The 70,159-nt window shown below is 54.7% G+C and overlaps 1 protein-coding gene, 1 long non-coding RNA gene and 1 other non-coding gene across 4 annotated transcripts; 2 read left to right on the top strand and 1 right to left on the bottom strand.

Moving 5' to 3' along the window:
* Positions 1-21,604: 21,604 nt before the first annotated feature.
* On the top strand, positions 21,605-21,675 carry Trnad-auc. Its single transcript has one exon. It is a non-coding gene; the product is annotated as a tRNA-Asp (tRNA).
* An 8,236-nt stretch (positions 21,676-29,911) lies between these two features.
* On the top strand, positions 29,912-55,307 carry Rtn4r (reticulon 4 receptor). The gene is made up of 2 exons (XM_028854171.1): positions 29,912-30,201; positions 53,632-55,307. The coding sequence occupies exons 1-2, from the start codon at positions 30,180-30,182 to the stop codon at positions 55,029-55,031; spliced, it is 1,422 nt and encodes a 473-aa protein (XP_028710004.1). The 5' UTR covers positions 29,912-30,179; the 3' UTR covers positions 55,032-55,307.
* A 2,987-nt stretch (positions 55,308-58,294) lies between these two features.
* LOC119088827 lies at positions 58,295-62,340 on the bottom strand. Of its 2 annotated transcripts, none has more exons than XR_005092569.1 (3): positions 62,019-62,340; positions 61,194-61,287; positions 58,295-59,836 (listed from the first exon to the last, which is right to left on the bottom strand). It is a non-coding gene; the product is annotated as an uncharacterized LOC119088827 (long non-coding RNA). The 2 variants fall into 2 exon arrangements; XR_005092568.1 differs by having other exon boundaries at positions 58,295-59,833.
* Positions 62,341-70,159: the final 7,819 nt, after the last annotated feature.

Raw genomic sequence — 70,159 nt, 5'->3', positions numbered from 1 at the left:
CGGAGTTTGTAGGGGATTTGACAAGTCCTAGGCAAATTTGAAGGAGTGGGACCATTCGAGAAGCTATTATTTTAATCTCCCTGAAGCACCTCCGTCACACACACACATACACACACACACACACACACACACACACACACACACAGACCCCACTCACACACAGACACACAGACACACAACACACACACACACACACACACACCACACACACACACGCATGTGCGTGCGCGCGCGCGCACACACACCACTCAGAATGATACACAGACACACACACACACACCTCCATCACACACACACACACACACACCACACCTCCATCACACCACACACACACACACACACACACCCCTCCATCACACAACATACACACACACACACACACACATTCAGAATGATACACAGATACACACATGCCTAGCCATGGCCAGGCACTAGGGCGGACCATGGACATGAGCAGCGCAGGGACCAGCAGGCAGGTTCAGGGCTGCTCCTGAGCAGGGAACCCTGGGGGGAACAGCACGAGCTCAGAGTGTGCCTGACCCAGGAGCGCTGTACGATTTGGGGCTGATGGACAACTGCCCCCTGGGGTCACAGCCCCAGAAAGGCCTGGTCGGGGCAGGAGTCCCTTCCAGTCTGCCACTCTCATGGAACTTATGAATTTGGAGTTGTCAGGATCTTCTGTCCCCATCTTGCACTCTGTCTCCCATGCTGATGGGTGAGGCTCCCAGGACCTGCCCAGGGGCTGCCTGCTAAACCTGACCAAGGGAGGAATGGACTGTCACTGCCTATGGTTGCTAAGCCACAGCAGCTATGTTATAATGGTGTAGCCAGGGCTGCCTTGATGACTCAGATCCAATAGTTTCTTTATTTGGTACAGTGTTGATGCAAATTTAGAGTTATTCCTGTTATGGTATATACATGTATTACTGCTCTTGTTTGAAATATTGTTGCTTTACAATATATTCTAGACTCCTGAGGAAATCTTTGTAATAGTTTCTTTGTTTAAAAAATAAGAGAGGGGTGGTGGGCGCATGCCTTTAATCCCAGCACTTGGGAGGCAGAGGCAGGCGGATCTCTGTGAGTTCGAGGCCAGCCTGGGCTACCAAGTGAGTTCAGGAAAGGTGCAAAGCTACACAGAGAAACCCTGCCTCGGAAAAAAAAAATAAGAGAGAAAGTAGGAGAGTAAAATATTTAAAAAAAAAAAAAAAAAAGGAAGAGAGAAATTTGTCTGAAGTAAATGACTGAGAATCAAAGGATCGGGCTGAGGGTACTGGAAGGGTTGTAGAAGGTCAGAGGGATGTGGATTATGTTTGTTGTAGTTTCTTATACCTGCAAATACTGAATTTAAAAGTTCATTCTGGTTGGTTTTCATTTGAAAATAGCTGATGATTCTTCACTGCAAACTGTTTATGTTAAAGTGGATGTGTGTGTGTGTGTGTGTGTGTACACATATGTGAATGGATTTAACTCTATGTGTAAATGTAAGCTAGCTTTAACGTATGTATGTTGTATATAACTCGGATCAACTGTGTGTATGTGCGCAAGTAATTATTGTTTAGAAAAACATGTTTAAACAGCAACTACATGGCTTTCCTCCATCTTGGCTGGTGACCTCATAGGCAGCCACGTGGCTGGCAGCCATCTTTTACTAAAGGTTATAAGGCTCTGTTCAGGTTAACAAAAGCTAACTTAGATTTACACCTAAGTACTTACGTCTTTGCCAAGTGTTCAACAGCAAACTTCAAGAGAATTGAAATAGATGGCTACATGTGATAATAAATAAGGTATTTTGATGAATATATATATTTATTTATTTATTATATCTATTTATTTATTTATTATGTATACAGTGTTCTGTCTGCACACACCCCTGCAGGCCAGAAGAGGGCACCAGATCTCACTACAGATGGTTGTGAGCCACCATGTGGTTGCTGGGAATTGAACTCAGAACCTTTGGAAGAACAAGCAGTGCTCTTAACCTCTGAGTATCTCTCCAGCCCCCAGTATTTGATGAATATAAAAGCTGCATCTCAATGCTTTTATACACAAGAATGTACCTTGCTCTGGCAGCTAAACTTTGTAATTTAGAGACACCCAGGTGAAAGTCACCAGAAACTGTGATGTTCATTCCTTGTGATGCAGCAAGAATGACCTAGGCAAAGGGCTTGGAACAGCTTCTGACCCCGTGAGTCTCCACCCTTTGGGGGTTGAAAACCTCTTTACAGGGCAGCCTAGGACCACATGTGTGTCAGATGTTTGCATTGAGATTCCCAACAATGGCAAACTGCAGTTATGAAATAGCATTGGGAAAGTTGAGAACCAGTGACTTGGAGAGTGTTTCTCCTTCCTCAGGGTCTATTCAGGCTTAAGAATGTATGCCGGCCCTGGTCTTCTCTAAGTTTGTTAAGCTTAAGCTATTTGGATAACTGAGTCATGTAAACATTTTATATTGATACTAGAAGGAGCTTAGGGCCCTTCCACTAACATGGCCATTGTGTTTTGTTTCTTTGCTGAACCCGTATTTGATACTAGAAGAGCTTCAACTTAAAGTCATTGTTTTTGAGGCTACTTATTGTAGACTGTTGGAAAACATAAGTAAATAGTCAGTCATCTTGTAAATAATCAAGTTCTTTAACTGTAGTCATGCTAAGTACTGTTGTAATTAATTACAGGATAAGCTTTACTCAGTCCCTTACATATGCTTTTAGGGTTGAACTTAAAACAAATAACTAGAAACAAAGTTTGTCTATTCAGATATACCTAGACAGCCCTCATACTTCAGAGATCTGCAGAATATGGCATTTAAAATGTTGATCTAAAATCTTATTATATGAGACAGACTTCCAGATCCTAGCAGTGACCCAAGGTCTCCAAAGAAGATTATGTACGGGCACCACAATGTCTCCGCCTGAATTATTACCATAGGGTAAGATGCCCTCAATGCAGTGCCTGCAACGGGGACCCAGCCCAGACTGTGGACATGCAGCAGGACACTGGAGAATTGATTGCACCCCTTTACCTAGACAAAGAAGATCAGTCTTCCCTGTGTCTCTCTTCCATAGGAAAAACTCTCCCTTATGGGCCTGATGACCGAAGAAGATGGTTGCTGTTCTGATACTTGTGCCCCCAACATTATGGAGTCCTGGATATGGACTGGTCCCTGTTGTTTATAGAATTGGAAGCTGTTTGGTCTGCACTCAGATATAATTTATCTTTCTCAGGTCTCTGATAGTCCTGACAGGCTAGCTATAACTTTGACAGCTTGGCAGCATCAGAGAACCAGATCCTTCCACAAGGCTATAGCCAGCTTGTTAGCTCATTTTAAAGAAAAATAAGTCATAAAGGTTTAAATATGGGTATAAAAAGGGTCTGAGGATATGAAAGCTTTGAAGATCTCAGAAAATATTTTTAGATATAAATGCAAGTTGTAAAGAGATAAATAAATGATTTAGATTATGAGAAATGTTTTGGATTGCTCTACCCTTCTATGATATAATGGTTCAGAGACTAACATTTAATAGACTTCTGATGAGCTGGTAGAGCAATGACTACTTACTGTCCAGTCACAAACTCAACATTTTAGATTTATTTTGGTTGTCATCTAAATATAAACTTAAAGGTGCTTCTTGTCAGGCCAAATACATCTCTGTCCAATTTATTACTGGCTCTCTTGACAGAAGGAAAGTGCACAAGCTTCTAACCCAAATCTGTAGTTCTTGCTAGGACTCAAAGGTATGAGTCCACTTCTGCTGTTTTACAGATATCAATCACCAGCATTGTCTATGATATGGATTTCAGGACAGATGAGTAATACATTAGTAATATTAATGTATCTAAAACTTTTATGTCATTTTGTAAGATGGTTCGTGTAGGCCTCAGAGTCATAAAACCTGGATCCTCTTCACAGAGGTCAGAAGGACTCCAGATAAGTACAGCTTGAATTTTCCCCACTTGTCTATTCCAAAGGATGGTATTTTTCCTCTCCTGGTCTTGGACTCCTGCTCTTCCCAGTTACTAAGAATGTGGGCCTACAAATTCCAAATAAGTTCAAATTTATTTATTTATTTATTTATTTATTTATTTATTATTATTTATTATTTATAGCTAAGGATGAGGATTGAACCCAGGGCCTTGTGCTTGCTAGGCAAACGCTCTACCACTGACTAAAATCCCAACCCCAAGTTCATGAATTTTAACTTCTGTCCCTAGTTTAAAATTTGTCTCTATTTGTCTGGCAGACACCTACAAGCTTCAGTTGCTGACTACACTGCTCTGGATGACTATGAGCTCTGGACTTGCTAAAAGCTGACGTAGACCAGGCCAGCCACTGTGATTGTTCCCTGTCTCTACAGCTGGTTTAGATAGCCATATGCTTCTGACAGACTCCCCATTGCCAGCCTTTGACTAGCCTTTTAGCCTTTTGGGGCCCTGACAACAGCACCCCAATGCCTGCTCAGAGCAGTACCAGAAGAGACTATGCTGTCTATAGTTCCCTGCCCAAAATAGGTTGAAATGCTGGGTCAAAAGGAAACTCTCTGCATAGGGGCAAGATGGCCAACTATAATGCCCATTGACACACCAGGAAATAGGTTCAGAGTTGTCAATTGGTAAATTTATTAACTAAAATGGCTCTGCAATAAGATACGATACTTGACCGTCTTTGTGCAGAACCAAGGAGGTATTATATAAAATTATAATCTGTTGTACTCAAAGATCAGAACTTAAGAATGGCAATAGATACAGATGTCAATGCCTTATAAAAAATCTGTTTGCTAATAGTTCTTAGGTCCCAATACCCTTGAACCCAGGACAGGTAGGACTCATGATTGAGTCCTGTCTTTGGTACTTGTGAAGGGGAGGATATGGGGGTCCCAAAACAGCTTAACCACACAGCTACCATGACAGCTTAGAGGCCCAGACACAGCTTCTGGCAGGCAACACCTGGACCCAGAAAATTCTAAGCTGACCCCATCCAGTGGGGCCTTCATCTGAGGAAATACCTGACATTCCAAACATTCCCTATATCCCTAGACAAATATCAGCAATCAGGGTCCTGAGCCCTGAAAATCCCTCACCCCAACCTCTGCTATGATAAAACCCCACCCTGCCTGGACTCTGGGCTCTCTGTTCTCACCAATACGTCAGACAGGGAGTCCAAGCTCTGAGCTTGAAAATAAAGGCTCTTTGCTTTTACATATGGGATTCGGTCTCTGCGGCGGTCTTTTTGGGGGTTCCCACCATCTGGGCCTAACACTTCAGAGGCTAAATCTATATCATGCAGGGAGCATGGCAGCTGTCAGGCAGGGCTGGAGGTGTATCTGAGAGCTCACATCTTATCCAAAAGAAGGAGGCAGAAAGAGAGAGACTGGTCTAGAGTGTTTGAATCCTCAAAGCCTACCCTCCATGGCATGCCTCCCCAGCAAGACTGCACCTCTGACCCTAAATAGTCTACCACTGGAAACCCAAACATTCACATACATGAGCCACGGGGACCATTCTCATTCAAACCACCGCATCCCACTCCCTGGCCCAGAGGCTTGTAGCCATACTATAAGCAGAAATGCATTCAGTTCAACCTCAAAAGTTCCCATAGTCTATCACAGTCTCCAACACCGTTTCAAAGTCCAAAGTCTCTTCTGAGACTCAAGGCAATCTATTAACTGTCACCCTGTAAAAGCAAAAGTTAAATTATACTTCCAACACACAATGGCACAGACTATACATCACTATTCCAAAAGGAGGAAACACTAGACCAAAGCAAGGCTGAAACCCAGCTGGGCACACTCCAAATCCTCTCTATCTGATGTCCGAGGGCTCAGATGGCTCTTCAAATCTCCAGCTCCTTCCAGCTTTGTTGACTGAGCACACTGCTCTCTCTCTCGGGCTGGTCCACTCCCTGTCTGCACTGTCCTCGGAGGTGTACTGCTTGGGCATCCACAACATCTTGGAATTTCCAGCACAATCCAGGCTTCACCTTCACAGCTTCACACACTGGCCTCGCTGGGCCTCCAGGCAGGGACTCCCCTGTCACACACCTGGCCTCAGGAGGGTTCCTTACTGGAGGGAGATTCCACAACCTTTTCTCCTGTGTCCTTCATGACTCTAAATCTAGAACCAACAGCGGAAGGTGCAAGTTCTTCCTGCTTTGATGCAGCCTGCCCGCTTGACTAACGTTTGCATCCTTTCCATTTGTTGTTACTCTTTACCAACAACCATTCCTGAGGGCCGTTCTTTCCACAAACTGCAGGATCAGCTGGCTGGAGTCTCACCCCAGGCACCCACACTCCTTTACTGTGCTTCACACCAGACTTCTCTTTAAACTCCTCATCTCCTTGAGCACAGGACTCGCTCCCAACTTTACATTTCCTGGTGCTCTTGTGTTCCTCTTTGCCCTGCTTGCTGGCTTTCACCGTGGATCTGTATAAGGGATCAGTAAAGACCACGTGGTGCAGTCAGTGCTAGGCTGTCTTGAAATCTCCTCTGCTAATGATGCTAGTCCAGAGCTCTTCCATTTAGCTTCCGGCAGGATGTTTTGACAGGGGCAGGAAGCAGTCACATTCTTTGCCAAATATCGTAAGAATGGTCTCTAGGTCAATAGCTAATATTGTTTCCCCGGAACCTCTTTAGCTGGGCCTCCCTAGTCACACTACTGTCTTCCGAGACACTCCTGGAACGGCCCATCAAGTCTTACCTGCAGCATTCAACTGCTTTTCTAGTCAAAGGTCCTAGAGTTGTCCATGTGTCTCCAACAAGCTGCAGGTTCAGGCCTATCACAGCAGCACTCAGGTCCCTGGTACCAGCTTCTGTCGACGTCACTGTTCTGTTGCTGTGAAGAGTCACATGACCAAGGCAGTATAAAAGGCTTATAAAAGGGAGCATTTAATTGGGGTCTTGCTTACAGTTTCAAAAAGTGGGTCCAGGACCATCAAGGCAGGGATCACAGTAGCAACAGCTTCGAGCTCACGTCTGATGAACAAAACGGAAGCAGAGAGAATGTGTTTCTGGCATGGGCTTTTGGAACTTCAAAGCTCGTCCCCAGTGACACACCTCGCAGTCCTTTCTAAACAACCTTCCAGCTGGAAGCCAAACATTCAAATATATAAATAAGCCTATGGGCTCCCCTGGGCCACGGCGAGAAATGTCTTGCAGGAACAGGGTAAAAAGTGACGTGGGCTGGTGGGCAGCTGGAGGAGGGTGCCCCTCTCTCGAGGAGACAGGCTAATGTTAAAGCTACCATAGGGAGCACAGAGTAGATCAAGAGGCCGCTCCTGCTCCTCAACCCAGCAGCAGCAAGCATGGTGGCCAGAGGCTGGGGAGCTGGGGTCCTCCCTCCTGATACTGCAGCCTGGGGAGCTAACAGAAACAGAGTCAGAGTGTCGGGGGTCTGAACCTGGTAGCATGGCAGTGTTATTGGAATTTGTGGTGGTTTTAATGAGAATGCCGCTCACGTATTTGCATACTTCTGTCTCAGTTGAACTGTTTGGAAGGATTAGGAGGTGTGGCCTTGTGGGAAGAGCGTGTCCTGTTGAGGAGACGTGTTGCTAGGAATGAGTTCTCCAAACCCAGTGTCTGTCTGTCTGTCTTTCTATCCATATCTATCTACTCTATCTATCTATCTATCTATCTAGTATCTATCTATCTATCTATCTACCTCTATCTATCTATTGTGTGTCCCTCTCTGTCTGTCTGTCTCTCTTTTTATCTATGGATCAGGATGTAGCTCTCAGTTACTGCTCCAGCACCATGTCCGCCTGCAGGCCACCATGCTCCTCACCATGATGATAATGGACTAACCCTGTGAAACTGTAAGCAAGGCCCAATTAAAGTGTTTTCCGTATAAATGGTTGCCTTGGTCATAGTGTCTCTTCACAGCAATAGACAGTAGCTAAGACAGAATTGAACACATCTCATGAGGGAGCCCATGAGACTCAAGAAGTCACATTTCTGGGAAATTAGAAACTTGGGAAGATTCTGGAAGGCCCTCTAGATTTACAGGAGTGAACAGCTGCTGGGGGAGGGGGACTCTGACCAGCTGTGGGAAGAAGAGATTCTCAGGCCCGGGGGGCTGCCGGCAAGCTGTGCAGAGAACTCCAGGGCTGCAGCTTTTGGGAATTATCACCACTTGGGTTTCACAGTGGTGGGGCTGCCTTGAGTCACCCCGATTTCCTTAAGTAAACCCCCCCCCGCATAATCCCATTAGTAACCCAATAAGAACTCATTGGTTCACCAAGTTGGACTTCAGGGCCACCTTTATTTTAGTCTGTCATTGGTTCGTGTTCTGGGGTGACTAAATGTGTGTGTTGTGTCTCCCTAAGAAGTCTCTCATACAACAGCCCTTCCCAGGGGTCCCGGATTGTTGAGTGTGGGGTGCCCACCCCAGGAAAGCCCATGAGAATTTGGAATCATGGGTGGATCTGGAGATGTTGGGGTGTCAGAGGGTATAAGAGGATGGTAGAGATGCTGTAGAGCACTGAGGAAGTCAGCCAGGTGGCTCACCATGGCCATAGGATGTCATAGTATGTCATAGTGCAGACATGTCACACACAAACACACAGGAGAGTGCACCTCGGGCTCCAAGTCTATTTTCACATTGAGACCCTTGGCTGCAGATGTGTGAAGCTATTTCTAGGCTCTCAGTTCTGCTCCATCGGCCTATGTGCTTATTTGAGGCCAGAACCATGTTGTGCTGGCTACTGTGACTTTGCTATATATAAAACAGTGTGATGCCTGCAGCTTTGGTCTTTTGTGGTTCCATAGGAATTTAAAGTCTACTTCCACCACTACTGGATCTGGATCCGAAAGAAATGACAGCAGCCACATTCCTGTTGACTGCAGCAAAGTGTAGAGTCAACCACTTGTCCATTCCAGATGCCTGGATGAGGTACATGTGGTTTGTAATACTTCTGGACATTAAAGTTGAAATCCTGTCATTTGTAACACTTTAGATGAACCTGGAGGATGTTCTATTAAGTGAGATAAGCCAGACACAGAAAGACAAACACTGTTCTCCTCCACATGAGAGGCCAAGAAACAGACCCCTAGACGCAGTGAGCAGGATCATGGCTATGGATGGTCAACGGTTATTAGTGGTAGCCAGACTAGAAAGATGTTCTGGGTTCTATTTCGCAGCAGGATGAACATGGTCAACAAGACCACAGCATGGCTTCCCAAAAGCTGCAAGAGAGGAGTCTGGATGTTTCCTCTGTAAAACCTGACAACTGTTTGAGGTGCTGGGTATGCTAATTACCCTGATTTGATCACTATACAACATCTCTAAACATCCATTGTGCACAATATCTAAACATCTAAATACGCAGAATAACTATGTGTTGATTACAAATAAGCCTTAAAAGATAAGCAAACAGAGCCTTGCACCCCGGCGCAAGCACACATCCTCCAGCGTACCGTCTGTCTGCTCCACTCACGGCTGTCTCCTTTTCGGCTGTAAAAGTGGCAGCAGGCTTCAGTAGCCACCGAGAAAGAGAGGAAGGATGGCACAATGGCTGCTCTAAAACCCCAACACCGTCAGGGAGCCGGAGAGGATGTCGGGCATATTTCTAGCCAGTCTCCTTTCCTGAGCACACGGATGCACATGTCTGTGAGTACACAAGGGAGGACAGTTGTCCCAGGCCATGTGTGTGAGGCACATGCACACCCACCTTTAGAAGAAAAGACACATGCACACAATGGAGGGCACCTTCTGCAGGACCCTAATGTCACCAAGTACTGTCCCTGATGCGTTTGCACCAGGCCTTACTGTCTGCACCTGCACCCCCCCTTCCTTCTGGGAATTCTCACTTGTCCTGTTTTTGTATTACTGGTGTTCCAGTTCAGTCTAGCCATATCGCCACAGGGGCATAAACATCCCAGAATAAGCCTGGACAGCTCCAAGTGGCAGATGCGGACAGGCCATATCAGTGACATGGCTCTCCATTTGCTGAAGTGCCCTGGGCAAATTAGGAGACTTCAGCACTGTTGCCCACTAAGTGCCAGTGGGGTGGTGAAGCAACGACTATTGGGAGATGCCCGACACACGTTCTGGATGGATGTCCTGGGAGGGCATGATCGGTGGGGAAGGTGGGCGGACAGAGAGAGGGGAGGAGAGAGGGAGGCAAGCAGGTCGTCAGGCTCGGGGGTCTGAGGGATTCTGTCCAACAGGATCTGTTGACACTCTCCTCCTACCCACACGGGACAACTCAGCCTTCAGTCAGACTCAGCCACTGCTCCATACAGGCAACAGGACACCCTGTTGCAGCCGCCGCCGCCGCCGGGCTAGGTGGACAGCCCTGCACAGCGGGATGGGGAATGCTTGGAGGAGCCTCAGTCCCACAGAACCCAGTTTTTGTGACAGTGGCCACCATTCACTGAGCTCTGCCAGCAGGGCATCAGGGCAGTCTCCATGGGAGTCTCCATGGGTCACAGCGATGCTCAGTTCACTTGTTCACAGCAGGAGTGAGCATGGGGAACCCGGGCTTTCTCTAGTAAACAATGGACCAGAGGAGGCCAGAGTGCAAGCAGGTCTGCAGACTCTTTCCTACCCTGGTCTCCAGGTTCCAGCTTTCCCAGTCCTCTACAGCCTCCCTAGGGTCTCCCTACATCCTCCCTACATCTTCCTACATCCTCCCTACATCTACATCCTCCTTACATCTTCCCTACATCCTCCCTACATCTTCTCTACATCCTCCCTACATCCTCCACATCTTCCCTACATCCTCTCTACATCCTACCTACATCTCTCTACATCTCCCTACATCCTCCCTACATCCTCCCCTACAACCTCACATGCTCTCTACATCTTCCCTACATCCTCCCTAAACCTCACATCCTCCTTCATCTCCTACATCTCCCTACATCCTCCCCACATCCTCACATCCTCCCTAGCACAACCTCCCTACATGCTCTCTACATCTTCCCTACATCCTCCCTACAACCTCCTTACATCCTCCTTCATCTCCTACAACATCCTCCTACATCCTCCCTACATCTCCTACATCCTCCTCCTACATCCTCTCTACATCCTCTCACATCCTACACTCCTACATTCTCCCTACATCCTCCCTACATCCTCCTACATCCTCCTTCATCTCCCACGTCCTCCCTACATCCTCCTTACATCCTCTCTACATCCTCCCCACATCCTCCCACAACCTCCCCACATCCTCCCTACATCCTCCTTCATCCTCCCTACATCTCCTACAACCTCCCTACAACCTCCCGATGGCTACCCAGCACGTGCACGGACACCCCCTCACCCGGTCCAACCCTCGTCCTTTTCTGGGCCTCTCTCTCCTAAGTCCCTCCTCCCACCTCTGCCCCCTGCTCTGGGTCTGGCCTCCTTGGGTCCTCTACCTCCTGCTCCAGGAGTGTCATGTGTGTCCAGGGGGCCGGGAGGCTACAACCCGGAGTAAGGGCGAGCTTCGGTCCAGCCTGCCCCTGTCCCTGGTGTTAACCTCACTTTAAGCACCCCCTGTGTCCCGCATCTGGGGCTGCTCAACTTGAACGGTAGGAATTCATTTTCCTGCCCAACGCTGTCCGGCACCCCAGCAAGCCGCTGTGAAAGGACCCTCCTCCGGCCTGGAGGTCCCTGCTCAGGAGACAAGGTGGGATGGCCTCAGATTCCTGAAGCACTCCACTGGGAACGCAATCGGGACTCGGCAGGATTTCCCGTCTCGGAAACCCATCCTTCCGGACACTATCCTGCCTCCCTTGCCCCCTACTGGGAGAGGAGTAAAGTACAGCTGCTAACCTTCGAGGGCTGCTGAGCCTCTGCGCCCTCCTCCCCTGCAGCCACTAGAGACCGCCACGCTGCCCACCGGGCCCTGCTGACCCGGCAAGGCTAAGCACAGGGATCGGCCTGGGCGCTTGACCCCTTCAGATACCATCAGCCCTGTTAGACCCTGGCCTGGGCTAGCAACCGACTGCACTTCCAATCCCACCGATGGCCAGACCCGAAGTGACAGGGACGGCCAGCAGAGGGCAGCAGAAGGCCATGGAACCATCGCTCCCGCATCCCTGAGCAGCTTTGTCCTACGTCTAGGATGCCTCAGACTTTAGCCCAGCTCTGCAGGAGAGTATCAAGCCTCACGTCCTATATACCCCAATACCAACTGCACCTTCTCACTGCCCTCTGAACTTTCTGGCCAGGTCAGAGCCCCCTCAGGCCACCACAGGAACACGTGAGCCCCAGGGCTCAGCCCTAACCTTCCCTAACATATGTCCCCCACAGCATGCAGCCTGAGATCTGGATGACAAGTGAGCCGATGGGACCAACATATAACATCTGTGGACATCACAGCGCGGCTCCTCCAGAGTGGTGGTCCTGTGCAAGCCTGTGGCCACACACTGAACTAGGTGCAAGCACTCTTACACCCTTCCCTCTGGGGGCCCCCCATATTACCTTGGACCCCAGCATCATGAGGACTGTGGCTTGTGGTTAGTCTCTTGCCATTATCCAGGAAAGGGGATCTCACTCCTTCAAGATAGAAGGTTCTAGTTCCTTCCCGTTAGCCTCCAGGAAGAGGTCTTAGACTTTGTCAGAGACCTCCCATAAGCCCCTGACAGTCTTTCTTTGGTGACCATATGTTATAACTAGTCCTTGCTCCAAACTGGCCACTCCTCAGTCCTGCTCTCTCACCTAGACCCACACATCCTGGCTAGAACTGTCATACCAAAGCCTCACCACTGGCCATGACTCCCCACGGCTCTGCCAGTTTCTACCTTTCCCAACAGCCTCCTGCCCTGAAGTCCCTCACTGTCCCGTTCCCCAAACCTCTTTTCTTAGTAAGGATTTCTATCGCTGTGATGAAACACCCCAGCCATAAAGCAATTTAGGGAGAAAGGGCTTATCTGTTTACATTTCTGTATCATAGTGCGCTATCAAAGGACGCTGAGGCAGGAACTCAAGGCAGAAACCGGAACGCCAAAAGAGCTGATGCAGAGGCCATGGAGGAGCGCTGCTCACAGGCTTGCTCCCCATGGCTTGGCCCAGCCTGCTTTCTTATACCATCCAGGACCATGACACTGTCCCCGGTGGGCTGTGCTGTCCCAGATCAATAAGAAGGAAAGAAAGACAGATGGATGGATGGACAGAAGGAAGGAAGGAAGGAAGGAAGAAAGGGAGGGAGGGAGGGAGGGAGGGAGGGAGGGAAGGAAGGAAGGAAGGAAGGAAGGAAGGAAGGAAGGAAGGAAGGAAGGAAGGAAGGAAGGAGAGACAGAGACAGAAACCAGAGAGACAGACACACACACACAGAGCAAAATAAAATACCCTCTAGGTTTGCCAACAGGCTAGTGCAGGCGTTTTTCTCAGCTGAGCTCCCTCTTCGCAACTGACTCTGGCTTTTGTCAAGTTGACAAGAACTAACCAGGACACTCCTGGGGCGGCATACTGCACTGGGGACCTTGCCTACCCCCTACTCCATCTGGCTCCCCAGCCTGCAGCAGCCAGACCTGCCGGGGCTGAATAGCTTCCAGCCCAGGAAGGTTATGGTACAATGGTCTGAGCCGGTACAATGGTATCGGAGCCCAGGGTGGCTGATGGACAGCTAGAGGAAAGACAGAGGGGGTTGCCCAGAGGGTGTGGCTAACTCACATGAACAAGGACACTTTGAAGAGCAGAGCTGAAACCCTGAACAAGGTGCTCCTGGAACCACACTGCTGCGACTCTTCCCACATGTCCCTTTATCTCACTCAGTTCTGTTGCTTAGAGACACACGATGTGTCACATCCTGCTTCCGACCCCAGTCCGTGGGGCACCGAAAGCAACTCCCAGAACCCTGCTCTCATTTTGCCCACAACCCCACCTGATGGGTTCTGCCCCTCTTCCCAGTCCACCTCAGACAAGCCCTGCTGAGCACAGGCCACGCCTTTCAGTCTGGGAGTTCTCATTTGGGGAACACAAGCAGCTGGAGGGGATCCCAGCTGGGTCTGCCTGCCAGAGCCTTTGCTCTCCTCTAGACGCCCACTCCAGGGAACCTGCATAGGGAAGTCCTGCTCACCCCAAAGACTGAAGTTTGAAGTCAGAGGTTCCTGCATACCTTGTCCCCAGGCTAGACCTGTCCACTAACACAGGGCTGGGAGGAGACTGTAACAGTGTCCACTTGCTCGGTGGCCGTGAGTACTGTGGCTGCTTTTCTTCCTCTCTGCCTGTCTTTCTCACATCTAGGGCATACAGTTCGTTGGGCAATTCTGGGGCACCATGTAGGTGACTATGGCTGGAGGGATCCACCTGTTTTAATAAGAAACCCGTTTTCAAAGGATACATTTATTTTATGTATTTTATGTATGTGAGTGTTTCTCCTGCATGTATGTCTGTGCATCTTGTGTGCCTGGTGCTTGTAGACGTGAGAAGGGGGAGTCAGATCCTTGTGAGGCACCCCGTGGGTGCTGGAACAGAACTTGGGTCCTCCGGAAGAGCAGCCAATGATCTTAACTGCGGTTCCGTCTCTCCAGCCCCTAGAAGCACCTTTTGTTCTTCCTGTTTCTTTGCCTCTTTCAGAGACAGCAGTCTGGCCTGGAGTGTAGCCATTTTCGTACCCTAGCAGGGTGAGGTGCCGATATCACCTCTGCTGAGAAGGTCTGGTCTACGCACTTGCAGTGAACTCGTGGTAAAGTACATTGTGGTTTTTCCAAGCAAGGAGGCAGCAGAGGTGAGGAGCCCAGATCTCTCTTCAGAAGTCCTGGCTTCCCCAGCTCCATGGCTAGGAAGAAGACACCAGTCACCACTCCAAACAGACAACAGCACAAGGAGTCCCCAATTAGGCCGCAATTCCGTGGGCCACCAAGTCTCCTGGTCCCAGCCGAGGTGCCCCAGAGCTTGGCTCTATAGTCAAAAGCTGTCTTTCCAATTCTCTGCGGTGACTTTGTCTTGGGGATAATTGGCCCTCTGCAGCTTGCCTCAGCTCTGGGCCACTGGAGGAAAGGCTGGCTGGGCTGGGACTAGGGACCTAGCTGAGCAGGGCTGAGCAGTCTTGAACCAGCCGCCGAAGACCCAGCCACCAGAGCTGACTGACCTGGAGACAGCTGGCAGAAGGTCACTTCTGTGTGCTTCCTGAAAGCCATCAAGCTCTGGACTGCCTTGTTCTCAACTTTGCCCAGACCCTGGGGAAACCTCCACAGATGTCCTGGGGACAGACAGCTCCTCCAGTCGCCACACACAAAAGCTCCAGGAGGCGCTAGCCTTGCCCACTGCTTCACCCTTTCACACACTTGTCCCCAGTGTCTCCAGCCCTCAGGGCCCCTCGTCTCCACATTTAGGAGCCTGCACAGGCGTCTACAGGTCTCTATTACATGGTGCACTGGGTAGGCTGGGTGGAGCCCGAGTGGCCCTGGGCGGCAATGGGAGGCATGCCAGGGGTCTGTGGTCTTAGCTGAGTTTCTGTTGGTGTAAGGTCCTGGCCCAGTTCCCCTTGGGGGTTTGTGGTGCCCCTCACTCCTGCATGGGATGGGCTTCCTGGTCTCCAATGTCCTGGAAGAAGCCCCCCTCTCTATACACTGCACCCTCTTTTGAGTGTGAGGCACCCTCAGGGCATCTCTGTCCACTTCCTGCTTGGAGCCACATACAGGCATTGAGAGCAGCTTGAAGCAAGGAGCCTGCAGGAAGGTGGGAAGAAGCTCAGATCTCTCGGCCCCACGGGGCCCCACTGCCGCTCCTGGAGAGCCCCATGGGCTCCTGTCAATGTAGGACCCACATCCGAGGCTGTACAGAGGGACAATCTGTTCCTGATCATTTCTGTGGGCAAGCATGGTCTGGGCTTCCACAGTGGTCACCTGAAGGCTAGCCGGACCGCCTCTCCCTACTGGCCCTCAAGCTCCATGGCATCCTCACTTTGGGGATGGGTTGAAGTGAGACGAAAGGAAAACGACATCCCCTGCAAGAAGGAGCCTCGAGCGGGATGGGGGAAGGGCAGGCAAAGCCGTCAACTGTGAGCAACAGTACGGACAGACGTGCTCAAGGAGCTAAGGCCCTGCCAGAGCTGGCTTCCCGAAGCTGTGGGCAGTGGCCGGAGTCCATTCAAAATATGTGTGATGCTGACACCATGGACTGGGGAAGGTTCTTGTGGAATGGAGAGACCACAGCCGTTCCTGGACAGTGACCAACAGGAGGAACTCTGAATGCCCCTCCGTATACTTAGAACTTGCTGTGTTCCCCGCCTCCCACCATCCTCTCCCAGCCCCCTCCTCCCAGCCCTCCCTGGTCCCCTGAGTCCTTCCTCAGATCCCCACATTTAGCATGTCAAAGACTAAAGGGATCCCAGCCAGTAGCCCTAGAGACCCAGGCCTGCACACCAGTGAAGCGCTAGGCATGCGGACAACACATGACGCAGTCTGGTGAGCACTGGAGAGGAGAGCTGAGGAAGCTGGGGCTCTAGGCTCCCAAAGGCTTAGGCACTTCCGAGGCTCCAGAGCTCTGGCCTGGAGTTCTGTGAGTTCAGGGCCAGCCTGGTCTACAAAGTGAGTTCCAGGACAGCCAGAGCTACACAGAGAAACCCTTGTCTCAAAACAAACAAACAAACAAACAAACAAACAAACAAACAAACAACCTGAAATTCAATATCGGCTTCAGGGTGGCAGTTCTCATTGTATCCTGCAGCTGGGGTCAGAACTCCCCCGATACATGGCACCAGGAATGTTGTCTCCCGTGTTGTGGAGTCTCAGAGAACAGGGTTTGAGCCCTGAGGGGAGAGGCATGGAGAAAGGTGAAGCCAAAGGTTAGAAACCAGGACTGGGCTAGAGCCTCCTCACCTGTGACAGGAGGGTCATTGCCACCAGGTCCCTGTGTGCACAGCCAGGGTGGCATAAGGAGAGGAGGATTCCCGCCCTGGACTAGCTCCGTCCTTGAGCCGCCCACATTCCCAGCCATCCTGAATGTTCTCAGCTGTCTGCCTCTGTGCCTTTGTACAGGTGGCTCTTCCTGTGTCTGGTTAATTCTAGTCTCTCTCTTTTAAAATATTTTATTAACACTTGAGAATTTCATGCATGCTTTCAATGTTTGCTTGTTTTAAATTATATCCACCCTCTAACTCCTAGATCCAACCCTCTCTCCCGACATTGGTCTCTTGTTTGAGATTTTTCCTTAGAATTCTCTTTTTCAAAATTTGTGTGTGTGTGTGTGTGCGCGCACACGCGTGTGCACGCACACGTGTGCACCTGAGTGTATATGCATACCACACATGCATAGGTACTAGCAGAGACCGATGTGTGATGGGAACCAAACTCAGGTTTTTTCTAGGCTCCACTTCTGCACCAGCATGCTGTTGGGGGGCGGGGGGGGGGGCTCATCTCCTCACCGCTGGTCAAGTAGGTAGCCTTCATGGCCCCTGTCCTGGTACATGTGCATAGACACTGGTGTGGTGGATGGTAAAGGCTCCTTCACTTGGGGGCAGCTCTCTGAGTACTGAGTACCAGCCCTGCCCATCACCTGTCCATGGGTGGGTGCTGTGCCTGGTGCGGACTGGTTCCGAGCCCCGGGCTGTGGGGTAAGGCTACACCCTCAAGGACAGTGCCGGAGTACAGCCCGGTGCTCCCATGCTCCCTCCCCATCACCAGCTTCCCTTCCTCTTCCCAGCCTTGCGAAGCCACTGCCTGCTCACCAGCCCAGCCCTTTGTGCCCACGTGTTGCCATGGAGATGGGCCATTCAGAAGCCTGGTACTTCAAGGCTTCCTACCTCTTCTGGTGGGCTAGGGAGTGAGTAGCTGGAATGACGATCTGAGTTCCCAGCAGAAACAGCCTCCTCTCTTTGTCCGGTCGAATGCCACACCCTGCCAAGGCGGGCGTATCGCACCCAGTAGCTCTCACTCTGGTGTGGGTGGCTGTCTCCGAGCCCTACCTTAGGAACAGGTGTGCTTTTACAGAGATATCCAAAGTGAACATAATGAGGGAAACGGAAACGTCTAGTCTGTGAAGGAGGCTGACTCTTGGGTCACCCTGCAGCCTGTGAAGATACTTGACACACAGGACACCAAGGAGTGGCTGACGGCGGCCAGCTGAGGGGAGATACCCTTCCTTCCCGGGCGCAGAGTGCCACCCCTTCACCAACAGCTTCCTGCTGGGACTCTGAGCTCCAGGACGCGGCCCCAGAGTTCCTGCCATCCTTCCCTTAGGCCCCAGAACCAGGGCCTGACAAGTGGGGGGTCTGGGGTGAGCTGCAGTGCCTAGGGACACCTCACCTGGCAACAGAGCTGGTTGCTAGCCCTCTCCACGTGTCCTGCCTATCGACACTGTCTGAGTCACCCGTCGAGAGCCTAGCGGGGTCTTTGAGGCTCTCCACTTCCTCTCCATCCTGTGTGCCACTGGGAGTTTTCATCTCCCCATGACCCACCCTTTAATCATCTCAACTCTTGCAAGTAGAAAAAATCTCCAGCAGGATTTCTGATGACAGCTAGTCCCTCCCTCCAGTCCGAAGGTAGGAAGAGGGATGTGCCACCTTCTCCCAGTGGCCCTTAGGGCAGGTCTAGGACCACCCAGCCTCAGTTTTCCCTTGTCCTCTAGCCAATGCCCTTGGCCATCTGGGGGGGCTGAGCTCTGTGCTGTGCCCAGGGACATTATGTTTCTTTAGGGACATCTTGACTCTTGCTCCAAGCCAGGAGTTCCTCAGTCCCAAGGCAGGTCTGCCATTCCACTGAGACAGTCAAAGGCTTCCTGAAAGTTCACTCGGAGGGAAGGAAGTCGGAGCACAGAGCACAGGACAGACTGGCCCTACAGCACCTGAGCTCTCTGCCCATTCCTGACCTGTCCTAGACACCTGTTCCACCTCAGCAGCCAGACCCAGGCAGGGTGTGCTCTGACCTGCTGTATGGCTGGTGACCCAAGCCCTGGCCCCAGGAACAAACGTGGAAAGTCGACCCAGTGAGGTGTGGCTGGGCAGGTCTGGCGGTTGGGTTGGTGATTTACCGTAAACCCTCTAGCAGTGGGTTCTCATTCTGGAAGGATGCTGGCGATCGACTGCTTTCCCTTTCTAGTGAAAGGGTCTGTTCTTGCCGGGCAGGGCTGTCAAAAACCCACAAGGAGCTGCAAACTTTAGGAGATCTGAGTGGATGTGTCTGGACTAGGTCAGACTCTGGCTTCCGCGGCAGGAGAGACAGTGCATTGGCCACCCACTCCCCAGCCTTTGCGGCATCCTTGGAGCCCCAAACACTGGGTCCAGTTGTCTCTTGCTGTGTGAGACTCCAGCAGGCCTACATGGAGTCATAGCACTTCATGAGCAGAACAGCATGGCCGCCCTCCCATCCTGTACTTCCAACAGACAAGTTCCCAGATGTTAACAGGGCTTGGTGAAGGAAAACCCCGCCATAGACGGGGTCCTATCCGGCCTCTCCTTGGGTCAGCATAACTGGAGAGATCCCATTGCCCACATGGCGACCCACACCTGTGAGAGAGTTAGAGAGGTGGCTGGTCTATCCAGAATGCTCCCACCAAGAGTAACAAGACCAGGCAGAGGTTCAGTCAGGGGAGGAGGTTTGGTCTTCAGACATCTCTCACTCTGCTTTGTGCTGAGAAATGGAATGGAGCCAGTGAGGTCTGGAGTCCACAGCACAGCCACACTCACATGGCCAGGTGTGAGGTTGCCCACCCTCAAGCCCTTGACCTCACCTTGAGTTCAGGTGAGGCCGCTGCCATGCTTTGCTGTCTGGGCATAATCTGGCTGACCTCAGCCGGGTTCCAGACTCACAGGGGCGGGCAGCAGCATGGAAGCCACCTGACGAGGAATCCAGCAGGACAGACACACGGAATAAACCCACCAGGTCTCTCACCACCAAGGAGAGTACTTCAGAGCACTTCCAGCTGGGGTTGGTGGCTCCCACAGGAGGGGTACAGGACTCAGGGGCAATGGTCACAGACTGCCTGAGCTGGGCAAGAACTGCCCCGGGCAGAGACTGGGGTGGGCTCTGCTTGGCATTGCTAATAAAGTCATCATTTTAAAATAAGCTTTCTTTGAGACTAGTTCTAGATCTGCAGCAAAGACAGTACAGAAAGCTCCCATATGCCACATACCCAGGCTCCCGCTGTTAGTACCACGCTCCTGCCATCGCCGATGAGCCAACACTGAGAATCCTAGCAACAAAATCATCCCTTCTCCAGATTCTCTTAGTTCTGACCCAACAGCTCCCTTTTTGCTGTTCCACTATCTAACTGTTGGTCCCATACTCCCCATGAACAGGGACAGATGCGTATTTGACTAGCTGGGCCCCCCACAGACACTCTGTGACCCTCCCCCAGGCTTTCCAGGCTCATCTCTGGGGGTCAGGCCTGCTGTGGTGGTAGAGAAACATCAGCTCAGGATGCCTCCCTTTCTCCAGAGTTACTGGAGACATTCCCCCAAGCCTGTTTCTCCATCTATGACATGAGTCCGGATTGCTGCTGTGACGCCACCACCCATGGAGCCCTGAGGGGCTTTTTTTAACTTGTGTTGGGGCAGGCACCCCTTCTCAGGAACCTGAGTACAGACCATGGTGTCTCTTTTTCCTACAGCCAGATGGCATAGGGTTGGAGGGGTCAGGGCCTGCTCCCTCAAGGATGGTGTGTCTTCTGGAAGTGAGAACTATAGATCTTATTCCTAACCATCACCTCCTAAGCATATAGCCATCCTCCTGCCTCACCTTTACCCAGAAATCAAGACACAGAATGGATAGGGCAGTATGGCTGCTGATGGTCTGGAAGAATGGCTTCCTCTTGCTAAGTCTCTGGGGCTCAGGCCAGCAGCTACCCGGCATTCAGGCCTGTCAGGCACCTTATCTTGACATAGTAAAGTTTGTCTGTCCATAAGGTCAGCCATGGGGTTGAGCTGACCTCAGCCAGGTTCCAGACACACAGGAACCTAGGGCAGTGTGAAAGTCTCCTGACATGGAGCCCCGCAGGACAGGCATACGGATTAGGTATGAGGAGGCCTAGTCACCACACAGGTGGACACATGGTCTTGGTCACTGCAGGTTAGCCACCCTCTGCTCTAACCAATGAGCTTATCAGAACCAAGCCAAGAATCCCCGCCTTCTCTGGGACCCCTTCTCTTGAATCCCTCCTCTGGCCCTCTCCATTTTCAAGCTTCTCCCTCACAGGAAGTAGGTCTCTCTCTGTGGTGATCAGTCTTGTCGACTTGGATTGAGAACCACCTAAGGGATGAATGACAGATTTCCTAGTCACCTGTGACACTTGTGTGTGTGTGTGTGTGTGTGTGTCACAAGGACGCTAGCCTAACTCAGGTGGTTCCAACCTGTGGCTGATGGGCCAACGTGCTCCCCGGGACAGCTGTGAGTGTGGCCTAACAAACTCTGTAAAGTTAGTTCAAACATTATGAGGTTTTGTTTTGGTTGGTTGTTGTTGTTTTGTTTTGTTTTTGTGTGAGCTTTGTAGATGATGTCATGCCTGTGGGCGGATTCACAATACGACGGTATTATTGAGAGTTGTTGAAAAGGATGAGGTAGAGCACAGGTGGAGAAAGCAGGGGCTGGGGGCATAATCTTGGGGGCTGTACCTTGCCCTGCCGGTTTCCTGGATCTCCTTTCTCCACCCCGTCCTTCCCAAAGTGACCTGCTCTGCCTCACCATCCCCTCCTGCCAGGAAACCCTGAGTCACAATGAATCTTTCCTCTTTTTAGCTTCTGGTAGGGCTAGGGGTGTAGCTCAGTGGTAGAGCATTTGCTTATCACACAAGAGACCTGGGTTCAAACCCCAGCACCTCCAAAACAAAAATAAAGGCCATTTGTAGGGCCCTACATGGTCCACATGCCAGACCTCAAGATCTTTGTTCTTACCGAAGCTGGAGTGTCAGAGCCAGACATGATGGTGCATGCTATAATCTCAGCGCTTGGGAAGCTGAGTCAGGAGGGTTGCTGCGAGTTCAAAACCAGCCTGGGCTACCGAGTGAGAGCTTGTCTGGACACACACACACACACACACACACACACACACACACACACACACACACACACACACAGGGTTAGGTATCTTTATCACAGCATGCAAAAATAATACACCTCACTTCACTATCAGAGAAACTGAGGCTGGAAAGACAGAGACACTACCCAGACCAGCTGGGTCTTTGGGAGACGGGATTTCTTGGTCCCAGATGACACACGAGGGATGTGATGAGGAGTAACTGGCTGGAGCATCAGGACAGACAGAGGTGCTCATAGTCAGAGCTGGGACCAGGAGAGGCCCCAGCTGAATTTGGCACCGCTCCTGAACAGCAGGGCAAGAGCTAATTAATTAACATAGGCCATTGCTAACCGGGCGCTAATGAAGACAAAGAGGCTGAGCAGGCAGCTGTGAGTGCTTAGCATGGACCTCTGAGCAGATGGGACAGCCAAGGGGTCCCCTGGCACTGCAGCTTCACTGGTGGCAGCATCGAGTGTATCCCAGTCTCCTGTTTAAATGGACACTCTCCCACAGCCTGCTCCAGTCACCTCAGAGCCTCAGCGCATAGGCAGAAGTCTCCTTATCCCGCCAGTTGGAGCAGCAGGTGCTTCTTTTGTAGACCGACATCCCCTCCCGCATCTCTCCAGCAAACCTCCAGGTGTCCCTAGCCAACCACTAGAGGGCGCAACCCAGGTACAACCCAGCAGGATGAGCCTCCGCCCAGTGTGGGAGGGGAAGAGTTGGAGGCTAGAGAGGTGTAGCTGTATCCCAGTGTGTCATGAGCATGCATGCTTCTCGCTTAGTTTGGGCGAGGTTTGATGTAAATTGATGGGTTTCTTTTATGTCTATACCCATTTTTTTCTCTGTATAACCCAGAACAGTCCTTTGTGAAATGAATTGCTGATATTTTCATGTTTTATCGTTTATCTGTTGATTTCGTCTCTCCCATGTAGCTACTTTTTATTTTTATGAAGTTGAATATACCCATTTCTCACTTTATAGCTTCTAGGTTTTTATCATTCTTAAGAGTGATTTGAGATTATAGTTATTTATTTGTGGATTTTTGTTTGTTTGAGACAGGGTCTCACTATGTAGCTCTGGTTGTCCTGGAACTCTCTATGTAGACCAGGCTGGCCTCAAACTCACAGAGATTCTCCTGCCTCTGCCTCTACAGCACTATGCCAAGCTTTGTGCCTTTTTTCAAAGAGTAGTTTATTATTTCATTTTTACTTCTTAAACCTTTGGTCCTTTGGGTACTTATTTTAAATGTGAAGGACTGAGGCAGGGGTCCAAACTTTCCAATTGGTTTGTTAACCGAGTTGTCCTAAAACTCTGTATGAGTGTGTATTTAAAGTTAGTTTCTGAATAATTCACCTTCCTTCCTGGATTTTATCTATCTCCTCCTCATATTGTAGTTGAGTCTTTTGCAGGATTTTCTTTTCCATCATCTGATGCCATGGACTGTGTTAATTATTGCAGTCTTAGAATGTAATGTGTTCCAGAATTCAGAACAGCTAGTCACTCCTCTTCCCCCTTCCCCCTCCTTCTTAACTTTTCCTTCTCTTTTAAAAGTTTATTTTTATGTGTATGGGTGTTTTGCCTGCATGTATGACTGTGCACCACATGTGTGCCTGGCGACCTCAGAGGTCAGAAGGTGTCAGATCCCCTGAGACTGGAGTTACAGACAATTGTGAGCTGCCATGTGGGTGCTAGAAAATGAACCTGGGTCCTCTGGAAGAGAACTCAGTGCTTTTAATCACTCTCTCCAGCTCTTTCCTAAAACAAACAAATGAAACTTTATTATAAAAACTTGCACCCGGCGGTGGTGACACAGGCCTTTAATCCCAGCACTCTGGAGGCAGAGGCAGGGGGATCTCTGTGAGTTTCAGGACAGCCAGGGATATGTAGAGAGAGCCTGTCTCAGACAAACAAACAAGTCATAAACCATAATTACTCCAACCGAAGCCTCTGGCACCGAGTGGGCTTCTGTCCGTTGAGCAGCCGTTTCGAACAGAAGTTGAAGCTTCACGTTGGATCTTGTCCTTTCACTATCAAATGTATTTTTACTCCTTCTTCGCCAGAAAAAAACATCCATGAGAGTTAGGATTTAAAAACAGTTAGCTTTACCATAACACTCTTTCATGACTGGTGTTCATTACTTCATCTGTCCTTTTCCACACCATCTCTTCTGTTTCTTCTTGCCTTGTGACCTTCAGAATTGTTCTGGATGGATAACCACACAGTCAAGGGACAGTCGGGCCTTTAGTGGGTCGGCTCCAGCACTGGGCTTTGCCACCTGGCTCATCACATTGGCTTTCCCTGGACCTCAGACGAATGCTGTTAACATGGTGCTGTCCCGGGCGCTAGATCCGGGTTCGGCCTCATCCCTGGGACAAAGGAGAAGCCTAAGGGAGGGGCCTAGCAGAGACCTTCTCTGAAGTCTAGGAAGATAAGGTTCCTGGCTAACAGGGGAGGCCCAATGGGCTGAAATGCAGCCTCTGTTGCATACATACGTGTGCCTGGGCACCATCAACCTGGCCATGCCAAGCCAGCTGGAGAGGCCCAGTCACCAGAGCAGTAGATGGTTCTAGACAAGGGTGTCACAGAAAGGATCCGGGAGCAGGAAAGATGGTTTTGGCTTCCTGATGAGCTTCTCAGTCCAAGCAGTATTTCCAACAGGTGGGACACAGTAGCCTGTGGGCATTCCAACGGAGCCTGAGCCTGGGGAGTGAAGTCTTCGGGAACCTAACACCCAGCCACCTGAGAGTGGTGGCCGGGCCCCTGGGATCCTTGGCTAGCCCAGTTTCAGCCACACAGTCCCACGGTGGGAGACTTGTTGGGGTAAACCAGCACATGAGTGTGAAGGTCCAAGGTGGGGAGTGGGGCCCGGAGCAGAGAGTGGGTGGGAGAGTGGTCAGACCCTGGATGTCCACCACAACCTGGGAGACACGCATCCAAGACTGACTGCAAACCTTGGTCATCTTGGACTGTTAGCAGAATCCTGGCTAAAAACACCACAGACTCCAAGGCCTGTTTGCTGCCTCCTCTCAGAACCATCTTCACATAGAGCCCCAAATGAACCCCTGACCTCCCTCACTGGGAATGTGGAAAAGTGCATTCTCTATGCTCAGTGTGTCTCAAACCCCAGGCTCAGCCTCCAGAACCAGCTTTTGGGAACTCTGTCTCATCCAAAAGCCAGGTCTGGTGCCCAAGGGCAGGAATGAGAGGGGAGGCTCGGTCTAGGGCAATCTTAGCAGCGTGGCGGTCCCATGGTTCTCAGGATGCAGAACTGCGTGTGGAATGTGGGGCGCAGCTAGGCTGGGCCAGGCAATCTCCGTCCCGGCCCTTTGAGCTTCCGGCTGACCACATACCACGGATAGACTCTTTGTTCTGTATTATCTGAGCAATCCAGAGCAAGACCCTTCTCCCTGGGTGCAGGGTCCTCATTTTTGTACCCTAAAGGGATGAGAAGAGTTGAAATCCAGCAGAAGTGTGAACTAACCTCCCAAAGTACCAAACACCTAAACGTTGAGGGCGACAAGGAGAAGATGATGAAGGGCCTTCTTAGTGCCCGTTAGATGGGGCCACTAGGCTGAGGCAAGCTAGTCTAGGTGTGTCCCAGTTGAGCACTCTAAGGCTAACCAATGGGGTCCCCATCGGGAAATAAATAAAATATTCATGTTCTGAGGGTGGCCGTGGCCCAGGCATGTGCCTTGGCCGTGGGAGTGCTGAGGAGCGCTGTACTGAGCAGGGTCAGCAGTGGAGCTGGCCGCAGAAACCCTTCACTGAGGGCATAGGAAGACTCTGAGATAGATGCCTTCTACCCCCAGCTCACACAGCGGCAAGCTATGGCCACTCTGGATGAGAGAGCTGTGCCTTCCCCCTCCAGAGCTCATAAGTCTGCTCAGACAGTGCCCCCAACCCAGTTTTGACTGCCCTCTGGGCTCCTGGCCTGAACAGCAGCTCCTGGTTTCGCTATCACTGCTAGATAAGTGATTCTAGGAAAGAATATCCCCTTCCCACGGTGGCCCAGGAGGGGCCAGGAGCCACAGTGACGACTTGGGATAGCCCTGGGACTGTGCTTCCCTGAGCCCTATACCAGACTTTGGGCCCTCTGGGTCATAGTATTCATCTCCAGCCCTCCAGTGGGCTAGCTGTGCCCACTCCAAGATCACCAGCTCAGCAGCATTCCCCAGGAGACCACCCCGGGAATCTGTCCAACAGCAACTATCACAGTCTCCCAAGCACGCCTAAGGTCGGGAAGTTCTGGGAACTCACTAATCCTTGTGGGAGCTGGAAGAAGGGGTAGACCCAACCTTTGGGCCCAAGTGTCAGCACTGAGGCTCCACCTCTCTCCCTGCCCCAGCTCTCATCCTAAAGATGGGCCACAGGGACCACCGAGGACTGACCCTGGAGTGCACACACCCTACCCAGTATCCCCTAGAAACCTCTCAGAGGTGGGGTGCACACATGATGTTTCGGCAGGTATGTTTAGCACGGCAGAACCCAGGACGGTGCCCTGTAGGAGGCCCTGGCTCAGAGCCACGTCCAGAAGTGCTGGGAGATGGGCAGACCCAGTGGGATTCTGGGACATGCCAGGCCCCTTCCCTGCACCAGCCCCGCTGCTGCTGTGTGCGCCTTTGATGAATAAGAGATGAGGAAGCTGATTAATTATGGCTTGATATGCACCGAAGTCGGGTGGAGGGACTCAGGGTGGCTTCCTCAGAGGTTCAGAGCTGGTGATGGCAGGAGGTCAGGACCCAAGGTGGACGACGGCCAGAAGCCCCCGAGGGAGCAGAGGTGTGTGTGATCCAAAGGGGGCTGTCACAGTGTTCGTCTGCCTAAACACTCCCGCCCTGTTTCCTGTCTGGGAAAATAGGTACTGGTGTGGCCATCACAGGACCAACAGCACCATGCATTAGCAGGCCTGGCACAGAGTCCTCTCAGGCCTTGGGCATAGAGCCACCTTCTGTGGTGAGAGCAGATGGCCCCCATCTCCCTGGCACTGAGATCTCATCGCCAGCCACCCACTCAGGTTGGTGGCCTTGGCATGCTCAGGCAGCAGGTGCAGCCATACAGCTTGACCTTCTCCATTCTCTCCTGGTCCCTCCTTGCACTGTCCCAGAGCGGCCCAGAGCATGCAGAACAAGAACCACGTCCCCTTAGTTCTTCCTCCCTTCCTAGAGAACACCAACAGCCTGAGGCTGTGTGGGTGTCCTAGAAGGATGCCCCAGTGGGGCCTGTGCCCATAAGCTCCCCAAGCCCTAGCCACAGTGACCACTTTCCAAGGCTGTCAGCCCTGGCTGGCCCCATGCTGACCTCTGAGTGGCCCTGGAGGTTTGAGTCATCCCTGCTAGGACCCCACATAGTTCTCTCAGGGGACAGGAGAGATAGACAAAGAAGGAACAGTGGTGTGACCACACCCCAAAGCATTAGCCTCTGCTTCATCTACATGCAAAGAGCTGGGCTGAGGTCACACAGCCAGACAGGGCAATTTCATGCCACACACGGATCACTGAGCGGAGTCTGGGGCCAGGAGAGGGGGCAGGTGAGGAGTGCCGGAGCACTGCAGGGTCAGGCCTCACTGCAGGGTCAGGCCTCACTGCAGGGTCAGGCCTCACTGCAGGGTCAGGCCTCACTGCAGGGTCAGGCCTCACTGCAGGGTCAGGCCTCACTGCAGGGTCAGGCCTCACTGCAGGAGGCAGTGATGGAGTAAGCTAACCCTAGGGGTGAGGGGCAATCTAGACAGACCTCCAGTGTGGCCCTGCAAGTGCCAAGATTGTGCCCAGGACTCCAGCCCAGGTAGGGAATGACTGATATACCCAAGGCTTTGGGGAGAGCTGTCTGCAGACTTCACATCCTCTTTTGATCCCCAGGCCACATGAGCACAAGGCTGGGAGAACTCACATCTTCCAGCCCAAATGGGCCCATCCTCTCAGCACCCCTCTGGAGCTTCCCAGAAATCAATCCTTGTCGATCTCATCAACAGGACAGTGAGTGGCCCGACTTCTCCACTGGACCTCTGACTCTTCTCCAGGGGTCAGCTAAGGCTGTCTGTGTGTCTTAACCAGACTTCAGCCCCTACTAAGCCCTCCGCCAGCCCATCACTAGCTGCCAGCTGCCCTCCCTCATCCTTGGGGCCCTGGGTGTGAGGGTGCCGTGCCTGCCCACCGGCGAAGGGATCTGTTCCTTGAATTGCCCAGTAACTGCCCACACCCTGATAAATATGCCTCTCTAAACCTCCCACACCCCCTGCCTCAGAAGAGAGCCATGTCCTCCAGCTCACTCTGCTCCATACTGGATCCCCTTCAGAGCTGGCCTACACCTTGCCCGGCACCCGGAGAGGAGCACCCAAGTCCTCACCGGAATGGATATGCAGACCACAGAAACACGCTCACAGATTATGGATACCCAGTTCACACTACAAATCTTGGCCCTGCTCCCGCCACACAGACCTGTGAGCAGGCAGGGGGTGTCCAGGCCCCAGCCCAGAGCACCTAGGAACAGATCTAGAGAGACTTTGATCCAGAGACTTGTGGCTCTAGGAGCCTCCATGGCTGCAATGGCTCTCCTTCCTCTCCCACACCTATCCCAGGCTCAGCAATGGAAGGAGGGGGTCTCAGTCCCGACCTCTCCAGTGGGCAGTCAGCAGAGAAATGCCTTCTCCAAGCCTTAGTGCCAAGATTGTAGCCCAGGACTCTAGCTTTGTCCTCAGATTTTCAGCCATGTCACACGGCCTGAGGTGGTCTTTGAGGAGAGCTCAGTTTCTGGTTTGGGTACTGCTGTATTCAAGGATGCCGGAAGAAAGGTGTTGGCCTAAATGATAGGCCATGGCCTTCTGCTGGCTCTTTGCGGTTGACCTTGGGTTATCCATCTGTCCATGTGACAAACCTCCCATGTGGTGGGGAGGGGATGAGAATTCAGAGCCACTTCAGGCACTCTGACCAGTGTGCAATGGAGACGTGGCTGTGAATGCCCATTCTGGCTCCACCTCATCTCCCAGGTGCCTGGGAACTGAACCCACTTTCCAGTGACCTGAAAATCCAAGACTGGGACAAGGCAGGCAAAGGTGTGGTTGGGGACACAGAGCACCAGCCAGGGAAGGCCTGAGTAGGGTAACCTCCACGCCTGGTCAGAAGGCCAGGCCACTGCAGCCACTTCAGCGGTCTCCAAGGCTATGCATGCCATGCCTACTTGGTGTTGGCTTTCCCTAGTGAGGCGGGCAGACCGTGAGCCCTACCCAGCTCCCTGGGGGGCTCCTGTGCCTGAGAGACACAGACAATGGCCTGGCAGCCAGCTGAAGTTTTCCAGAATGCACTTAGGAACTCCAGGTAGAGCACCCAAGCAAGAGCGGGAGACGGGACGTGTGTGTGTGTGTGTGTGTGTGTGTGTGTGTGTGTGTGTGTGTGTGTTGCCTTCTATTAGTCTGGCTTGGTGGAGGGTGGGTCCAAAGGAGTCTTCGTACTCCATCGCAAAAAGGAAAGAGATGGGAACCTGTGCAGAGGCAGGGGAAGACAAGGCAAGAGTGCCCTCCTGGGACAGGGGGGTAGAGAGGGCTTCACAACCGGGGAGGGAAGCACCATTGCACTGTTAAGCCTCGTCCCTCAGTTTTCTTACCAGTCGCCGAGGACAGTTCTCAAGCAAAGGGATTTAAGGGGCAAGCAGGAGGCGGGCCACGCAAAGGCCTGCTGCGCCCCTCCGATGCCCAGCACTCCCTTCGCGACTCGGCCAGGCTGGGCCGCCACGCCCTCGAGCCCGCGCCCACGGCCCGTTCCGGGACGCGGTGCCTGCGGTCGCCTGCAGGGGCCGCCGCCTCTTCAGGAATGCGCCGCCTTTGTCTGGGGCCGCGCGTGGCCCGTGCACCGGGTGGCTGAGCGCCTCCTGCCACCTGGACCGCGCGCCAGGCACCCTCGTCTCCCCTCCCGCCGCCCGCCGGCGGGTCCTGCACCCGGTACCCACCGGTTCGCGCCCGCGCCGCGCGCCCAGGTGAGCGCCCCGCCCGGCGCAGGCCCCGCCCCGGCCCCGCCCCGCCCGGGCCGGCGGGAGACCGGGCGGATTCCGCGCGTCAAACCACATGATCCCATAAAACATTCATCCTCTCCCGGCCCGTGCTGCGAGCGCCCCGCCAGTCCACGCCGCCGCCCTCGCCCTGCGCGCCCGCAGCCCGCGAGCCCAGCCCGGCCCGGTAGAGCGGAGCGCCCGAGCCTCGTCCCGCGGCCGGGCCGGGACCTGGCGGAGCGGCGGCGCCTGGATGCGGACCCGGCCGCGCGCAGACGGGCGCCGCCCCGAAGCCGCTTCCAGTGCCCGACGCGCCCCGCTCGACCCCGAAGATGAAGAGGGCGTCCTCCGGAGGTGAGTGTCCGCGCGGCTCCAGAGCCGGGCTGCGGCGGGGCGGCGGGGCGAGGGCACGGCCCGCGCTGCCGGAGCCGGGGACCGGTCGCCGGGCGCTCCCGAGGGCCACCGCAGTGCCACGCCGCGCGCTGGCCGCTAGCTGCTGGGCCCCGAGAGGGCGGAGCCCGCGGCAGCCGCAAAAGTTGCGGCTTTGCGGGAAAGTTGACGGCGACGGCGGGGCCAGGGATGGCGGGTCCGAGGTTCCAGATGTTGGACCAGGGCCGGGTGGAGGCTGCGGGCTGGAAGGGCGGGGTCCCACCTGCGAGCGCACAGGCGGCGAATGGGTTAATAAGCGGGGTTTGCAGAAACGTGGGCACTGGACCGAGATGGGGTATCTCGCCTGCCCGGCGGACTCAGCTCTGAAGCGGCTTCTTTGGGGGTCAAACGAAATAGGGATGAATAGGGGTGTCGGCGGCGGCAGAGGGCGTGGAGGACAGGGCAATCCCAGCGCTGTCCCTGGGGCAGGTAGCGAGGACACACACACAGATACACAAAGCAATGCCTCCTCCTCCGAGATCGGGAGGGCTCCTGAGAGTGAGAGGCTCCATTGAGGGGCGTTGGTGCTCGAAGCACCCCCTCCCTGGCAGCCCTGTGGGATCCCTCCTCCCATCCGGGTGCGAAGTCCCCGCAGTAGGGGCAGGGGAGGATGGGCTTCGTGTAGGCTGGGCATGCCTTACCTGGAGAATCTGGAGTGAACACATTGCCTTCCCCAGGTGCCCACCCTATCTACCCTGCTGATGTCCATGGTGCCGCAGGCTGCACACACGTTTCTTTGCACGTGTCTATGTGGGCTACATATGGTCTTGCACACCTCCAGTGCACACTTATACCAAATCTGCCCTAGTGTGCACAGGCGTAAACACTATGGGTGCACATACTCGAAGGGTACATATCGCTGTCCTCACTCCTGCCTACGTACCTATGACCACACGCATGCATTTACACATCTGCCTGCTGTGATCTTCATGCTTAGCACATGCTGGGGCCCCTTAGCAGGACCCACTCACAGGTAGATATGCACCGGTTTTGAGTAGGGAGGCTCTGGGCAGCTGGACCCACAGACAGAGGGGCAAGACCTGGAGTCTCCTTCACAGTGCTTGGGTCTGTGTGTGCAAGTACATGTGTGTAACATCGTATGTATCTGCACATATGTGATTGTGTGCATGACCACGTGTGCCCGAGAGCACATCTTCATATTTCAGTTTGCTTCTGGGTGTGGGTGCCCCTGTGTACCCAGGAGGGCTGTGGCTCTACCCTTCTCAAATCGGGACCAAACGCCTCGGGAATGTGTTTAGGGGTTTTGCTCGGTATCCCCAGCCCAAGCTGTGAGGTTCAGAGTCTTCCAGCCGCTCTCCCACCAGCCGGGGTGGGGGCAGCGGTGGCCTGTGGTGGCCTGGAATCTACCTGGGCAGGGAAGATTCTTTCCCCAGCTTGAGGTCAGCACCACAGTAGAGGAGTGTGAGCCTGGGCACACTTGGCTGCCTCTGTAGCTCCACCAACTGGGGCATCTGACCCAGCAGGGCCTCCGGGAGGCCCTGCCTTTAGCACATTGGCCGTTCCATCCCGGTGACCTTCTGGTGCGCTGCTCTGTGTTTCCCACCCAGCTCAGGTGGGTAACAGCTGGCCACTCCCTTCGTTAAGCCCAGACCCGTCTTCCCATCTCTCTCGTCCTACGCCAGCCCAGGGGAGGAAGGCGAGCTCCCATGGTAGGACCTCAGCCAGGTGTGGTCTGCCCAGATCCCTCCTGGCAAAGGGGAGCTCACTGGACCTGACAATTCGTCTTCTTAAAGAGCTTTCTCCCTGTCTCAGCTGCTGGTGGTCTGAGGTTGTTGGGGGCATTTCCAAGCTGATGCCCAGTGGGGTCTGTCCACATTTCCCAAGGAGGTGGCTTTGTTTGTTTTAATTTTTTTATACTATATATTTTATTATATTCTTTCCCCTTCCCTAATCCTCCCAGATCCTTCCCACCTCCCTACCAACCCAACTTCATGTTCTCTCTTTTTCAAGCAAAATAAAACAACCTAAGAAAAACAACAAAAACCAAAAAAAAAAAAGAAAGAAAGAAAAGAAAATCAAAACAGACAAAAAAAGAAAAAATCAGCAAGACAAAAAATACAAAAAGAGCTCAAAAAAAGGTCCATTTTGTGCTGATCAGTTACTCCTGGGCATGGGGCCTGTTCTGGATTGAGACAGGGTCTCACTGTGGCCCTGGCTGGCCTGGTCTCTGTGTAGAACAGGATGGCGATGTTCTCAGAGATCCACCGAGTGCTGGGATTAATGGCATGTGCCACCATGCCCTGTTCCAAGGAGTTTTTATTGTTGTTTTGCTTTGAGGCAGGTGCAACCATAGGACCTAGGCTGGCCTTAAACTTGGAGTCACCTCAGCCTCCCAAGTGCTGGAAATGCTGGCCTCAGCCCCCAAACCTTGCTTTCATAGGAGTTTGGGCCCCCAGCATTTCTGCTTTAAAATTCCCCAAATACGCTTTTTCAACTCCTAGTCAACAGGGGTTTTCCTGGGACTCCTGCCAATTTAAGCCCCTCCCTCCTCCTGGAAGATATGTTGGGATATTGAAGGAGGCTGTGAGCAGGGAGCGTGGTGGTGGGGAGCCTGTGGCTCTGCCCTGTGCCAGCAGGGCCCCTGCGAGCCTGTTTCCTTCGGGCGGGACTGACCTGTGGTGACAGAGTAAGAGCCATGCTAGTGGGGGGTCATCTAACAAGAAGTGGAAACCCCAGGGCTGCCCAGGGCCCTGGAAGGCGGTCTTAGCCCACTGTCTTGGAGGCTCAGGCTGGCCCACTGGCTGTGAAGAAGCCCAGACTTGCTGCTGTTTGTCCCAAGTGGTAAGTTGTCTGAGGGGAGGGCTCGGGTTTGTGGGATCACGCCTCCCTCTTGGCTTCTAGACCTGGCTTCCAGCACCCTTTCTTTGCCAGCCTCCTGGTACCATGCCCTCCTTGGGAGGGGAGGGGTCCAGCTGGCAAAGGAGGCAGAGGGAGCCCTTCTGGGGGCCGTGGCCTGGAAAGTCTCCCAGGAACCTCAGGCTGCGCATCCATGAAAGGGGTCAGGAGAAGGAAGACAGGTGTATGAGTGTGTGTGTGTGTGTGTGTACAACGGGAGAAGTGTATGAGAGGGTCTGACCCCATCAGTTACCGAGGCTCCTGGCACTGCACTGTACCTGGTCAGTGAAGTTTATGCTGTCCCCCCCCACCCCACCCCCGTTCCGTGAGCCCTGACTTTCAACCCTGGGCAGGGCTGCCTGACTCTCAGCAGCCAGCCAGGGCCTCGACCCTCAGACCCATAAGAACCGGCGTGGCTGTTCTGCCTGTCTCTTCGGGGCCTGGCACCCTCTGCACCCTTCAGTATGCCTGCCCTGTGGCCTGGCTACACGCAGCCAAGGTCACCTGTGCCATCCACGTGGCCAAATCCCAGATGCTGCATTTGCTCACCACCCTCCATCACTCACTTGCTCATTTGTGGCCTGCAGATCCTACTCTGATCAGACAATGGAGGAGCTGAATCCTCACTGATTCCGGGGTTAAGTGTGGTAAGGGACAGGTGAGCACACAGCCCTCAGTGGGAGCCTAGCAGTGAGTGTGGGGGACATGCCCCCCGTCTCCCTGCCTGTCCCCAGAGTGCGTGGGCCTGGCTGGGTCCCGTCACACCCGGTGTTTGGTACTGCAGATTCTTCTTTTGTCACTGTATTTTAAACACTTTGCACATCGGGAACTATTCTTGTGAATCATGCTTAAACGGTGAGTGTGGAATCCCTTCCTGAGAATGCACCAAAATGTACTCATTTAAACATGTCTCGGGCCCTTTGCATTGCCTTCAGCCATTCAGCTCGCCATATACACCCTGACAAGTCCTCGTCGGGGCAGGGACGTGTGCCCCTTCCCACACACCTGGGCCATCTTCCAGCCAGGGCCTAATCTGCCCCACCCCGCCCCCAGCCATCTAGGTCTTTTTATACATGTCACGTGGATGACGTGGTAAGTAGACCAGGATTCCGGCTGTAAGGGTGGCCATGTCTTCAGCGGACTCTTTGGGGGCCACCTCTCGCCAGCCCTGTTCACATAGCTCCTAGTACTTTGTGTGCTGTGGAAGGTTGGAGGCTGAGGTGGTTGGGGTGTTCCCATGCACCCCCATAATCTTCCCCCAGGGCTGCGAGACCCAGCAGATGGAGTTAGGAAGCAGGGGCTGTTGCTCACCTTCCCAGGTGTCTTTAGGGAGGTGCGGAGCAGGCAGAAGTCAGCTCCCTAAGTTGACCCAGGTGGGCCTGGCAGGCAGTAAGCCCCATTCAGCACACTGGCACGTGGAGGTGTCCGGAGCAGCTTGCCCAAGAGTGCTCTTCGGCCCTCCTGGGAATGGGAGGTCCATGGGATCTTATTGGATTTCACACAAAGGTTTGATGGTTGAATCTGGGGTAGGCTGGGTTAAGGTGCTCGGGCAGCGCCTTTCCCACAGGGTATCTCAGGGCCTTGGTTTCAGATGGGGCAGGCATCTCCAACAGGCAAACTATGGAACGAACTGCATGGCCTGGTGTATTCAAGAAGCCGTTTTGGGAAATGGTGTTGGGGGATCCTTGAGTGGGTGGAGGGACCAGGGGATGGGTAGGACGTCCCGCACCAAGCTGCACCCCTGAGGCACCTGGTGGATGGAAGGACAGGTTTCTCCTGGCATTGTAAGGCAATGTGCAAATTTAACCTTTGAATTTATGACTCTATTTCTTTGCAGCAAATGTCACGGGAAATGTCAGGCAAGGGCTAGAGCTGGGTGAGGGGCCCACTGAGGTAGGGGTGGGGCTGAACATGTTAGAGGGTCCAGGGTCTCAGACCAGAGTGAGGCTCTAGGGTGCTCGCTGCCTCCTGGGAGCCCTCTCAGATTGTCCCCGACCTGCCTGCAATCCCCTACACTGTGTCCTCGATTTGTCCCAACGATTGTGACCTTGTTAGGACGCTGGCTTTATTCACCCTCCTGCCAGGGCCCAGATGGGGCCAGCTTGGGAACCTGCCAGGAGTTCCCCCTCCTCCGAGTCCAGCAGCCGTGGGATCAGCTCCTGCGGTGCAGGCTTGCTGTGTGACCTTGGGCCCCACTGCTCTTTGCTGGTCACTGAGGTGTCATCCGTAGTCTGTGGCTGTTTACCAGAGTGGTCCTTCCAGCTTAGTGCCCTGAGGACCAGGAAAACACAGAGTCCTCCTCAAGATTAGCAGTGCAGTTCTCTGGGGGAGATGGCGGGTGGCATGAGTGGTCACAGTGGAGCTGGCTTGTGGCATCACTCGGCAGCTGGGCCAGGAGCAGGCCCTGCACACTAGCTACACAAGAAAGACTGAGCCGGGCAGTGGTGGCGCACGCCTTTAATCCCAGCACTCGGGAGGCAGAGCCAGGCGGATCTCTGTGAGTTCGAGGCCAGCCTGGGCTACCAAGTGAGCTCCGGGAAAGGTGCAAAGCTACGCAGAGAAACCCTGTCTCAAAAAACAAAAAAAAAAAAAAAAAAAAAAAAAAAAAAAAAAAAAAGAAAGAAAGACTGAAACATGGATGGGAAGCAGAAAAGAGGTGACGGCGCCTGGGAATCACAGCTCCCACCCTTATGTGCCCCGCCCCCACCCCGTGTCCAGTCCCGCTCAACCTGGCCTGGCAGTAGTTAATGCACAAAACCTGCCTCCTTGCCAGGTACCAGGCTAGTGCATCCAATTAGAGGTCTGTAGTGCCCAAGACCACTCAGCCTGCACCCATCTTAGCCAGATAGGCTACCCCTTAGGGTCACCGGCTTGAGCATCTCCCAGGTGGTGCAGGGGTGAAGAGACACCCGGGCACTTGCTCACACCAGTGAGGCCACTCATCTTTGCTGTGTTCCCCTGAGCATCCCAGGTTCCCCAGACTCAGCCAGATGGTGCCATATCCTCTACACCCAACATCCAAGCCCAGAGTCTGTGCCTCCTCCTCATCATCATCCCCAAAGACAAGGACAGTGTCCAGTCTGACCTCTTGCCTTATTCCCTTCTAGTCCTCACTGCAAGCCCATCACCGAGCCACCCCCTCCTTGGCCCATAGGCACAGATGCTCTCCATTCCACCCCGGGCTCTCTGCTTGCCGCGTGGCCTCTGCGCCTACCTGAAGTCTCTGCTGGCTGCCCCTAAAGCTCGTTTGCTCCCAGGGTGGGCCAGAAGATCTTGTGTGGGAACTGTCTCTTCTGCCCTTTGATGGGGACCGTCTTGTCACTGGGGTTCCAGGTGCCTACCTCCACGTCCTCCAAGCAGCCCACCCTGGCATGAGGGTTTGAGGAGCATGAGCAGTGGGCAGTCACCCCAGCAAATAGCTGCAGAGGGAGGTCCGGTCGGCTGCTGGGTATCAGCAGAGGAACATTCTTCCTGGCCACCTGCTTGCCGCTGTGTCTGCTGGGAAATACCCAAGCTGGTGGCTCTCAGGACTGGCAGTCAAGGGCAGCCTGGTTGGCCAAGAAGGCTGCAGATGAAGGCTCCAGAACCCAAGGCGGATGCTGGCGCCCGAGCCTCCCTGTTGGCATGTGGATAGTGTGAAGGTGGACACGCTGGTTAAAGCCAGCTGGCGGCAGGGAGTTTGATTTGGCCATGCTGGCCAGTTCCTGGTCATCCGGGTGATGGGACTCCTCCCAGCAGGCTGCCACACTCCTGTACCTCCCGCGTAGACCGAGGGAACTGGCTGTGGAAACAGATTGGTGATAGCTTTGGAGCCCTTGGTGGGAGACAGAGCCCCCAATTCCTGTACTTCCTCCGACTCTTGGTCAGTCCCACCTACTCTTGCCCCACCCCCAGACAGAAAGTGGGAATAGGTGTGTGAGCCCTGTGAGCTCCTGATCACAATCCTGTGCATAGCACTGAGGGCGCAGGAAGAGCCCATGTCTGGAGCACCCCCCCCCCCACACACACACACAGCCTGTCTACCAAGAGCGTCCTGACCAGTTGTCTTGAGGGGAGTGCTGTAGCTCATGGTCACTGGGAAGAGAGGGCATGGTGGGGTGAGGGTAGGGTACACATGCCCCAGGCAGGCCCAGGAGCAGCTAGGGAATGCAGAGAGAAGCTAGGATCTCCGTCGGGGACTGGGATGGGGGGTGTCTTCGTACCTTTGAGAAACATGAGGCGCAGCTCTGCCTCTGGGCAGGAGCCCGGCCACAGGAGCCTGGCTGACCCAGGAGTAGCACCTCCTTTATCTGGAGACTTTCCTATCTCCACTCAGCTGGCAGCCCGTGAGAGGGGCTGCTTGTGTGCCTACTTGGTCCTTGGAAGAAGTCCTGGCAGTGAACCCCAAAACTGTGTCTGGAAACAGAATTCCCCAGAAAGACAGGGTAGCTGCTATCTGAGCCTGGCCAGCCTCCAGAAGAGCAGTCCAGAGAGGGTTACAGGCCAGCCCAAGGTCACCCAGAACCTCCACTTGCAGTGCTGGTGACCGCTTCTGCCTCCACACTGCCCTGCCCAGCAGCTAGCTCCCTTTCACGGGGCTCTGCGTGCCCCCGAGAGCCTCTCACTCTTCACCTGGCCAAGATGTGTCCAGTGCCCCATCCTCAGACAGTACAGAGTGGCTGGTGCCCACCCTGCACCCATGATGGTGGCTTGGGAGCCTGGCAGAGCTGATCTCTCAAGTCTCCTTGAGGGCTGAAAACACAGACTTTCACCACTGTCCGAGGAAGTAGCAGACTGTTGGTGTTCCCCAGGAGGACTGCCCCTTGCCTGCCTGCATGCCCGTGAGGGCTGTGGTCCTGGGGGTGCCTCTGGGAGGGTCCTAGCCCTGCTGTTGGTAAAGCTGTTGGGCCCTGGGCTGCCCACGTGGAGGCTGGGTTCTGGGTGGCTCCCGTTGCAGGAAGGCGTCCGGAGGCATTGGCCTCTCCCTCCTTTCTCTCACCAAAGTCTTCTGGCGTCACCAGTTACAGGCCAGCCCTGTGCTGGGCAATGGAGACCTGGAGATCTTTGAAACATCTTTTCTCCCCAAGCCATCCCAGGTTCCAAAGAGATGTCCTCAAATCTCAAGAGAGAAAGGTGTGGTGTGGGGGCCAACAGAGCGGATGGGGGCCCTGAGGCCTGCCCTCTGTGTGGGGTCCTCCCTCTTGGCTGGGGAGGGGGGCTGGCTGTGCCGGAGCAGATGTCTCCCTGCTCCATGGGAGGCAGGGGCGCCAGGGCAGGCTGGCCTTTGGGCAGGGGAAGGGAGGAGGCAGGAGGAACTCACTGCACCGAGCCCCAGCAGGACACCCCCGTGGCTGTGTGTTCTGTGGCCTGACACGTGGTCTCTGCACACTGGGCCGTGTCCAGGCTGTCTTTCATCTCCCTGCCTCGGCCCCAATTTATGTCAGGCAGAGGCTGACACGAGGACAGGTGTGACAAGTGTCTGGCTTCCTGTTCGAAAATTGGCAAAAGAAAAACTCTTCCCATAAAGATATTCCATCTACATAGCTCCTGGATGTCAGTAGAGAGAGCCCATCACAGCCGAGACAGATGGTGGCCCTAATACGCTCCATTCTTCACCTGCTGCCAGAGCCACGGCCTGGCTACGAGGTGGCTCGAGGTGGGTGGGTGGGTGGGGGCATCAGACCTCTTCCAAGCCCTCCCTAACACTGACGCCTACTCCATTCCCACTCATCCCATAGGGCCTCAGTCACACCCAGCAACTCCAGGGGCAGTCCCTGGTCCCAGCATCTCCACAACCAGCCTGGTCCCCCTCTGGCTAAGCACTCCCCACCCCAAGACAGCTACCAAGACCCAAAGCCTCAGGAGATGAATTCCCAGGGATCTCCAGACCCTTAGGTCACAGGACTGACCATCTTTATCAGCTGTGACAGCAGCCCTTGGGAGGGCAGGATTTGCCACATGTGGTTCTGAGGTAGCAGATAGAGAAGGAGAGGCTCTCAGGCCAGGGCCGCAGTTCTGGCCAGGTTGTGGATGGTCCCTGTCCTTGCCTTGCCTGGGGACATCTGAGGTGGAGACCTGCTGTGGTCAGGATGTCCAGGACCCTAGTGCCCCATGGATAGAGCTTGTGGGCACTGCCTCCAGAGGGCTCCACAGAAGCCCTGTAGGTCCGAAGGTGGGCGGGAACAAAGCTAAGAGTGTCCAAAGAGTGGGAAGGATCCGATCCAGCCTCCTTAAAGAGGTGGGCGGAGTTCAGGTGAGAAGAGCCTCCTTGAGGCCATGGGCCTGGGAACAAGGCAGGCTTGCGCAAGGGGGAGCTGCTGGAACAAAGGCCTGCAGGAGGTAAGGAAAGGGGGGACTGGGCTTTGCCTCCACAGGTGAGGACAGTTCCTCAGGGAGAGGCCAAGTGCCTCTGGCAGTTCTGAGCTTGTGAGCTGGACGTCTCTTACGCAGCCACAGTGCACTGCCCTGCACGGACCAGGTAGGTTTCCTGACCTCTATTTCCAGATGAAAGAATAAACTTAGAGGTTGGGGACCCCACCTCAGCCTGTCCCCCCCCACATACACAAGTGGACCCAGGACTCCCAAACCCTGATAAACTCAGGGCTGCCCTACAAGATTGACTGTGGTGTGCAGGGACCTCAGGACACAGGACTGCTCGGGCACCAACATGAGACCAAACAGAACACGCCAGAAACGTTTTGGATTTTACCAGATCATACTCATGGCTGAAAACCTGAAAAGAAACTCCCAAGTTTTGAGAAGGAGGTTGTATTAGCTCATACTGCCGTAACAAAATACCGTGAACTGAGCATCACAAATGGGAGAAATTAATTTTCTCAGTTCTAGAGGCTAGGACTCCAAGATCAGTGTCAACGCAGATTCCAGTGAGCTACTTGTTCTGGCGGGCAGATGGTCTTCTTGCTGTAGGAAATGGCCTCTCTGGAGTCTCTGATAGGCCACTGATCACCTCAATGCCTCACCCTTCAGACCTTATCTTGAGGTGTCAATCTTAGCCACCCCCCACTAACCCCTCAAATACCATCATGTCAGGGGTAGGTTACACTGGTTACGCTCCTAAAGCGTCAACATTTAACCAAAGCAGAAGGAGTTCCAGCTGGGGCTGGGCAGATGCTCACGGGCTGCCCTTCCAGAGGACCCACATTTGGGTCCCCACCCGCATGGCATTTATAACCATTTGTAACTCTGGTCCCAGGAGATCTGAAGCCCTCTTCCAGCCTCTAGGGGCACTACATCCGCGTGGTACACAGATATACATGTAGGCAAAATACCCATAAACATAAACATTTCAAAAGGGAAAATAAAATAAAGGGACCCAGACTATTCTAGGATGTCACCTCATACAGGTCACACCCAGTGCCCAGCTCAGGCCTCTCATAGCTCTCACTACCAAGTCTCAAAAACCACTTACTTTTCTCCTGATCATGCTCCTAATGATTCCACAAAACATGGCTCCATCCTGTTCCCACCCCGAAGCCCAACACAAAGCGTCCGAGCTCCTAGGCCTCTGGGCTCTCAAAATAAATAGATAACAAACAGTAAGTCACACTGGGGGTTGGGACTTCAGCATATGTTTTTGGGGGAAGCTGAGTACTGTGGCTCATGTTGTAATCCTGCTACTTGGAAGGCTGAGGCAGGGAATCACCACGAGTTTGAGGCCAGCCTGGGCTACACAGTAAATTCTAGCCTAACTTTTCCAGCAGTGCAAGACAATATCTTAAAAAAAAAAAAAAAAAAAAAAAAAAAGCAGTGGTGGAGGGACAGTACAAACATCTATCCATCACATGAGTGAAGCCACTCGTGAGGGCCACTCAGAATCTCAGCACTTGGGGGCACAAGCCTCCCCCAGTCAGGAGATGATCAGTACCCCTCCAGCGCTGGCCATCCTCCGGGGATGCCATCTCTACAGCTACCCAGCGTCTGCCACTTGCTGGAGTGAGCATGTGGCCGCATGTGCCAAACATGCATAGTGTTCCTGCCGTACGCCTGTCACAGGCCATGGTTCTACCTCCATGGTGCCCCCAGGGCCCAGGGACAGAAACAAGGTGCACAGAGACTAGCTAGGTCTCTGTCCAGTCTCTGTGCCAGCCTGTGCGGCCGAGTGGGAACCTTGGCATTGGATGGAAGGTTGGGACCAGCTCTCCTGCCTCACAGATGAGAAACCCAGGCTCAGGAGGCATCAGTGATGACTGTTCTGGCCCGTGTAGCTGTACTTAAGCGTAACTGAGTCTCACTGCTGCCTTCCAAATCCTCAACAGTCACATGGGAAAGATGAGTGCAGCCAGACCTGGGACTAACCCCCTGACACCTGCTGGCCAAGTCATGATCACTTGGTGGCTGCTGCAGCCACCCCCAAAATAGCTAAGGAGTGGGTGGGGCCCGGGTGGAGGGAGGATGTGGCTGGCTTGCTGGATGCTGAGTTGTAAATATGCATCCCCAGGAAGAGGTGCTAAAGTAGGAGATGGTTCAGTGCCTCCGTGTGTCAGAAGAGGAGCGCCAGAGGCCCAGCTCTCCCACCCCCTAGCATTGTGCTCCAGGGAGGGAATAGAATGGAGCCATGTTTTGTGGAACCATTAGGACTATGACCAGGAAAGAGGTAAGTGGTTTTTGAGGCTTGATAATGAGAGCTGTAAGTGGCCCAGGCAGTGCCAGAGCTGGACAGTGGGCACTGGGTGTGACCTGTGTGAGGTGGCAGTCAGGTCTCCCAGATCCCCAAGGATTATATGGGAGAGATGTATGCAGCTAGATCTGGGAATGGCCCCTGACACTGCGGCCATACTATGGTCACTGGAGTGGCCCCCAGTAGGGCTTAGGGCCTGTTGGGGAGGGCACTCTCCCAGCCTGGTCCTTCCTCAACCCAAAGGGAGTCTGGGTCCTGGACTAGTATGGGGATCTTTTCACCTTACTTTTTAGACAGGGTCTCAACAAACCTAGAACCTGCTAATTTGTCTAGACATGCTGGCCAGTGAGCTCCAGGGGCCCTCCAGTCCCTGTCTTCCCAGTCCTGGAATCACAGGTTCACACTACCGTGTCTGGCTATTCTGTGGGTGCTGGGGATCCTAACTCAGGTCCTCACATTACCAACAGAGCTTTGCACTTTTTAGAGCTGCAGATAGAGGCCTCAGGAAAGCCACCCTGCGAGTCTGAGCTGACCTATGTTGTACCCTGGACAGAGGCGCTGCCCAGAAGTGAGGTTAGAGGTACCCGGTCTCCCTGGCTTCACAGCCCCAGGGCCACTGCCCTCCCCCCTTGATGCCTGACACAGCACCCTAAATGCAGCAGCATCAGGATGTAGCCAAAATACAGTGACCTCCTTTTCTGTAGGAGGCAAGAGTGCCTGGCTTCCACCCGCGCAGGTGAGAAGCCGCCAACAATTTCCATTCCAAATTGATTTCAAATAAGCAAGCGTTATCACACACAATCATATAGGAATAATTTATCACTCGTTAATAAAAGAGCAATTACTTATTCACATTGCCCCTGTCTGTGTGCTGTGGGCTTTGTCGCAGGTTTAAGATTGGGAAAAGAGAGAAGCTGAGGCTCGGGCTGAGGCCTAGCGGCTGTAGTCCTACTTCCAATCCCAGATGGCCCTTGCTGGCTTTCAACTACGTCCCCATTCCTCACAACAGCCTGAGATGGAGACCAAAGCCCGAACAGGGAGGTAGCACTGTGGACAGCGAGAAGTATCTGCGTGGGGGTTGGTCACGGTGATAGAACCAGAGCACAGTGGAAGTGGAGGGACCTCTGGGTTGGCTGAGGGAGAGGCTGCAGAGGTGAGCTTGTGAGCATCCCTGAAAGCGACTGAATTAACAGTGTAGAGTGGATCAGAGACCCAGGTACATTCTGGGCCACCCTTGGCTGAGCAGGGGCCCGCGCCAGTGAACGGCATGCCCCTGCTCAGGATGTCCATGCTCTATGCCCTCCAGCTCTACTTCCTAACCCAAGTTTGGCTCTGCTCAGGAAGGCACACTTCCTCTTCTCTTTCACGTGTCCTTCTTTCTTTCTTTTTTTTTTTTAAATGTATTTATTTATTATGTATGCAGAAGTGGGTGCCATATCTCATTACAGATGGTTGTGAGCCACCATGTGGTTGCTGGGACTTGAACTCAGGACCTCTGGAAGAGCAGTCAGTGCTCTTAACCTCTGAGCCATCTCTCCAGCCCTCACGTGTCCTTCTTTGTTCCTCCAGTGCAGTTGACTTTGTTTTTGTTTCTTTTTTTTGCCCCATCTAAGAGAGGGAGCTCTTCATTGGGTCTTTTATATCCCCCCTCCCCCCCCCCCCCCCCCCCCCCCCGTCCCATCTTAGGCCCATGCCCTGTGGCTCCATGACTTTCTTCTTTCGTGGGAAGCACACTGACTTCCGGGAGTATGTTTTTGTTTTGGCTGAAGCACCTGTGAGGAAGGTAGAGTGGAAGGCTGTCTGAGCATTCCCATGTTTGCAAATGTGGCCAAGCCAGACTGGCTGGGGCCGGAATTCCGTATTTCAAAGCGTTTCTTCGGAGTCCTGCAGCATTGCAGTTACCTGGCACCAGGGTGCTCTGGGGAGCTCTCTGCCACCTTGCATTACTTGTGACCAGCTTTTCCTCCTGGACTGAGCTTCCCTGAGTCCCCAGGAACCTAAAGTTTGCCGTAAATGCCCGGTGAAAGTCCAGGTCCTTGGCTCTAGGAAATTTTCTGGTATTATTTCTTGGGTAATTTTTTTGTCCTCCATTTTCTGTTCCCTCTTCATAGACTTGCCCTAAAACACATTTGACCTATATTTGCCCACTGAATCTCATTCAGTTTTTCTTTTTGTTTTTCTTTCTGGAAGATTTTCTTGACCTTGTTTTCCAACCCTTCTATTGATTCTTTTAATTTTAGCAATTCTATTTTTAATTTCTAGACACTCTTTCTTGTTCTCTGGTGACTCCTTGGTCATAGCACCCTGCTCTTGTCTGAAATCCACTTCTATCCCTGGGTGCACTGATTAGAATTTCCCCCCAATTTCTGGCTGTTGGTGACCCTCCGTCTGCCGCTTCCTGAATGACTTCCTTTGGTGTCTGCACTGGTGCCTTTTCCCACGTGTGTGATGGCTGCTGCTCACCTTTTCGGGGCCAGCGGGTTCAGGGTTCTGCTGAGATGGCGCATGTCAGCTGGCGGGTCCCGAACCATCAAGCAGGAGCTGCCCTGGGCTTCCCACATACTAAGAGTAGAGTCCCTCTCCCTGGATGGTTCTCTCCTCCCTACTCTCCACAGGGCATGCTCCCCAGTCACTGTCCTTCTGGAGGGGAGTGGACAGTGTCTATCTGGCTCACTGAGTGTGCTGTGTGGTGATGGTTGGGCAGAGTGGGGAGAACAGTGGTCCCTGGTGATGAAGGAGCAGCAGCTGATGCTGCCCGAGTTCCGGTCTCTTGGAAGGTGTGACAGGCTGTGCAGGACACAAACCTGCTGAGACGACTGTAGAGAGCGCAGGACACACAGCTAGGCTGTCAGGCACAGCCTAGCTGCCGGGCTATCCTTCCCTACAGACAGGGTATTCTCTGCACAGAGCAGGGACAAAACAGTCAGGCCAAGCCAGGGTGGTTCCGTGGCTCCAGGACACACCTGTGTTGAACTGTGCCTCACCTTTCCCAGCTCCTCACCTGAATCACAGTGACCCAGGCCAGACATACAGGCTGGCTGCACCCATCTTGGGTGTTAGACTCTAGGTTAACTCCTGGGGAGACAGGACACTAGCCCCAGCCCAGACCTTGCTGGGGACACCTCAGTGGGGATTCCAGGCTAGAGGCAGCCCTGGGTCCTGGAGAGGTGGTGCTGGCCCAGCATGATTCTCACATTGCTGTTGTGGTGACCGACTTAGGGGCCTGGCCTCTTCTCCAGCTCTTTAGCTACTCCCATGGGTGGAGCCTCAACCCTCAGCCAGCCCAAGGAACAAGGCTTGGGCTAAGAGGGGCCTGCTGCAGGGGATCAAGAAGGCCAGAGTAGCTATCTGTTCCTGCCCTGTGATCCCTGGGGGCTTGGGTAAGGCTGCAGGGATCCTGGGGCACAAATTATGTGCCTAGTCCCCTGGCCTCACTGGTACCCTGTTGGGTTTTGCCATGCCTCAGGGCCTTTATGTATGGAGTAGAAGTAATGATCACCTGCTCACTGTGCAATGGGGTGTCTTGGTCACTGTTCTGTTCCTGTGAAAAGACACCATGACCAAGGCAACTTGTATTTTTTTAAAAAGCATTTAATTGGGGACTTGCTAACAGTTTCAGAGGCTTAGTCCATTATCATCATGGCAGGGAGCATGGCAGCAGGCAGGCATGGTGCTGGAGGAGTATCTGAGAGCTGCATCCTGATTCCCAGAGAGAGAAAGAGACTGGGCCTGGGTTGGGCTTTTGAAACCCCGAAGTCCACCCCCAGGGCCACACTTCTTCTGACAAGGCCACACCTCCTAATCCTTCTAATAATACAGTGCCACTCTCTGGTGACCAACATTCAAATATATGAGCCTATGTGGGCCATTCTCGTTCAAACCACCACATGGGAGTTGTATCATAGGGAGGTCACGAAACCCTCAGCAGAGAGCTGTCCAGGAATGTTCCCTTCTTTCCTTCATCTTTCCTCTGTCCTGCCTTGCTACTGAGTCTCCAGTGAGGTTGAAGTTATGGTGGCCATGACAGTGCCTCCCTAGGAAACAGCTGCTCATCCAAGACACTCTGGAATGGCTTCAAACCTCTGGTGCCGGAATGGAACCTCCTGGGACAAGGCCACTGCTCACTGACCTGTGAGTCTCTGCCTTTGGGTGAAGCTGGCTTTTCTCCATGTGTGCTCCAAGCTTGTCTCAGCGTTTTCCATCCAAATCTTTGCTGTAGCTGGTATAGTGCTTATAGTGCTGGTGGTGGTGGTGGTGGTGATGGTGGTGATGGTGGTGATGGTGATGGTGGTGGTGGTGGTGGTGGTGGTGATGGTGGTGGTGGTGATGATGATGGTGATGATGGTGGTGGTGATGGTGATGATGGTGGTGGTGGTGATGTTGGTGCTGATTGATGATGATGGTGATGGTGATGGTGGTGCTGATTGATGATGGTGGTGGTGGTGATGATGATGGTGGTGGTGGTGGTGATGATGGTGATAGTGGTGCTGATGGTGGTGATGGTGGTGCTGATTGATGGTGATGGTGGTGATGTTGGTGCTGATTGAAGATGATGGTGGTGATGGTGGTGATGGTGGTGGTGGTAGTGGTGGTGGTGATGGTGATGGTGGTAATTTCTACCTTCTGGATCCTGAATGTCCCCCAGAGGTTCTTGTGCTGACCGCCTAGCCCCAGTCCATGGTGGGAAGTGGTAAAATCTTTAGGAGATTGGCTCTAGGGGAAGAAGTTAAGTTACTGAGTGTGCCCTTGAACACGTGTAAGGCCCCATCCCCTTCTCGTTCTTTCTCTTTTTTTTTTCCTGGATTCCATGAAGTGAGCAACTCCCCTGCTGGGCACGTCTGCCATGCCCTGCCTTGCCGTGGGCCCAAACCTCCAAAACCGTGAACCAAAATAAACCTTACCTCCCTGATAAGTGGACTCGGATTTCGTGACAGTGACAGAAAGCTGACTAACACCATGATGGTGATGATGACGGTGTGGTGATGACAGCGATGACCGTGCACAGTGATGATGGTGATTATGGTGTTGGTGACATTAATGACGGCTGATGGTGACGGTGACAGTCCTCGTGGTGATGGTGGTGATGTGACAAGAGTGTTGGTGATGACAGTGATGATGATGGAGATGCCCACTTTCAGTTTGTGACCCTGGCCATGGGTCTGCATAAGTAGCTGGTTCTGAGGTCATCAGAAGTGGTCCAGACCTTCCTGTTTATCAAAAAGTACTGCTTTCACCTTTTCTGAGCTAAGTATTCTCACCCATAACAAGTTCTTTGTTCTTAACTGTGAATGTCTGTTAGCCAAGGCTAGACTCGGACATTCTGCTTCAGCTTCCCTGTTTGATTTCCAAGCTGTGTTATATTATGCATGCTCAGTTTCTTGCCTCCTGACAGTGTCTTCAGCAAGATATTTGATTTTCCCTGACCCAAACGGAATTTCGGTACTCACTACTTCCCTTTCACACTGACCGCCAGTCCTCCCAGATGCTGATCTTGCCCGGTGTTCCTCTGAGCTAACCCTGCGCTAAGGTGAGAGACCACTGCGCTCGGCCTGCCCAGCCACATGTGTTTGGCGGGAACAGTGAGTGGTCTTCTTTGACCCTCGGGTTCCTTTTCCTTAGTCAGGAGGTTATGTAGCCTTGGCTGCACACAGTAGGTGTTCAGTCACAAAGCAGATGGGCAAACTTTCTGTAGGAAGGGCCCAGCATTGTGGGCCACACCATGCATTGTGCCAGCGTTACTGGACCGAAAGCAGCCATGGATCGTGGGTGAACACATAGATGTGGCTGCTTGCCAAAAATCGCCCTATTGCTAATGTAACAGCCAGCTCTTGGGCCAGGTTGCCCGGGGCCTCTCAGCCTTTCTTCTAGCTCCATGGACTCAGTGCTCTGGCCTTGGAGGGTAATTCCATGGGAGCATCTAGCTGAAGGGGTTGTATGCCCCTCCTGGCATACGTGTTCCCACTGGCCCTGCCTGCCCACCCTGCTGCTGCCGCTGCCTCTGTGACAGAGCTCTCTGGAGGCTGGGGCAGCCCAGCCTAGCAGGGTGTGCAGAGGCTCTATTAACTGACCTTCTCCAGTGGTCCTGTCTGCCTGCTTCCCTCCTGATGAGTGGCCGAGAGGCACAGTAGGTGGGTCCCAGAGGCTGCAAGCTGACCATGGCCTTAAGACCCACACATACTTTTCTTTTTAATAGCAAAGTAAGTTCGACCTGGGCAGAGGCCACCTCCCTGCTTGGTGGATCACGTTTTACAAATGCAAGAACGTGTGTGTGTGTGGAGGTGTCGTCTACTTCCTCTCGCTGCAGGTAGCAGACCCTCCTCTGGGTCCCAAGGTCTGCACAGCCCCCTCGTACCAAGGGATACTGGCTTCTGTAATACATTCATCCTGTTTTGCATACCACGTGTACTAACAACACAGTTCTGTGTCTACCCTCCCCACCCTTACTGGGTGTCCTCCAGCATATGTTCTTATCTTCCAGTTGAGGCCAAGTATATATAACTACCACGTGCACCCCAAGTCTCGTGTTTACCCCACATGCTGACACTCCAGGCCTCACAGGTCAACAGCAGATTTGGGGATAGGGTGGGAGACCCAGAAGCAGATATGAGACACAGAAGGCAGAATGCAGAACTATAGACCTGCCAGGCTAAGCACTCCATCCAGGGCAGCATCAGCTGGGCAGGAGGGGGTAGGGGCATTTGTGTGGCAGTCCTGGGGCTTAGACTATGGCCTAAGGAGGTCTCCTTCATAGGATACCTATGGTAGGGATATGCCAGTCATTGGTTGGTTGCTCATTAGTGTCCTGGGGACTGAAGTCTGGACTGGAAGATGGATTGAATTAGCAGCAGGACCACACAGGCCTGGGGTGGGAAGCAGGTAATTAGGCAGCATGTATTTGCTGGCCGCCTGATGCGGGCCACTAGCCTCTCGTTGGGGAGGGGACACTGAAGTCTCCAGATTCGGTGGGCATCAGCCAGGCAGAACCTCCAGGTGCTTGGCACCATCGGCCCGCAGGGCAGAGTTCACAGTGCGGGGTCTGGGAGGAGAGTATCAGGGTGAGCCGGGTTCACAGGGTGGGGTCTGGGAGGAGAGTATCAGGGTGAGCCGGGTTCACAGGGCGGGGTCTGGGAGGAGAGTATCAGGGTAGGATATACTGCTGAACCTGGTGAGGCTCTGGAGCCCTTTAGGTAATGGAAGTGGGACCAAACATGAATTCCTCGAAGAGATTGGCAGCACACGCCTGTAATCCCAGCTACCTGGGAGGCTGAGGTAAGAGTATCTCAAGTTAAAGCCTGGGCAGCTTCATGTCCCTGTGTCTCAACAATAAGACAGAAAGGGCCGGTCATGGTGGTGCGTGCCCTTAGCTGCAGCACTCAGGAGGCAGAGGCAGGTGGATTTCTCTGAGTTCTCTGGTGACAGAGGATAACCTGACGCAGTCAAAGGCCATTTCCAACAGCTCTGCTCCAGTTGCAACATGGCGTCCAGCAGCCAGAACACATGCAAGGCCTCAGTTTCCCCACTGGGGCATGTCATCTTGGGTCTCGTATCTGCCGGCCGTGGTCAGTGACCTTACCAATATCGACCTGGCCTGCCTGTTTTGCTCTATAGTCAAGATCAATAAGAAACAAGGCCTCAAGGGGCCAGGCCAGGGCAGCAGATGCTGGTGGCCACACCCCCAGAGACACAGGGTGGCCTTCCTCTGTGGGGGCCGCTGCCATCTTCCTGCCCCAGAAAGCACAGTGTGAATGCAAGCTGTAGTCACTGCACGTGTCCGTGGGCCCCAGGGTGGGTGTGAGAAATGAGTGAAGACGGGGTACAGATGGGTCAGTAGGGACGGGCTGTCGGGAGTGGGGAGTGGGCCCAGAGAAGGTGTCTTGACTCTCTGCAGTGTGGGGATGACATCGGTCCCTCCACCCTCTCCCAGAGCTATTTCTGGCCTTGTATGCTGAGCTGTTCTGCCTTGTAGCTGTGGTCTCTTCTGCACTGCCTCAGCAGGCAGCCCCTTCTACAGCCTCCTGACTCCGGCTCAGGATATCGGAGGAGATATCCTCCCAGCCATAGGTAGCCCGGGAGATCCCCGTGCCCCCGGGCCTATCCAGCAGGCCAGAAGTCCAGCACCCGCTGGCTGCCCTGGCCACGTAGCAGTTGTCCTTCATGAGCTGGCTGGGCTCTCCTTGACAGTCCTCCAGGTACACACGCCCCACCCTCACCTCACCTCCCTTTTAAACTGCCTCTGTCAGGAGCAGGGCTCCACTACTCACTGCCTCGGTCTCCTGATCTGTAAATAGATGATGGGGATGGAAAGAGCGTGAGATGCTCCGTGGCACTGAGTAGAGGCTTTTGGACCAGTGGGTAGGCTCCCTCCAGAGTCTGTGGGGGTAGTCATTGAGAGAGACACCAGGACCCAAGGACACAAGTCGGTGCCCTGAGTCTGAGGCTGTCAGCCTACACTGTTGCCCGCCTCATCAGGGGAGGACAAGAGGACATCCTCGCGGGGATGTCAGGCTAGGCTAGGGTGGCGGTGGAGAGAGGGAATGTAAGAAGGCAGCGGCTGGGGAGATGCTAGAGAAGGCACTCAGCTCAGCAGCTCACCAGGCTGCTGAGGTGAGCTGCTGACCTCAGCAGTGCCTGCCTGCTGGCTCAAGTGGCCGCTGGGCAAGGCCCCAGAAGCCTCCACCCCACCTGGCCCCTCCCGCTCCCATTCTCCCTCTTCACATCCTCCGGTTCCCTGGCTTCTTTCCCTCTGCCCCTGCCCTCTTTCTGCTTCCTATTTCCTCCCTGGTCCTCTTTCCTCTCCTTCCATCTCTTCCATCTCCCTCTTCCTCCCTCCCCCTCCTTCCTCCTCAATGAGTGTGATTCTGGGCTCTTGACTCAAAAGAGCTGTTAGTGCGGATGCCGGATGCCAAGTGCCCAGTGTGGCCATTGGCTGTATCCTGCCTGATCAGGCTGCCCCAGGTGGAGGAGGACCCCGGGGTCTGTATCCAGTTATTGCCCTCCCTGGGAATTCTCCAAGCCATGTGCACTAGAATGCCAGCTCTTTCCACTATCACCTCATCATGTCCCTGTGGCTCCCTAGATGACCTGAGCTAAGCCACTGGCCATGACCCAGTTCCAACAGCCAGTGAGTTCCCCACGGAAAAGCCCCGGAGGAGACCCACACACAGTCTGATGAAAACTGACTTGGGTATGGCTGGAGAGATACCACTTTGTGCATAGCTTGGACGGCTGGCTGAAGTGGCTGCTGGGTCCTGAGGGTCTCTGCATGGATTCCATGTGAGAGGGATGGACCCCAGGACCACTTTCTGCCCAGGGGGACATGAAAGGGGCTGGTTGAGAGTGGCGGGTGGAGACCTCCGGGGAGCAAGAGGGCCAGGCTGCTCCCCAGAAGGAAGGCCGTCTCCAGTGACAATCTGTGGGCAGGTTTCGGAGTGAACACAGAGTATGGAGGGGTCCAGACCTGAAGTTCAGAGGCCTGTGGCTCAAAGCACTGCGGAAGCCACAAAGATGAGCCAAAGCAGGCCCTGCAAGGCGGCAGAGAGAGAGACTGAATATGGCAGCCCTGGGGTGGGGTCAGGGAACATCCGCACCGCCTGGTCAGGTGTCCGGTGTTTCCCCAAACCCCTGCTGTGAACACAAAGCTGTGCTGCAAAGTTGGGTTTGATTATCTCATAAAGAGATGCCCCCTCATGCTTGCTCAGCTCAGGGGTTGCCATGGAGACCAGCGGGCAGGCCCCAGGGGGGGCCGGGCTGGAGCCAATTACTGTGGCTCCGGCAGACGAGCCTACCCCAACCCCTGTGCTCACGGGACAAGTGAGAAGGGCCGCCTCTTAGAAGTTGATTTCCAACAGGAACACAGCTGTGTCTTCCCGTCCGCCTGGTGAGACTGAGCACCGCATAGCGGCTCCTCCGATTGTCCACCTCCCTACTGTGGCTCAGCCCTGGACCCCCACTGACCCTAGCTGAGCTATCAGTGGGCAACCTCAGGACTGGGAGCTACACTCTACCAGTGTGGTGTGGTGGATGGCACAGAGATCGGTGTGTATGTGAGGTCCAGTTGGCAGCATGGCGTTCTGCAGAATAGGCAGTCTGTGGCATGGCAGGGCTGATAATGTGCCCCCTCCCCAGGAACCCATGCTAGTAAAATCTCCAGCCTGGCCCTGGGTGCATGAAAGCCCCCCACTTGCCCAGCCTTGGGTTCTGAGGTCAGAACCAGGAAATGCTATGCACATGGTATGGTGTCCTGTTGTGACCACAGTTAGGGCATTAAGGGGTGTCCCCGGGAGGGCATGTAAGAAGAGAATGTGAGAGCCTCCTTAGACAGAGCCTCAGGCCCAAGTGCAACCCACACATGGCCAGCCCAGGGCGGGGCAGGGGGCGGGCATCCATGGGTCGAGGGCTCCTGGGCCTGACTTACCACCGTAGCTGCCACCAAATGACCCCAGGCCCAGCAAACCCAAGCTCCTTGAATGAAGTCACTGAGTCTGAGAAGAGGGCTCCCAGAGCCGGAAAGCTTGCAGGGCTGTTAGGCTTGCCTGGCCTGGGGGGCTCCGGAGTTGAGCGGCAGAATGCACCACACAGACAAGGACCCTTTGTGGTAAGGGGCCGGGGTGGAGGAGTAGCAGTCCCCAGAGGTCAAGGCTGGGTAGGGAAGGCTGACTCCGGGTCTTCTCCTACCTCCAAGCAGTTAGCCAGCCTGGGCCTCCTGTCTGCAGAATCCTGCTCTTAGCTAGCTGCCAAGATAGGTGTTAGCTGTCAAGACAGGTGTTAGCTGTCAATGACGGTGTTAGCTGATAAGCCATAACCCTCCCAGGGGGATTCACATTTTAATAGACTCACTCCTGAAAGAGCCTTCGGCATTCGGCAGAAATGGGGCTCTAGTGACAGACCGAGGAGCTTGTTCCTAGGAATGTGGCACCCCAGCCCTCGTCCTTGGCCACACCTAGGTATATCTGGCCCAGGGACCAGGATGGGGCCTGATGCCTCGGGCCCGCCAGGGAAGTAGGATGGTAACAGGGATGGGCAGGAAGGCTGGGAAGGGATGGAGCAGAGAATGAGGCCGGGGGAGGAGGCTGCAGAAGGTGTTCAGAGCCAAGTCAGGAAGTGCTTAAAAGGGAGGCTGTGTGGAGGAGGGAGCAGCCTGCCCTGGGGGCCTGGGAGAGGCCCTCCCTCCCCACCTCCCCCACTCCCGCTCCTCTTCCTCAGATAGCTGGTAAGGAGACCTACCCCAGCCTCAGGAGACCCCTACAGACAAAGCCCTTCAGGGGCTCAACATAGCTTCCATTTTGGCATGAGGGGGTTCTCTATAATTCCAGGGGTTATCAAGAGCTGTAGAGGCCTGGACAGGGCGTGGATTGTGAGCCTCAGCCTTCCTCCACAGCCTGGGCCGAGGGACCTGGTAGGCCTAGGGATGAGTCTCAGGCTGCTCCTACGGTGTTTTTCAGACTCCCCTTTTCCATCTTAACCTGTAGCCTGGTGGGGCTGAGTTGGCCAGACCAAGGATAAGGCTAAGACCAATGGAGACAAACAGGTCCCGGGGCTGTGTGCCCCGGCGTCCTGAGACGGTGTGTGCAGCTGCCCCAGAAGGCCTTCACATAGGTGTTTTTGGTGGCTGACTAGAGTGACCCTAGGGGGTGAGCAACAGTCCCGATAGCAGGTGTGTGCGGAAGGGTGGCATGAGGGTTTTGGGGTGCAGGCATGATCACCAGTGTGGAATATGTGCCTCCAAGGACAGCTTCCAGCCCAGTATTGTCTGTATGTCATGGAAGGCAGAGGTCCTACAGCCCCATTCGCAGAGCTGGCAGGCCAACCCAAGGAGAACTGGTCTCAGCATCAGCTCCCACCTCTTAGGGCCCTGGTTTGATCACCTTTTCCTCTGCCTACAGGAAGCCGGCTGCTGGCATGGGTGTTATGGCTACAGGCCTGGCAGGTAGCAGCACCATGTCCTGGTGCTTGTGTGTGCTACAGTGAGCCCAAGGTGACAACCAGCTGCCCCCAGCAAGGCCTGCAGGCTGTGCCCACTGGCATCCCAGCCTCCAGCCAGCGAATCTTCCTGCATGGCAACCGCATCTCTCATGTGCCAGCTGCCAGCTTCCACTCATGCCGAAATCTTACCATCCTGTGGCTGCACTCAAATGCGCTAGCCCGGATTGATGCCACTGCCTTCACGGGCCTGACCCTCCTGGAGCAACTAGACCTCAGTGACAATGCACAGCTTCGCGTCGTGGACCCCACCACCTTCCGTGGCCTGGGCCACCTGCACACGCTGCACCTAGATCGATGCGGCCTGCAGGAGCTGGGCCCCGGCCTGTTCCGTGGACTGGTGGCTCTTCAGTACCTCTACCTACAAGACAACAATCTGCAGGCGCTGCCCGACAATGCCTTCCGTGACCTGGGCAACCTCACGCACCTCTTTCTGCATGGCAACCGTATCCCCAGCGTGCCTGAGCACGCTTTCCGTGGCCTGCACAGTCTCGACCGCCTCCTCTTACACCAGAACCACGTGACTCGTGTGCATCCACATGCCTTCCAGGACCTCGGCCGACTCATGACCCTCTACCTGTTTGCCAACAACCTCTCCATGCTCCCCGCAGAGGTCCTAGTGCCCCTGAGGTCCCTGCAGTACCTGCGACTCAATGACAACCCCTGGGTGTGTGACTGCCGGGCACGTCCGCTCTGGGCCTGGCTGCAGAAGTTCCGAGGTTCCTCGTCAGAGGTGCCCTGCAGCCTGCCCCCACGCCTGGCTGGCCGTGATCTGAAGCGCCTGGCTGCCAGTGACCTAGAGGGCTGTGTCGTGGCTCCAGGGCCTTTCCACCCCATCCAGACCACTCAGCTCACTGATGAGGAGCTACTGAGTCTCCCCAAGTGCTGCCAGCCGGACGCTGTAGACAAAGCCTCGGTGCTGGAACCCGGACGGCCAGCTTCTGCTGGTAATGCACTCAAGGGTCGCGTGCCCCCGGGTGACACCCCACCAGGCAATGGCTCAGGCCCACGGCACATCAATGACTCTCCGTTTGGGACTTTGCCCAGCTCCGCAGAGCCTCCACTGACTGCTCTGCGGCCTGGGGGTTCCGAGCCACCAGGACTGCCCACCACCGGTCCCCGCAGGAGGCCAGGTTGTTCCCGAAAGAATCGCACCCGCAGCCACTGCCGTCTGGGCCAGGCAGGAAGTGGAGGCGGTGGGGCCGGGGAAGCAGAGGGTTCAGGGGCCCTGCCTGCTCTGGCCTGCAGCCTTGCTCCTCTGGGTCTCGCACTGGTACTTTGGACAGTGCTCGGGCCCTGCTGACCAGCCACCAGCCACCAGGTGTGTGTACATATGGGGTCTCCCTCCATGCCGCCAGCCAGAGCCAGGGACAGGTTCCGTGGGGCAGGCCAGGCCCTCCCTGACAGATGCCTCCCCACCAGCCCACCCCCATCTCCACCCCATCATGTTTACAGGGTTCCGGGGGTGGCGTTTGTTCCAGAACGCCGCCTCCCACCCGGATTGCGGTATATAGAGATATGAATTTTATTTTACTTGTGTAAAATATCGGATGACGCGGAATAAAGAGCTTTTTTCTTATGCTGTGGCCTCTTGGGCTGCGGTACTGTGGGTGGTGAGAAACGAGGGTGGGTCCCAGCATAGCATCTCCTTCAGACACCGGCACAGAAGGCCTGAGGAGAGAGAACTGCCCACCCTCACTGGTGGGGCAGTCTGGGCCGCAGTGGGGGTGGGGGCCGCGTACAGGAGTGAAGTGACATTCTCGCCGTCCCCCAGCTGCACGGGTGCGGTTGTCCCGTAGCTGACATCCTTGAGCTCAGCCAACTTCCCTGAAAGCTGGGCTGACTACTGCCCGGCTCGGCACAGCGCTGAACAAACTGTCTTTGTGAGGACATCTACTCTGGGGCTGTCCAGCCCAGGAGGAGGCTGCGAGTGAGATGTAGAGCCCATGCTCCCGTTGCTGGAGAATGACCAGGAGTAGGGTGGCTGCAAAGGTGATCTCAAGACCACGCAAGGACTGTGGGCACCTTCATATCGCTGCCCCAGGCCACAGCCTGCATGCCTGGGTGCCTCACACCACCCCACAGCCCTTGAGGATCCACGTACCCACGAACACACGTGAGCTCATAACAGACACACATGGCAGAGCAGAGCCTCGCAGACACGTGTGTGTGCATGTGCTTAAAAACGGCACAGACAAGAAGATGCATGTGTGAGTGAGTCCCTGAGGCCTGAGCTGGGAAAGCCTCAGACAAAGGGGAGAGAGCCTCTTGGCCAGAAAACTGTGGGTGGAAGTAGTGGTGAGGGGCACAGGACGGGGGTCTGCCTCTCCCACAGGGCAAGAGCTGGGAGGAAGGGAGGCGGAAAATGCAGGGACTGGGGGAGGGAACTGGGGGAGCCAGATGGCCACGGGGGCGGCCAGGGATCCAGAAACTCAGGGAGGAGGCTGGGATGGGGGAAATGTGCTCACAGTCACCATCTGAGGAAGGACCGGGGGCAAAGGTAGGGTGCTGAGGCCCTGTCTGGCTTTGCCCTTCCTCAGCAGGGAGCCTCTTCCAGGAATCCCTCCCCTCCCCCCAGCTGGGCCTGCTGGTGATACCACGTATACCCGCATAGCTGTCCACACGGACACCTGCAGTTTGTCCTTCTGCACAGTGGACGCTGGCCTGAGCGCCAGGCCTGGGCATCACTGTTTGTCCCAAGGCTGGGGACGCTGCACTTGGAGCAGGTCTCACAGGTGAGGTCACTGCTTGCCTAGGGTCTGCCAGCTCCTCTCAGGAGGCATCCTCCAACACCTTGTTTGCCCTCACAGCCCTGGCAGAGGCAGCTCTATGCACAGCCTGTGAAGAAGACAGCTACCATCGGCACTCCCCGGCACCCTGGGAGGCTGCTGGCCCGCCCCTGGTGGACAGGGGTCTTCATCGACTCCCCCCACCCCCAAGGAGCTCCTGCCCATTTGAGAAGACCAACCCAGCCTGCTGAGTCCAGGGGAGGGGCAGAGCTGGGAGGTAAGGCTACGTGTTCCGAAATGTAAGTCAGGACCATTGGCAAAGAACCTTAGAGGCTCTGAGCTGGACGTGTACAGCAGATATCGGCACTTTCGGTGGCTTGCAGAACAGGGTCCCATCTCAGTTCACATGCCCTTAGGATCAGGGGCTTCACTACCTATGCTGAGCTTACCCCGCACTGACAGGCTCTGTCTTGCCTCGGGCCACTTTCTGTTACCAACAGCTGGCCCGCAGGTGGGCACTGGAAGCCAGCCCCCAGTAATGGCAAGGGAGGCTACCACGGGACCACGTGCTGTGCTGTAACCAGGCTAACAGCCGGAGATGCATCACTTGGGTGCTGCTGTCCCTGTCCTGTCCATTCCCCTCCCCAGAGAGAGGAATCTGGGACATGTTATAGAGTGGGGACAGTGGTCTAGCCAGGCTGTCAGCGAAGGTGAGGCAGGGGCAGGGTGCGCAGGCAATGGTCGGAGGTGTGCAGAGAGCGTGCATCCTTTTTGACTGTCTCGGGGGGAGTGAGCAGGTTCTGATTTCCTGAGACGGCTCTTCTGGCAGTGGTGTACGCTGTGGGGCCTGCACACAGGAAGGGCCAGACCTGAGGGGTGGGTGATCCAGAAGGCAGGGGATGTGTTTCAAGTTGGACTTGACAGGATGGTTGGAGGCGGTGGGCAGGGCTCCCAGGCGTCTGCCCTAAGCAGCCGGCAAGGGGCGCCTGTCCCCGAGGAGGGGGTTCCAGGAGGAGCGGCTTGTTGAGGCCCAGGAGACATCTGGGCGGGGGTGTCGCGTGGGCTGTGCAGGCTGAGCTCAGGAGAGGGGCCCGGCTGGAGGACACATTTGGGAGTCGTGAGCATTTGGGTGATATTTACAGCCCAGGAATGGATGAGATCACCGGCCGGTGATGGGGAGGGATCTGGAAGGGGTAGGGGTTGGGCCAAAGCCCCAGGACTCCACTCTGGCCCACCCTAACCCCTCTTTATCCCTCCCCACCTAGGCTTGGCTCAGCGGGCTCCCTTAGGTAAGGTTCCGGGCATCAATTGGGCCACTGTCCAGCCTGGGTCTCTGGGTCCCTGAGGCTTGTGCAGGATGCTAATTAAAGCCATGGAAAACACTGTGGAGAGTGTCAGCCCCCCCTTGGGTGCCCACTGCTTTGCCATGGACACACCTGGCCCCCTTCCAAGGTTTCTAGGCCAACCACAGGGCTCCCTGTGATAGAATCCTTCCCTGTTCAGAGACCTGGCTCAGTATCCCAAGCCCTGTCAAGGCCACACCACTGAGCATAATTTCTGGAGATTGACATCTGGAGCCTGGCTACTCTGAGAAATGGGTCCAGAGCAAGCAGCTCTTGAGGCTCTGGGCTCAGAGCTGGGATCTCCTGAGGTCACTCAGGACCCTAGGAGGGAGGTGAGGTATGCCTGCAGGTCCCTCGGAGACCGAGGTGTCCCAGAAGCTGCTTCCGGGCTGCACAGCTGGATTTAGAGAAGCATCTGTCCCATTAACCTCGCTGGTGGGACTTGGCACAGTAATTCGGAGAATTGTTTTTTAATCCTTAAATTAGTTCTGGAATAATAGAAGCAGCAGAATACGCAGCAGTTGATGTCCAGTTAGTGTCCAGTGAGACTGGGAACATGCCAGAAACATGTTTGCGGAGAAGTGAGACTTTGTCAGACCAGCTGGGCACAGAGGGGAGCTGCAGCAAGATGGGGAGCCCCTCCCACCGTGGGGGGGGACATGTGCCTCAGCCACAGGCCAGGCCCCGGGTCTCTGTCTCCCCAGCACGGGGTGGGAACCTTACGTCCAGGGCCCACGGGGACACTGCTGATACCCCTGGTGTGAAGGCCAGAGGAGTGAGGAGACGTGTCTGAACGGGGATGGACCTGAGGTCACACTTGCTTACACAAGTGCCTATGATTTTAAGCTTGCCCCCAGGACATTCTGGAATACAGAAATGTCACAGAATTCTAGGTATCAACCTCTCTCTGTGTGCTGGGCAGCCCGGGATGTCATTTGGGAGGGAAGACAACACTCCAGGCCGTGCTGACTATGTGACCACTGCAATCAATTGTCTAGTCGTCATATGGCCCCAAAGTCATCTCAAGCCACTGTGGATTCCGCCTTAAAATCAGCATCTCCATGCTGCCTGAGCCCTCTCCACACAGCCTCTCACGCTCCAAGGCCAACCCATAGCCTGTCTTCTTGGCCCTCACACTCTGGATTTGAGTGGAGCAAGGGACCCCAACGTCACGTAGCAAATGGTAGAAGGAAACCTGACCGGGCCTAGCAGGCTATCAGCTCACACCTACCTCACTTCTGTGGGCACACCAGCAGGGCAATCCACTTGACATCCTGAGACACACACACACACACACACACACACACACACACACACACACACACCCCTACATCTACCTGCCTCCCTGGCTCAAATAGCATATTCCACACGAGGCCTGGCAGGCTGCACAGCAGACACCCAGCTCCATTTGGACCCTGCCCTCTTGGCCGGTACTGTGGCTGGACCTGGAGAAATGCCCTTCATGCTTCAGCACAGGCAGGTGGAGGCAGGGCCCCATTCATCTGGGCATCTGGCTGGTTCATGCCCCTGTTAGGCACCGACCGTGTTCCAAAGGAAGCCCCGGGAAGGAAGGCTTCCTGAGGGCTGACAGGCGCCGCTTGAGGTTGCTCAGGCAAGCACGGACCTGGGCTGCTTCAGGGCTAGATGGGCAAGAGCCGGCCACGCGGCAGGTCCAGCACGTGTGAGGGAGGAGTAGCATATTATTCTCTCGTGTGGACCAGCCTCAGTTCTCCTGACAAAGCAAGAGGGCAGGGGCTGCTCGGTTGCAGACCCAGCGTGGTGTGGTCTGCCCCTCGGTTCTCCAGAGCTGCTCCTGTGTGTGCTGGGGCCTCATTAAACCCACCACCGACCAGCCCAACAAACACGAGGGACTAGGAGGCCTCCTATTTGTCTTCACAGAGAACTGTGCCGAGATTTATGGGCAATAAAGAAACATCCATCTCAGGGCGGGAAGAGGAGCGGCAGCCGGGCAGCCCCCTCCTCACACCGGAGCACTCCAGTTGCATTAATGATGCCGCCAATGCTTTGCAGAGCTGCTGACAAAGGAGAGAAGAAAACATGGACAATTAGAGAAGGATGAAGACCTCGCAGGGCGAACTCTGCATGCAGCTGCCAGCCAGGCCACCCTGTGAGGGTCCGGGGACACCAAACCGAGCCAGCGATCTGGGGCCCGGGCCCAGGGCAAGGCCCGGCTACTGTCTGATGGTGGCCTCACAATTATTTTTGAAAAATGATGGAGGAGGGAGGGGAGGGGATGGCAGAGATAAGAGGGCAGAACTTTTGCCCCGCCCGAGCTGTGGGTTTCTGGGCGGCCGTTGGCACACTGCTAGGCAGAGGGCGTAAGAGGTTTGGGCCGCAGGGGCTCAGGGACTCTGCTTAGGTGCCCTCCCTAGGGCTGCGGCTTCATCTTGAGGCTTTCTGGCCAGCCCTCCCCGGCTCCCATGCCGTCCTCTCTGCCCATCTTGCTGCTGTTACCTGTCAGCCTGGTTACGGCTGCACCCTCCCTCTGCTTCCTCTAACTAGCGTGTAAGCTTGTGGTCTGTCCGTCTGTCCACCTGCCGTCTATTCCATTGACTAGCCCTTCCCTGTTTCTCCCTCAAAGGCTCTGCTCTCACGGAGGGGCCATGGCCTTCATGCCACCTCATCCCCAGCCAGTACCTTCCAGGACCCTGACTGTTCCAGTTCCACACAAGAAACCCTCCAGCCTGTGGAGGGACAAGTTGGCCATAAGTCCTCGACCACAGTAGGGACTCCAGCTGGGGAGTTGTACTCTGGTCCCTCCGCCACCCTCCAGAAAGCCTATAAGAATGGCTCCTTGGGCCCCTCTTGACCCCGCTGGGTTGGCATCTGAATGAGGTCCACGGATGGTGCCCCTGCCCGGTGAGTCAGGGCAGCTGCACTTGGGGGTTGGACGAGACGAGAGAAGAAAAGTTGCCCGCAGCCCACTCCCCGAACTCAGGCCAGCAGCTGACTGCGGCTGTCAGCACCTCTGTGGGGTTACTCTGTACAGGCTAATCTCAGGGAGCAAACACCTTAAATTCAGCACTACCCAGAGGAGTGGGCCACGCCTAGTGTACCTGCCGCTTACCACTGAGGCAGCCTGGCACCTCGGCCAGCTCGGAGGAGTCAATGCAAATACCACCCGGAGTCACCATCCTGCTCCACCAAGTACAGGTACAGCCCCCGCCCCACCCCCAGCCCGCAGAAGGACAGAGGCCACAGGGACAGACAGACAGCTGTGAGGGGAAGCAGACTAGCAAAGCTCCCTCCCTGGAGTTGCTGCACTTAGCAGACACAGACCCCACATCCCCCCCGCCCCCCCGGGCTGGTAAAGTGAGGGCTGCCTACTCCAGTCTCGGTTCTGTGAGAACTGAACCTGAAGGCAAGGCTCACCGGGCCAGGGTGCTGGGACCGGGTAGTCTTCATGTCTAGGTCAGCACTGGAGAGGCTCCAAAGGGTAGATCAGGCAGAGAGCACCTTCTGCGTTCTAGGGAGCAAATGGTGAGCCATTCACTCTCAGCCCCATGGGCCTTTGGTGAGGGAAACGGGGCAAGGCCTGCCCGTAAAGCAGGTCGAAAGGCAGGATCCTGCGTGCTCATGGCTCAGGGTCTGGGGTCCCGGATTTCCTTGCCCAGGAACTGTGCCAGACTGCCAAGAAGCTGTGCCAGCCATCCAGCACAGTTATGATGTGCTTCCTGCCTCCCACCGGCCCTGGCTCACCATATATGAAGCAGGAGTGGTTCCGAGATGCAGGACTTGCCTTACAAAGCCAATGGGAGCAGTGATACTAATGAGGACGTCTCGCGGGGGCTGGGGACAGGGCTGCGTCAACTCAGGGGGAGAGGACAACCTGAGGCTGGCCAGTATGAAGAGGAGTGAAGGGAGAAGGTCCCCGAGACCCTGACCCTGGCACCCTGGTCCCCGGCACCGCCCTGCTTACCATGAGAGTGAACGGAGCTTTGTGAGGCCCAAACAGGAAACGGGGCCCCACCCCCACTTGTCAGTTCCACAGCTTTGGGTGGACAAAGCCAGGGTGGGGGTGCCTAGAACCATCTGGAAGGTTCCACCCATCCTCCCCCGACCCTTCATGGCACCTGGACCCTCACCAGTGCCATCTTGTCGTCCATATCCTCCTGCTTGGCTGTCCCCCACTACAGGGACCCCAAGCGTTGCTGGACTTCACCCCGAAGAAAAGGGCTCAGCCCCGCGGTCTCTCACCTCCTTAGGGCGGCCCAGGCTCCAGACCCAGCTGCGGACTCCGGGACTAGCGGGAGCTGAGCTTACTTCTGGAGTGAGGTGGCCCAGGGGTGATGTGTAGAGAAAGGGGGTTACATTAGGCGTAGGCCCCGTTCACCGGCAGACCCTGCAACGGGGCATGCGTGGGAGCGCAGACCCGCCCTCCCGAAGCCTGCGGAGACGGCACCTCCTGGGAGGGGTCTCCTCTGTGTGGGGCTGCCCGCTGTGAGGACCTCCTTGGTGGACGCCCACAACCCAGGAAGTCTCCTTTCGCTGGCCTCGGGTCCCAGCCACCCACCCTCTTCCTTCCGTTGCAGCTTGTGTGTGTCTCAGAGTCAGCAGCACCTAGCAGAATGTCCTGCCTGTGCTTCCTCCTGGAGCCCAGGCTGGAGGCTGTGACCACCCGTCCTCGGAGGCAGGAAGCCCCGGCACCCAGGACAGCACCAGGCTCTTACCCACAGACCTGACCCCTGACCGGCAGCGGCGGAAGCCTCCGCCCCCAGACCCTGCTGCCCATAGGTGCTCCTAACTCTGGCCCTTGTCTCTGCTCACCCCCACTGCCTCTTCTGCAGTTGGCTTCAGTCTAGACAGGCCCAGGCATGCACCCAATGGTTAGACCTTCCCGTGGGCCTCAGGAGCCGCCCATGGAATTTGCCACGTCCTCTAGGAGCCCGCTCCCTGGTCGCTGACTGTGTGCTAACACCGTGGGGACACTGGGCCCAGGCCAGACCTTAATCCATAGGGAAGAGGAGTCCACGGAGGTCCTAGGGTCTGGCCTGGTTGTTGAGACCCCGCAGCCTGCTTCCTGGGACCCATGCCAGATCCTCAGACCCTAGGGACGAGCTCCAGCAGGGAAAGGTGGGTTCTGGGGTCAGGCAATGACTGAGTAGTCCCGTCCCCCCCCCGCCCCCCGATCCACTTCACTATCATACGTCTCCCGATAGTTCTAGAGACCTGAATTGGCAGAAGAGAAGATTAGTCACTGAGAGAGATCTGTCTTGAAGTCTCCCTTCCAGGCCCCAAGCTGCAGGCTATATGTGTCCCTCCTCTGCACAACCGGCCCGAAAAGAGAGTGAAATGCACCTGTAATTGGGGTTTGTGAGTTGAGGAACTCCCTGGTCTCGCCTGGGACGTCACACACAGCACCCAACCCCAAATCTCTATGTGGTGAACTTGTGCCTTAGACCCACATGGTTGCCTGGACTATGGCAGAGCCTTCATGATCTGCCTGCAGGGGTCCTCACTTCCACCCGCCATGTACTTCTCCTCAGAACCCGAGGTGGGCCTGAGTGCACACTTTGGGTGTCTCTGATGTTGCTGGGGGCAAGCTGAGTTCTGCATCCAGCATGCTTGCAGGTGGACTTCCTGGGCCACCTCTCTTGGTCACCACTGTACACTGCTGTGAACCCCAAGCTGTGCGTAACCTTCCCGGACCCAAGAATTCCCTGTGTCATAGGCCCAGTGCGCCCTGCCCCCACAGCTACCCTCCTAATTGGGCATTCTCCCTGACAGAGTGCCACGCGGCTGTCTTGTTCTCATTCTCATTCTGTTGACGTTGGCAGTATCTACTCTTTGAATCCTAGCGGTTATAGAGAAGCTGGAGCAGCTGAAATAGCTCCCAGCCCCTGGGGGCCCTCCAGTAGGTACAGTAAGGATTGCTCCTGGGCAGATGGGGATGGCAGATGGATATGGCCACACTAGCTCAGGCCAAGGCTTGGCCAGGCCCTGCAGTTCCCCAGACTCGGAGTCCAGCCCCAGCTAGTCAACATGGGACTAAGCCAGTGTGTGTTATCAGCGGACTGGGCCAGTCCGGGTGGCGGGATCAGGAGGGCCCAGATAACCTGCAGGACTCCACAGGGTTTCCTGACCCAGAACTATCTCCTCTCAACTTCACCCACCTGGTCCACACAGTCTGGTTCCTTGTTAACATGAGTCCAGGCCGCTAAGCCAGTGCCCTGGGTGGCTTCTATGCTGGTTACCATTGGAACACAGGCTTCAGACAAACTGAGCAGTACTCGGAGAGACTGTCAAGGCCAAGAGGAGAGGCGTAGCCCAGATAGACAGGTACATCTGGCTGGCCATCTGCTGCTGCCATTCTTGATGGTCATGTCCCCTCTTTGAGGCTTAGTTCTTATCCTTTTAACATGAGGTAATCATGACAACCTCAGTGAGACCATCAAGGATGGAGGCTCCAGGCTGAGAAACTCCTGTACTTGCTTAGGCCCTAAGACGCTGTCTCCACAGTGCCAGGAGACTGGGCTCTAGTCAGTCTATAAAGGCCAGGGCCAGGGCCAGGCACATGCTATGTTTGGGCAATTCTAGCCTCCTGTTGCCAAGTTTCCCATCTCTTGGGGCTGAGATTTCAACAGTTTTTAAAGATTATTTATTTGTGTGTGTGTGTGTGTGTGTGTGCGCGCGCGCGCGTGCGTGCGTGCGTGCGTGCGTGTGTGTGTGTGTGTGTGTGTGTGTGTGTGTGTGTATCTCTGTATGTGTACACATATATATAGGTAGCCAAGGATGCCAGAAGTTAAAGGTAGTTCTAAACCTGTGATGTGGATGCTGGGGCCTGAACTCATGCTCCCTGGGAGAGCAGTACACAAATCACGAAACCATCTAACCATCCCGATTTCAACACACTTGATATATTTTGGGGTTCCCCCAGCATGTGCCCCCTGGCCAAGCCTAATTATTACCTAGACCCCTTCATATATGACTTCCTTCTGTTACCAAGCAGCCTGGACTCCATCAACCCAGGACCCTCACCCAAGCATAGCTCCTGGCTGGGGTTCCTACGATGGGTCCCAGTCCCTAGGACCCCAGCTTCCTTCATGAGTATCTAGCTGCTTGAGAAGGCATTCCTCCGACATGCTAGTTCCAGAAAGCAACCTTGTGCTAGAATTTGTTGTCCTCCAGATGTTGCTGGCCTTCACCTCTGAGTCCATAAAGATGGTTAAAAAGATGGACCCTGCTCGGCAACCTCCCATCCTCAGGGACATAGGTCAGTTTCGTCTCCATTGTGCTCTGATGAGGAAACCACCCCAAGGCTTGGGAGATCCAGCAGCCTTGGCCCTCTTCTCTGGCAGTATCCAGCCTGACCTTGAGGTCCCTGTTATCAGGATGCTCCGGCAGCAGCATCTCTGCAGCTCAAAGCTTTTCTACTGCGTGATGATCGCCACCGCTTACATTAGAATTAGAAGCTGCTGCTGAGACAGGCAAACCCCGGCCTACTGGACCGCACCTAAGCTGTAGATTTCAGAGGAGCGCAGGCCTTGCCTGGAGAAGTGGCCACATCCAGTCAGACTCTGGAAGTGGGCAGTGACCCCACGCTGGCCCACAGCACGGCGAGAAAGTTCAGAAACAAGGCTCCTGTCCAAGAGTTGAGACCCCTGCTGGGACTAGGGCAAAAATCATCCAGAAATAGTCATCCTGGTGATGGGCACCTTGTGATGTGGCAGGAGGGGACCAGCCGTGGTCATCAGAAGCATCTACGAGGGATCTGGGGCTTGTAGAGGGGGCAGCTGTGCCACCGGGGACTCACAGAAGTCCAGCCATCCTCTTCCTCACCCCTGTGGACCTCCTGGGGATAACATCTGTGCAGAGGGAGGATGTCGGGCCAGGGAGCCACAGCAGCCCTGCCTGGCAGACTCTGCTTCTCCCATCAAAGCAGGGACCTGAATTCTTTTTACCAGAAAGTGGGGTCTTGAGGCAATGAGTAGCTGAAGGCCCTGCTTCTGTCCTTCCAACCTCCAGGCTCAGGCCCCAGGACCTTTTTTAAGGCATCATAATAGCCCGGTCAGGACTTCTAGATCAGTGGTTCTCAACCTCCCTAATGCCACGACCCTTTAACACAGTTCCTCATGTGGTGACCCAGCCATAAAATCATCTCCATCGCTACTTCATAGCTGTAATTTTGCTACCGTTATGAATCATGCAGTAAATGTCTGTGTTTTCTGATGCTCTTGGGCAACCCCTGTGAAGAGACCATTCGACCTCTGGTTGAGAACCGCTGTTCTGGGTGGTACGGTGGCTGGGAGGGTTCTCAGTGGTGGGAGTTGGCAGAGAATCTCTGACAAGTCCCTCGGGTGCCACAGTGTGTGTGGAGTCAGAGGACGACTTGCAGTAGCTGGTTCTCTTTCGCCATCACGCGGGTCCCGGGGACCAAACCCGGGTCGCCAGGCTTTTCAACAGTGCTGCTGGCAGCGGATCCGTCTCGTGGGCCCCAGCGCCGTCATTTCAGATGGAGCGAGTGCTTACTGTGTGTGCATTCGGTCGAGGGAGACTCTGTACTGCCTTCTCCGGACAGGACTGAGCTGGGGAGGGTCAGGGCGTCCAAACACTGGCCCCCTTGGCATCCCCAGCACCCCTCCGGGTCTTTGTCTAGCTGGTTCCTCCCTGTCCTTTCTACCTGCTCCCGGAGTCCGTCCCCACTCGGCCTCTTCAACCTCCTCTGCCTCCACACCCAGTTCCTCCCTGGTGGACCTTACGCTGCCCGCTCACCCCACTGCCCGCTCACCCCGCTGCCAGCTCACACCTTGCAAACCACTGCTCTCTCCCAGAGTGCCAGTGATAGGCCGAAGGGACACAGATGTGGCTAGGGGGGACTGTGGTCCTGCCTCAGCAGCCTGCTCTGCCTGCCCTTCCTCACTGGCAACCAAAGGCTGGCTGCATCCATCACCCAAGAGGCAGCTCCCCCATGCTGGCTGTAAACAGCTAGTAGCTTCGTGAAGAGTAAAATAAATTGTTTTAACAGCAGAGCACTTCCCTTCTCGGTACAGCGAGAGGCCGCTCCCCAGGAGCTCCCATGCCAGGCTAGAAGGCCTTAAGCTGCTCCAGCCTGGACAGCTGCGCAGATCACAGACTGTAGAGGTATCCGTCTTGAAATAGAGGGTCACATTTTCCTCCAGGGCATGACAGGTCCCCCTCAATCCCTTACCGGAACTTCAGCCCACCTCCTACTTGCAACTCAAGGATCTGGCCCCATGTCTCAGCACTGTGGGATATGAGGGCGTTTTCAGAACCTGTGCTCACCTAGCCAAGCTCTGCCTTGAGGCCCATGCTGCAGAGCCCCACTGTGTCCCCCAGCTCCTGCCAGATACACAGTGGGCATGGCCCCTCACAGACCCCTCCCAGAGCCGGGAACTAGCAGCCACCCCTCGGCGATCTACCAGAAACCAATGTGTTAGTATTTCACAGCCATCTCTACCCACCTAAAACCTCTCCTGTCCTCGCTGTGGGGTCCACAGCACTTTCTAAGCGTGTATGTGTCTGTGAGTGTACTGACAATGGCGTGCTTGTCTGCGCTCTGACTTTACATATATACAGTATTTCTGCAAACAAGCTGCTTTTATGTATACATGTATGCACACATGCATCTATGTATACTGCCTTGATGCTCATGGGTACATGTGTCTATGAGTGTGCTGCACTTGGGTACAAAGGTATAAGCGTGTGTGCATGTGAGCATGTGTGTACATGATTGCCTGCTATCCCGTGCGTCTACCTTTCCGAGCTGACATAAGCACCTTCACCTCCATTTTGGTCTCGGGTCCTGATGTTTCCCCTTTCCCGCCCAGAGAGTTACACAGCCGTCTTCATCTGACTCAGTACCACTGGAAGACACAGGAGCAATGTGGGTACCTCTCTCACCTGGCTGTATGGCCAGCATTCAATGTCCTACTTACGATCTGCCAAAAGAGGACACTGGGGCCTGACATACCAGTTGAGCTCAGAGATTATATTCCTGTTACTCTGGCCTTGAAAAGGGCCCTGAAGCTGGGCAGTGGTGGCGCACGCCTTTAATCCCAGCACTTGGGAGGCAGAGCCAGGTGGATCTCTGTGAGTTCGAGGCCAGACTGGTCTACAGAGTGAGTTCTAGGACAGGAACCAAAAACTATACAGAGAAACCTTGTCTCAAAAAACAACAACAACAACAACAAACAAACAAACAAAAAAACACGAAAGAAAGGAAAGGAAAGGGCCCTGAGGTGGTGTTGGGCCTCTGATCGCCTGTCCTGTAGGTGAAGGGTGGGGTCTGGGCTAGACAGATACCCATGCAGTAGAGCAGACCACGTACGATGCACTACCCACAGCGTCAGGAGGGTGGGTCCGTGAAGCCTGCATCCTCGCCCGGGCCTGGCCAATGCCTCAGCTCCTTCGCCTGGCTGGCACAGCAGTTCAGCAAGACAGGAAATCCATAGACCGCTGAGGGACGCTTCCAGTGAGGTCAGCCCTATCGGTGGGGGGAGGAGGAGGCAAGGGGAGCTGGAACAGTGGTGTCTTGTTAAACCTAGCCCCACATGTCTTCTGAGTGAGCTACACAGGGCCATCACATGGCCATAGCCAGGCCCCTCCCAGATCCTTTCACTCCCAAGAGACATCAGGTACAGGACCGTGAGTTCAAGTCCTGACAGGAGCTGGTAGAAACTCCACATCCTGCCAGGCACTGGAACAGGAGGCCATGACAGGGACACTTTGCTAACGCAGGAGAACCTCCCCCTTTGGCCCCTACCCAAAGTGGTCCTTCTCTGCCCCTCACCCACAAGCAGACAGGGCTTCAAAGGCCCCTTACTGGGGCCCTTCTTGCTGCTGCTGCTGCCTGAGGGCATAGCTCATCTTCTTCCCAGGGGATCCGTTGCCCTGGATACCACCTGCACCCCCACCCTGGGCTGTCAGTGCAGATCAGAGAGGCTCCCTCTGGCTCCCCAGGCCCTGAGCTAAGGATGACGGATGGGCTCAGCAGCTTTCCTCCCCATACCCGCTTGCCAGAGCATGTCTGGGGTATTGGGGAGTGTTTGTGAATGAATGGATGTAGGAATGAATGAGTGAGTGAATGAATGAATGAGAACAAATACCCCCAAACCTGGAACCACCCCAAGCATGGGAAGCAGAGGTTTAGCGTTTTGTGGGTAGGAACTCTGCAACCCTAGCCCTAGCCTTGTGGCCAGGACGATAGAGCACCAGGTTGGGATGTGTGTGGCCAGGGGCCAAAGACCCCACTACATCTGTTTAGGATGGGCCAGGGATGCTGTCAGGTCTGAGGGGAGGAGACCCAGGGGGTCACAGGGGCGCCTGATGCTGTTCTCTCAGCACCTCAAGGCTGTCCCTGGCAGCCCCCAAGGCCAGCGTCTCTGTGTGTGTAGGTTGGGCCTTAGGGTAGGTAGGAGTGGGACTCGCCATGAATGAACTTGACGTAAGTCCTAGAAGCTCCTTCCACTCAGAACCTAGTAGATTCTAGAATTTCTAGGAATCCAGTGAACAGGCAAGCCCGAGTCAGTCTGGGATCTTTGTTGCTTGAAAGCCCTGATTTGGAGGTGTCCCATCCCAGCTAACACAGGAGATGTCTGTCACTGGACACAAATACGGAGCCAGAGGAAGAGCCTGAGGCTGCCAGGAGGATGCTCAGACAGAAAGCCTTTCTTGGTCAGGTATCTGAGCTGGGGCAGCCAATTTCTGTAGATTTGAACCTCATAAAACCGAGCCTGAGAAGTAACTGCTTGGTGTAGGTCAGCAAGCCCCCAGGACAGGGAAGAACTGTGGGCCATAGGGATGTGAGGAAATGGCCACCCCAGAGGTGGGCCACCGATTGCCCCTGTGCCGGAAGGTCTGGCCAGAACTAAAGCCTGTAGGTGAAGGGTGGGGTCTGGGCTAGACAGATACCCATGCAGTAGAGCAGCCCTTGGTCTTCCAGCCTGTCTGGTGACCAGTGTCCACCGGTACTCCTGCAGGTCAGCCTATCTCCCCCTCCCCGGATCCAGGGCTCTGAAACAGCCCGGCACAGACACTCCCCACAGACCCAGCACCCACACTCACCAAGCAGCCACACCGAGGGGAATGTGGCTGCTCCCACCTCACTCAAGGGACACTGGAACTCAAAGTCACCTACCCACTACCCGGGTCCTGGGTCCTGCCATACAGAGACCCCCCTCAGCCAGGCTCCCTATCTACCCTTCCGAGGAGCCTTCCTAGGAGCCCTGAGGCCCCCATGTGGAGAAGGGGGAGCCTGCCGCCTGCAAAGGCGTGTTTTCATTAGTGAAAGATGAATAATTAATGCTATGGTGCCTTTGAAAACTGTTTTGGTTTTTGTTTTAAACATTTTTTTCTATGTATAGAAGCAGCACTTCCGT

The sequence above is a fragment of the Peromyscus leucopus genome, chromosome 12, assembly GCF_004664715.2.
Source record: "Peromyscus leucopus breed LL Stock chromosome 12, UCI_PerLeu_2.1, whole genome shotgun sequence".
Taxonomy (NCBI): domain Eukaryota; kingdom Metazoa; phylum Chordata; class Mammalia; order Rodentia; family Cricetidae; genus Peromyscus; species Peromyscus leucopus.
The sequence above is the reverse complement of the archived record's forward strand: the minus strand, read 5'-3'. Positions and strand labels throughout refer to the sequence as shown.

What these genes read in the sequence shown, in the direction of transcription:
- Rtn4r (XM_028854171.1), top strand. Translation starts at nt 30,180, where the DNA reads ATGAAGAGGGCGTCCTCCGGAG. An exon ending in GAAGAGGGCGTCCTCCGGAG is followed by an intron (nt 30,202 to 53,631) that starts GTGAGTGTCCGC and finishes CTCTGCCTACAG; the next exon opens with GAAGCCGGCTGCTGGCATGG.